The sequence below is a fragment of the Capricornis sumatraensis genome, chromosome 5 (genome assembly GCF_032405125.1).
Source record: "Capricornis sumatraensis isolate serow.1 chromosome 5, serow.2, whole genome shotgun sequence".
Taxonomy (NCBI): domain Eukaryota; kingdom Metazoa; phylum Chordata; class Mammalia; order Artiodactyla; family Bovidae; genus Capricornis; species Capricornis sumatraensis.
The window spans coordinates 21,516,061-21,588,149 of NC_091073.1; the positions used below are offsets into that span (position 1 = coordinate 21,516,061).

The following is a 72,089-nucleotide window of genomic DNA, read 5'->3' on the forward strand; positions in this document are numbered from 1 at the left end:
TTTCCACTGTTTCCCCATCTGTTTGCCATGAAGTGATGGGACCGGACGCCATGATCTTAGTTTTCTGAATATTGAATTTTAAGCCAACTTTTTCACTCCCCTCTTTTCACTTTCATCAAGAAGCTCTTTAGTTCCTCTTTGCTTTTTGCCATAAGTGTGGTGCCATCTGCATATCTGAGGTTATTGGTACTTCTCCAAGCTATCTTGTTTTTTTTGTTTTGCATACAAGTTTAGAATGTTTTAGTTTCTGAAAGACCTGGGGTATTTTATATCCATGGTATTCTCAGTTCTGCTCTTCTCAGTTTTTTTTTTTTTAATTTATTTATTTTTGACTGCACTGGGTCTTTGTTGTTGCACATGTTTTCTCTAGTTTCAGTGAGTGGGGGCTAATCTCTAGCTGTGGCACAAGGGATTCTCACTGTGGTGGTTTCTTTTCTTGCAGAAAATGGGTTTTAGGGTATGCAGGCTTCAGTAGTTGTGGCACTATGGCTCAGTCTAGAGGGCAGGCTCAGTAGTCATGGCCTTCGGGCTTACTTGTCCTGTGGTATGTGGAATCTGCCCAGACCGGGGATCAAACCTTTGTCCTCTGTGTTGGCAGGTGATTCTTTTTTAAAATTATTTTTTATTGAAGGACAATTGCTTTACACAATTTTGTTGTTTTCTGTTAAACATCAACATGAATCAGCCATAGGCACACTTATATCCCCCACTTTTGAAATTCCTTCCGTCTCCCTCCCCATCCCACCCCTCTAGATTGATACAGAGCCCCTGTTTGAGTTTCCTGAGCCACACAGCAAATTCCCGATGGCTATCTATTTTACAAATGGTAATGTAAGTTTCCATGTTACTCTTTCCATACATCTCACCCTCTCCTCCCCTCTCCCCATGTCCATAAGTCTATTCTCTATGTCTGTTTCTCCATTGCTGCCCTGTAAATAAATTCTTCAGTACCATTTTTCTAGATTCCATATATATGCATTAGAATATGGTATTTAGCTTTCTCTTGCTGATTCATTCACTCTGTATAATAGGTTCTAGGTTCATCCTCCTCATTAGAACTGACTCAAGTGGGTTCCTTTTTATGGCTGAGTAATATTCCATTGTGCATATGTACCACAACTTCTTTATCCATTCATCTGTTGATGTACATCTAGGTTGCTTCCGTGTTCTATTTTAAATAGTGCTGCAATGAACATTGGTATACATGTGTCTTTTTCAATTTTGGTTTCCTCAGGGTATATGCCTGCTGCTGCTGCTAAGTTGCTTCAGTTGTGTCCAACTCTGTGCGACCCCATAGACGGCAGCCCACCAGGCTCCCCCGTCCCTGGGATTCTCCAGGCAAGAACACTGGAGTGGGTTGCCATTTCCTTCTCCAATGCATGAAAGTGAAGTCGCTCAGTCATGCCCGACTCTTAGCGACCCCATGGACTGCAGCCTACCAGGCTCCTTCGTCCATGGGATTTTCCAGGCAAGAGTGCTGGAGTGGGGTGCCATTGCCTTCTCCACAGGGTATATGCCTAGGGTGGAGATTTCTGGGTCATATGGTGGTTTTATTCCTAGTTTTAAAGGAATCGCCATACCGTCTTCCATAGTGGCTGTATCAATTTACACTCCCACCAGCAGTGCAAGAGTGTTCCCTTTTCTCCACACCTTCTCCAGCACTTATTGTTTGTAGGCTTTTTGATGATGGCCATTCTGACTGTTGTGAGGTGATATCTCATTGTAGTTTTGATTGCATTTCTCTAATAATGAATGATGTTGAGCATCTTTCCATGTGTTTGTGATCCGTCTGTATGTCTTCTTTGGAGAAATGTCAGTTTAGGTCTTTTTCCCACTTTTTGATTGGGTTGTTTGTTTTTCTGGTATTGAGTTGTATGAGCTGCTTGTATATTTTGGAAATTAATCCTTTGTCAGTTGTTTAATTTGCTATTATGTTCTCTAATTCTGAGGGTTGTCTTTTCACCTTGCTTATAGTTTCCTTTTCTGTGCAAAAGCTTTTAAGTTTAATCAGGTCCCACTTGCTTACTTTTGTTTTTTTATTTCTGTTACTCTAGGAGGTGGGTCATAGAGGATTTATGTCATCAAATGTTCTGCCTATGTTTTCCTCTAAGAGTTTTATGTTTTCTGGTCTTACATTTAGGTCTTTAATCCATTTTTGAGTTTATCTTTGTGTATGGTGTTAGGAAGGGTTCTTATTTCATTCTTTTACATGTAGCTGTCCAGTTTTCCTACCACTGTTTATTGAAGAGACTGTTTTTGTCCCATTGTATATATCTTTACCTCTTTTGTCAAAGATGAGGTAACCATAGGTGCATGGGTTTATTTCTGGGCTCTCTATCTTGTTTCCTTGGTCTGTATTTCTGTTTCTGTGCCAGTACTGTACTATCTTGATGACTGTAGCTTTGTAGTATAATCTGAAGTCATAAAGATTGATTCTTCTAGCTCCATTCTTCATTCTCAAGATTGCTTTGACTATTTGGGGTCTTTTGTGTTTCTATATGAATTGCAAAATTTTTTGTTCTAGTTCAGTGAGAAATGCCATTGGTAATTTGATAGGGATCAAATTCAATTTGTAGACTACGTTTGGTAGTACAGTCATTTTCACAATACTGATCCTTCCTACCCAGGAACATGCAATATGTCTCCTTCTATTTATGCCATCTTTTATTTCTTTCATTAGTGTCTTATAATTTTCTGTGTAAAGCTTTTTATCTCCTTAGCTATGTTTATTCCTAGATATTTAATTTTTTTTGTTGCAATGGTGAATGGGATTGATTCCTTAATTTCTTTTTCTGATTTTTCATTGTTAGTGTATAGAAATGCCAATGATTCCTGTGTATTGATTTCGTATCCTGCAACTTTGCTTAATTCACTGATTAGCTCTAGTAATTTTCTGATATTATCCTTAGGGTTAGATATGTACAGTATCATGTCATCCAAAAACAGTGAGCGATTTACTTCTTTTCTGATCTGGATTCCTTTTCTTTCTTTTTCTTCTCTGATTGCTGCAGCTAGGATGTCCAGACCTATGTTGAATAATAGTGGTGAAAGTGGACACCCTTATCTTATTCCTGATCTTAGGGTGAATGCTTTCAGTTTTTCACCATTGAGAATAATATTTTCTGTAGGCTTATCATATATGGCCTTTACTATGTTGAGGTAGGTTCCTTCTATGCCCATTTTTTGAAAAGTTTTAATTCTGAAAGATGGGAATACCAGACCACTTGACCTACCTCTTGAGAAACCTTTATGGGTCAGGAAGCAACAGTTAGAACTGGACATAAAACAACAGACTAGCTCCAAATAGGAAAAGGAGTATGTCAAGGCTGTATATTGTCACCCTACTTATTGAACTTATATGCAGAGTACATCATGAGAAATGCTGGGCTGGAAGAAGCACAAGATGGAATCAAGATTGCCAAGAGAAATATCAATAACCTCAGATATGCAGATGACACCACCCTTATGGCAGAAAGTGAAGAAGAACTAAAGAGCTTCTTTTGAAAGTGAAAAAGGAGAGTGAAAAAGTTGACTTAAAGCTTAACATTCAGAAAACTAAGATCATGGCATCTGGTCCCATCACTACATGGACAATAGATGGGGAAACAGTGGAAACAGTGGCTGAGTTTATTTTTCTGGGCTGCAAAATCACTGCAGATGATGATTGCAGCCACGAAATTAAAAGATGCTTACTGCTTGGAAGGAAAGTTATGACCAACCTAGAGAGCATATTCAAAATCAGAGACATTACTTTGCCAACAAAGGTCCATCTTGTCAAGGCTATGGTTTTTCCAATGGTCATGTATGGATGTGAGAGTTGGACTATAAAGAAAGCTGAGAGCCGAAGAATTGATGCTTTTGAACTGTGGTGTTGGAGAAGACTCTTGAGAGTCCCTAGGACTGCAAGGAGATCCAACCAGTCCATCCTAAAGAGATCAGTCCTGGATGTTCATTGGAAGGACTGATGTTGAAGCTGAAACTCCAGTACTTTGGCCAACTGATGCGAAGTGCTGACTCATTGGAAAAGACCCTGATTCTGGGCAAGATTGAGGGTGAGAGGAGAAGGGGATGACAGAGGGTGAGATGGTTGGATGGAATCACCACCTCAATGGACATGGGTTTGGGTGGACTCTGGGAGTTGGTGATGGACAGGGAGGCCTAGCGTGCTGCGGTTCATGGGGTTGCAAAGAGTCGGACACAACTGAGCGACTGAACTGACTGACTCACTAGTCCTGACAATATCAATGAGATCCATCTCATCTAATGTATCATTTAAGGCTTGTGCTTCCTTATTAATTTTATGTTTTGATGATCTTTCCATTGGTGTGAGTGGGGTGTTAAAGAGTCCTATATTACTGTGTTCCTGTCAGTTTCTCCTTTTATGTCTATTAGTGTTTGTCTTATGTATTGAAGTGTTCCTATGTTGGGTGCATAGATATTTAAAATGTTATGTCTTTCTCTTGGATTTATCACTTGATCATTATGTAGTGCCCTTCTTTATCTCTTGTAATCATATTTATTATAACTTCTATTTTGTCTGATATGAGGATTGCTGCTCCAGCTTTCTTTTGCTTCCCATTTGCATGGAATATGTTTTTCCATTCTCACTTTCAGTCTATATGTATCTTGAGGTGTGAAGTGGGTTTCCTGTAGACAGCATATATCTGGGTCTTGTTTTTGTATCCATTCAGCCAGTCTTTGTCTTTTGGTAGGAGCAAGTAATTCATTTACATTTAAAGAAACTTTGAGATATATGTTCCTATTGCCATTTTCTTAACTGTTTGGGGTTGATTTTGTAGGTCTTTTTGCTTCTCTTGTATTTCTTGACTAAATAAGCCCCTTTAACATTTGTTGTAAAGCTAGTTTGTTGGTACAGAATTCTTTCAACCTTTGCTTGTCAGAAAACCTTTTTATTTCTCCATCAATTTTGAATGAGATCCTTGCCAGGTACAGTAATCTTGGTTGTAGATTTTTCCCTTTCAGTACTTTAAATATAAACTGCCATTCCCTTCTGGCCTGCAGCGTTTCTGCTGAAAGATCAGCTGTTAAGTGTATGGGTTTTCCCTGGTATGTTACTTGTTGCTTCTCCCTTGCTGCTTTTAATATACTTTTTTTTGTGTTTAGTCTTTGTTAGTTTGATTAGTATGTGTCTTGGTGTGTTTTTTCTTGGGTTTATCCTGTAGGGGACTCTTTGTGCCTCTTTGGATATGCAAAGTTAAATAGAGTCGATAAAGTAGATTTATAAACATTAAAGATTAACTGCAAGGGGAAAAGAACAGTAGGAAAAGCAAACTAAGGAATAAATGTAGAAAAAATAATAATACATTTAAAATTTAAAAATTAAAACTAAAAAAAAATGAAAAGAAAAAAAAAAGAGGAAAACTTTGCAGAATGGCAAAAGCCCAACGTGGAGGCAGAGGTTTATGACAATTAAAAATGTGACTGACTAATAAAAAAGCTCAAAAGCTTAATTGGATTTCTTAGTGCCAATAAAATCAACACCTACAACAGAGGGGGAAAAAGGTTGGGTGGGGGGGAAGCAAAAAATATCCAAAAAAATCTACAGAACAAGTCAAAACATAAGAATAATAAATATTTTTCTTGAGTCACTGCTGTCAGAGTCCTTTCCCTCGCTGGGAGTTACAGTCTACCTTGTGAAGTTGCTCAGTCGTGTCCGATTCTTTGGACCCCATGGACCTATCAGGCTCCTCCGTCCATGGGATTTTCCAGGCAAGAGTGCTGGAGTGGATTGCCATTTGCTTCTCCAGGGGATCTTCCTGACCCAGGAATAGAACCTGGGTCTCCCGCATTGCAGGCAGATGCTTTTGCCATCTGAGCCACCTTACTTCCCTAGAAAGGCCTCCAGCACTGTGCTGATCTCTCGTCCTGCTGTGGATGCAGCTCAGATTCTAATCTGGTCCCACTTCTGTGTGTTCTTGCCTCCAGTGTCCAAGGCTATCAGAGCTAGAGTGTTTTCTTTTATGGGTGCTCTCACTGGCCTTTTATATATTCCATCAATACAGAGTCTGCTTAATTGATCATGTGGATTTAATCTGTAGCTTGTACAGCTGGTAGGAAGGTTTTGGGTCTTCTTTCTTAGCCACACTGCCCCTGGGTTTCAATTGTGGTTTTATTCCACCTTTGCATGTGGGTCGTCTCACTGGGGTTTGCTCCTGAGGCTGCCCTGGAGGACTTGGGTCTGCCCCTGTGAGGGCCAGGTGTGGAGCTGGGGCAGCTGCTTGGGTCACAGGGGTTCTGGCTGCACCAGGTATTCAGGGGAGTTGGCAGCTAGGGCAGCAGGAAATATAGTGCTCTAGAAGGGTATAGCAACCAGTATTGGCCAATACACTCCAGTATTCTTGCCTGAAGAACCCATTCCCTGACAGAGAAGCCTGGTAGGCCACAGTCTACAGGGTCACAAAGAGCTAGACACAACTGAAGTGACCCTGGGAACATAGACGCAAGTCTTCTTTTTTGCCTGTGGCAGCTCTGCCCCAAGTGAGAGTTGATTGTGAAGATGGCACAGCTGCTTGGCTTGCGGGGACCCTGGCAGTGCCAATTGTGCAGGGACACAGACTGCCTCTGCTGCAGAAGTTATGGTCCTATCAGAGTCTTTTTTTGAACCTCGTGTAGCTGTCGATAAGAAGGCCTCTTTGGCCAGTCTTTCTCCATGGCTCAGCCTGTTCAGGCACTTAGAGGCTCCCTTACCTGGGGTCCTTCTCTGTTTTTCAGTGCATCAGGCACATAGAGGGGCCCCCCTGGATGGGGTCCTACTCTGTAGATGGTCCTACTCTGTAGTGTCAGGCACTTAAAGAGGCATCCTGGGTGGGGTCCTACCCTGTAGTTCAGTGCATCAGGCCTTTGATGGGCCAGTCTCTCTGTTGTTCAACTGCTGATGCTGGCATGCGAGGAGAGAGAGGCTATGGTGATGGCTCCACCCCCTGTGCATGACTCAGCAGTATCGCCTTGCTTCCATGGCTGTCTGGCTTTCCTCCACTGGCATTTCCCACCACAATCTACTTCCTCACATCCCCTCAATCCATCTCTCCACATCAACAACAGCCCTGGCTCTGAGATTGCTCCACAATCCCTAAACTCCAGCTCCCAGCCACCATGCCTTCCAGGAGACCAGGGGTCTGTATGGCTGTGGCAAGAACTGTTTGATTCTCATTCCATTTAGATCAGCTGTTTCACTTTCAACCTTAAATGTTTCTCCTCTGACTCAGACAGTTTCCCTAATGTGGGGATTGGACCCCTGCTTCATTTCCCCCACCCGCTGAGGACAGGTCCAGTCCTACTAACACTCCTTGTGTGGTTCTATATATTTTTTTCCACTGGTCAGGTACACCTGTCTGCTCTCTGTTGGTATTCTGCTTGCACTTCTGTATCTTAGGGTGTATTCCTGATGTATTCATGGATAGCGTAGTACTCCACATTCCCCTAATCCTCTGCCATCTTGTTCTCTATCCCAGCAGTCTTGATTCCAGCTTGTGCTTCATCTAGCTTGGCATTTTGCATGATGTACTCTGCATATAAGTTAAATAAGCAGGGTGATAACATGCAGCCTTGATGTACTCCTTTCTCAATTTGGAACCATTCTGTTCTTCCATGTCCATTTCCAGCTGTTGCTTCTTGACCTGCATACAGATTTCTCATAAGGCAGGTAAAGGGGTCTGGTATTCCCATATCTTTAAAAATTTTCCACAGTTTATTGTAATCTACATAGTCAAAGGCTTTGGCATAGTCAGTAAAGCAGAAATAGATGTTTTTCTGAAACTTTCTTGCTTTTTCAGTGATCCAATGGATGTCGGCAATTTGATCTCTGGTTCCTCTGGCTTTTCTAAATCCAGCTTGGACATCTGGAAGTTTACGGTTCATGTACTGTTAAAGCTTGGCTTGGAGAATTTGAGCATTCTTTTGCTAGCATGTAAGATGAGGCAAATTGTGTGGTAGTTTGAAAACTGTTTGGCATTGCCTTTCTTTGAGATTGGAATGAAAACTGACATTTTGGAGTCCCTTGGCCACTGCTGAGTTTTCCAAATTTGCTGGCATACTGAGTGCAGCATTTTTACAGCATCATCTTTTAGGATTTGAAATAGCTCAACTGGAATTCTGTCACCTCCACTAGCTTTGTTTGTAATGATGCTGCCTAAGGCCCACTTGACTTTGTATTCCAGGATGTCTGGTTCTAGGTGAGTGATCACACCATTGTGATTATCTGGGTCGTGAAGCTCTTTTTTTTATAGTTCTTCTGTGTTTTCTTGCCACCTCTTCTTAATATCTTCTGCTTCTGTTAGGTCCATACCATTTCTGTCCTTTATTGAGCCCGTCTTTGCATGAAATGTTCCCTTGGTATCTCTAATTTTCTTTAAGAGATCACTAATCTTTCCCATTCTATTATTTTCCTCTATTTCTCTGCACTGATCACTGAGGAAGGCTTTTTTATCTCTCCTTGCTATTCTTTGGAACTCTGCATTCAGATGAATATATCTTTCCTTTTCTCCTTTGCCTTTAGCTTCTCTTCTTTTCTCAGCTATTTGTAAGGCCTCCTCAGACAACCATTTCGCCTTTTTGAATTTCTTTTTCTTGGGAACAACCTTGATCACTGCCTCTTGCACAATGTCACAAACCTCCGTCCATAGTTCTTTAGGCACTCTATCAGATCTAATCCCCTGAATCTCTTTGTCACTTTCAGTGTATAATCTTAGCAATTCGATTTAGGTCATGCCTGAATGGTGTAGTGGTTTTCTCTACTTTCTTCAATTTCAGTGTGAATTTGGCAATAGGGAGTTCATGATCTGAGCCACAGTCAGCTCCCAGCCTTGTTTTTGCTGACTGTATAGAGCTTCTCCATCTTTGGCTGTAAAGAATATCTGTCCATCTTTGGCTCCCTCTTTGCAGCCAAAGATAGGCAGAGGGAAACATAAGGAATGCTCAAATGGGAAATTGAAGGGAGAAGGTAGCCTACAAAGGTATGGCCAAAGTTGAAGGCCATCTACAAGGGATTATGAAGCACTGTAGGGTGAGGAACAGAAATACCACTTGGGCTAGATCTGAAGAAGCAATTGGAGTGAATGATTTACAGATGCTAAAAATAGTGCTGTGCTTAAAAGCTTCTGGAGCTGTGGCCTTTGGTGGAGAGACCATACCAGTTAGACCACAGCCAGGCAGGTAGTGAGATCAGGGAATAAATATCCTGACTACTTCTCTTTATTCCCACCCTCCCATTTTCTGCTAGTTCCTGAGTGGCCAAATTCACTCAGAAGGAACACAATAGTACAGCTGACACAGATTAGCAACTGTGGAATGGAGAAGGAGGGATGGGGAGAAAAATCTCTCTTTCTGTCAATCTGTGGATCCAAGATGAACATACTGCTCACTACTGAACACACAGGATAACCATATAACTTGTTATCTAAATTACAACATTTTTGAGAATGAAAGGGAATGCTATGATTAGTAATTGCACAGGGACAGAAGGCAGAAAATAGAACTGTGCTGGACGAATCAGGACTTACTGTCACCTTACTAACAGAGTATGATAAGGGAAGATAAATGTGAATTTCCTTCCCTTTCTTCACCACGTTTTTCAGATTTTCTCCTCTTGTAATAGAGTAGTGGGGATATTTTGAGAAAGAAGATTGGGTTATTTTAATAAAGCAATTTAGACTCATCTCCCCATGGCAGACTTCTCAAAGTTGGTAATTATTACTGAGTCCTTTGCTAACGTCTGCTGGAAGAATGTGAAGATATAGGTTGTGCTTTAAACCTGAGACCTGATTATCTTGTTTAGTAGGCTCTTTCTGCTTAGAAACCTTGCTTGAAGACAGTGGAGGCAAGAGAGAGTCTGTTATTCAATAAATGGAAAATACATACTATGCACAGGGGAATTTGGTGAGCTATTTATTCTTCTCTGGCCGTAGTGTTCTTATTTATATCTTAAAACCAATTGCGACACACATTGGATCCTTTGATTTGGAGGACACCTGTGATTAATATATTCACTCTTGGTAAATGTGATTGACCAGATGTGGTGTTCAATGTCATTATACATAACAAAGACTAAGACAAGGGATACTAACAAATGCAGGCAATTATAGAGATCAACAAGCATTTCATCACATGTTGATAGGTACATTGAAGTTTCAAAGATAAAAATAATTTCAGTTAAGCCAAGAAACATCAATATGATCAAATGTTATGGAGGGTATTTGAACAAAGCAAGCTCTAATTGTGAAAATTGTGTGTGGTTTACCTTCTACACAAGCTTTTGCTGGAATTTTGAACTACTTACTTGGGAAATAAATAACCTTGGTTATTTCTGCTTTTCAGTATTTCAGCTTGTGTATTTATGTTTTGACCACCCTGTCTGTGACAGTTCTGTCAACATCGGTAACCTGACGCTTTCCTTTGAGGTTCCCTGAGATCAAGGACAGTGTGGGCTTGAACTCACCTGTGGTGCCCTTGCTCTTGGCTTACTGACTTCCTCGAAACCATTACCTTTGCTCAGCTTACATGAGTCTCTGCTCATAGGCTCTTGCACTGCACCTTTGCCATCCATCCAGATTTGAATAAGGTGTCCTCAAGGAGTGACTTACTCTTTTCCTTCAGAGACTTCTTTTTAGTTAACAATTAGGAGAGTCACTTAACTGTGACTCTAATTGGTTGGGGTGACATATGGCTCACTTAGCCCTCATGTTTTGACAACCCTATTGGAAGATAGATATATTCTTCAAGGAAAATGCTTACTAACTTTCCAGTGAAATTTTTGACATTAAACGTCTTATTAGTAAGAAAGCATTTAACCAGGTCATTCCACCTGTTCTGTGCCTCAATGAAGTCTTAACTCTCCAGAGTTCAGACTAACTGTGCATTGTATGATGTTGTTTATCTGGAGAAGCTGCAGACTTCTAGATTTAGGGTTTTGTGTCCTTTGATAGCATGCTATTGATAAGGATGCAAGGAGATCAAAGCAGTCAATACTAAAGGGAGTCAGTCTTGAATATTCACTGGAAGGGCTGATGCTGAAGCTGAAGCTCCAATACTTTGGCCATCTGACAGGAGGAACTGACTCACTGGAAAAGACCCTGATGCTGGGAAAGGCTGAAGGCAGGAATAAAAGGGGGTGACAGAGGATGAGATGGTTGGGTTGTATCACTGACTCGATAGACATAAATTAGAGAAAACTCCGGGAGCTGGTGATGCACAGTGAAGCCTGGCATGCTGCCGTCCATGTGGTCGCAAAGAGTCGGATACAACTGAGTAACTAAACTGACTGATTGATCGATAAGAAAGCCTTTTAAACCAAGGTTGGTCACAGTTCCAGTTAAGGGTTAAGAGCCTTCTTAAAAGTAGAGTCAAGCCTTCACTAGATTTTTGTAATGTATCCATGCAAGAGCTTGTACTTTTGTTGAGTTCTTTCCTGGAGCTATTTGGATTCACCTTCCTGGTGGCTCAGCGGTAGAGAAGCCAGCTGCAGTGCCAGAGCTGCAGGAGGCCGGGGTACAATCCATGGGGAAGGAAGACCCCCCCCCCCGCCCCCCACCAGAGGCAACCCCCTGGAGAAAACCCACTTCAGTATTCTTGCCTGGAGAATCCCATGGACAGAGAAGCCCGGTGGGCTACAGTCCTTAGGGTTGAAAAGAGTTGGACATGACTGAAATGACTTATGCACTCACCACAAAAAAAAAGAATCAAGGTATTTATACAGCTAACATTGGCAAACAGTATTAAGGACTCATGTGTAATTATAAGAAACTATTTTTGTTACCAAATATGTTTTTAAGTTCATAGCTTTTACATGATCCAGTTCAGTTCAGTTCAGTTCAGTTGCTCAGTCGTGTCCGACTCTTTGTGACCCCATGAATCGCAGCACGCCAGGCCTCCCTGTGCATCACCATATCCCGGAGTTCACTCAGACTCACATCCATTGAGTCCGTGATGCCATCCAGCCATCTCATCCTCAGTCGTCCCCTTCTCCTCCTGCCCCCAATCCCTCCCAGCATCAGAGTATTTTCCAATGAGTCAACTCTTCGCGTGAGGTGGCCAAAGTACTGGAGCTTCAGCTTTAGCATCATTCCCTCCAAAGAAATCCCAGGGCTTATCTCCTTCAGAATGAACTGGTTGGATCTTCTTGCAGTCCAAGGGACTCTCAAGAGTCTTCTGCAACACCACAGTTCAAAAGCATCTATTCTTCAGCGCTCAGCCTTCTTCACAGTCCAACTCTCACATCCATACATGACCACAGGAAAAACCATAGCCTTGACTAGACAGACCTTAGTCGGCAAAGTAATGTCTCTGCTTTTGAATATGCTATCTAGGTTGGTCATAACTTTTCTTCCAAGGAGTAAGCATCTTTTAATTTCATGGCTGTAGTCACCATCTGCAGTGATTTTGGAGCCCCCCCAAAAAAGTCTAACACTGTTTCCACTGTGTCCCCATCTATTTCCCATGAAGTGATAAGACCAAATGCCATGATCTTAGTGTTCTGAATGTTGAGTTTTAAGCCAACTTTTTCACTCTCTTCTTTCACTTTCATTGAGAGGCTCTTTAGTTCCTCACTTTCTGCATGAGTGTGGTGTCAACTGCATGTCTGAAGTTATTGATATTTCTCCTGGCAATCTTGATTCCAGCTTGTGCTTCATCGAGCCCAGCATTTCTCATGATGTACTATGCATATAAGTTAAATAAGTAGGGTGACAATATACAGCCTTGATATACTCCTTTTCCTATTTGGAACCAGTTTGTTGTTCCATGTCTAGTTCTAACTGTTGCTTCTTGACCTGCATACATATTTCTTGCAAGAGGCAGGTTAGGTGGTCTGGTATTTCATCTCTTTCAGAATTTTCCAGTTTATTATGATCCACACAGTCAAAGGCTTTGGCATAATCAGTAAATCAGAAATGTTCTTCTGGAACTCTCTTGCTTTTTTCATGATCCAGCAGATGTTGGCAATTTGATCTCTGGTTCCTCTGCCTTTTCTAAAACCAGCTTGAACATCAGGGCGTTCACAGTTCATGTATTGCTGAAGCCTGGCTTGGAGAATTTTAAGCATCACTCTACTAGCGTGTGAGATAAGTGCAGTTGTGTGGTACTTTGAGCATTCTTTGGCATTGTCTTTCTTTGGGATTGGAATGAAAACTGACCTTTTTCAGTCCTGTGGCCACTGCTGAGTTTTCCAAATTTGTTGGCATAGACAGTAATCCAAGTCTATGTCCTGACCAGTAATGCTGATGAAGCTGAAGTTGAACGGTTTTATGAAGGCCTACAAGAACTTCTAGAACTCACACCCAAAAAAGATATCCTTTTCATTACAGGGGATTGGAATGCAAAAGTAGAAAGTTAAGAAATACCGGTAGTAACAAGCAAATTTGGCTTTGGAGTATAGAATGAAGCAGGGCAACGGCTAATAGAGAATGCACTGGTCATAGTAAACAGCGTCTTCCTACAACACAAGAGAAGACTCTACATATGGACATCACCAGAAGGTCAATAGTGAAATCAGATTGATTATATTCTTTGTAGACAAAAATGGAGAAGCTCTATACAGTCAGCAAAAATAAGACCAGGCCCTGACTGTGGCTCAGATCATGAACTCCTTATTGCCAATTTCAGACTTAAATTGAAGAAAGTAGGGAAAACCACTAGACCATTCAGGTATGACCTAAATCATATCCCTTTCGAGTATACAGCGAAAGTGACAAATTGATTCAAGAAATTAGATATGATAGAGTGCCTGAAGAATTATGGACAGAAGTTCGTGACATTGTACAGGAGGCAGTGATCAAGACCATCCCCAAGAAAAAGATACACAATAAGCAGCTACAAAACAAGTAAATCAATAACTTTTCAGAGTCTTAGGGTGCTGTGTGATGATCACTATGTTAGGGAATAGTGGAGTGACTCCCCTTTAGGTTAAGGATGGTCTTTTGGAGGAGGTGACTTTCAAAGCCAAGGTCTGAGTGACACGAGGCACCAGCCAGGCCACCATCTGGGTACATAACTTGTCTGTCAGTGGAAGTAGTGTGTACAAAGGCTCTGGTGCTGGAACCAGCCTGGCCCATTCTAGGTCTTGGAAGAAGGTCAAGGAGGCTGAAGTGGGCCTGGAGAAAAATACTGTAAGATGGTAGGAAGGGCCTGCAAGGTCCTATTGGGGTTTGTAAGGGGGATAAGGAGTTCAGATTTTGTACTAAGTGCTGGAGGATATAACTGGGGGGAATTACATAAGAGAGTGACATGATCTGATAAACAGATTTAAAAGATACTCTGGCTGCTGGGTGAAGAATTAACCATACAAGAGCAAGAGTGAAAGCCTGGAGACCGCTGGTAAGCCATTACACCACCAGAGAGCAATGGTAGTGGTTTTTACTAGGGGATATATGAGATGACAAGGGTGGAGAAAAGTAGGCAGAATGGGGAAAAGTCTTGCTTTGTGAATATCTGAGTTTCAAATACAGTCTTATATAAATGTAATCTTCAATGACTAGCATCAGAGTGTAGTTTGTTTCTTGTTAACAGAACAAGATTGCTTAAGCAAGAACCCAAGAGGAGTTTATAAGTGTCCTTGTTGAACTCTTCTTTCATTACTTTTCTTGGCCTTTTGTCTAGAATGTGTCCACGTGCTAAGTCACTTCAGTCATGTCTGTCTCTTTGAGACCCTATGGGCCACAGTCTGCCAGGCTCCTCTGTCCATGGCATTCTCCTGGCATGAATATTGGAGTTGGTTGCCATGCACTCCTCTGGGGGATCTTCCCAACCCAGGGATCAAACCCAAGTCTCTTACATCACCTGCATTAGCAGGCAGATTCTTTACTACTAGCGCCACCTGGGAAGTCCTTCTCATATGATACTGTGGGGAAATTCCTTTCAATATACTTATAGTGAGAGAGTGTTTTGTGTTAGCCTGCCTTCCTCCAACTTTCTGTACACAATATAGTTTATAGATTTTCATGTTATTTAGAAAAGGGTGCTGGTAACCTCAAGTCAATTTGAAAGTAGTACGAGTATGGCAGAAAGAGACACTGTGAATAAGTTGATGTGGAGGATGAAATGACCCAGACTGAATGAATTTCATAAGAAAGAAGGGGATGTAAACACACACATATTAGATGATACATGGACTGGAAGTGATGTGAGGGGTACATTAGAGAAGATCCTAATTAGTAAGCTAAGGTTTTGGACAAGCCTGGTCCTGATATCTTGATTAAATATTTAGAAGGAAGTCTAAGGAAGAGAGTAAAAAAGAGGCAAGAGAGGTATAAGGAGAAGCAAGTTTAAAGTGGAAATGGAGCTGAAGCAAAGCCCACACAAGAAGAGAGGAAGAGATAACACCCCATTCCCCTCAGAAAAACACAAGACAAACCCCAAACAAATGAACAAATAAAACCCCAGTCTCTGAACAAAGTCCAATCAATATTTTGGTAGTAAGAATGTTGACTTAAGAGTCAGGCAGGTCTGAATTTGAATCCAGATTCTATGTTACACAGGAATCCTTGAACGGGTCTGTCTCTGAGCTTCAGTTTCCTATTTATAATATGGAAATATAATGCCATTTATATAATTGTAGTAACTTTGGAGCAGATTTAATGAGCTGGCATCATGTTTGAATACAGGTTCCATCTTTTTCTCTGTGTGTCTTTGGCAAGAGGTTTAGCCCTTTTAAAGTTTTAGTTTCCGTATCTGTAAAATGTTGTCTAAAATATCATCACTACTATACATATTACAATTGTTTAAAAACTTGGTCTAAAACGGGCAATCAATAAATGTCATTTTCTTCTGCTATTTAATTTCCTTCAACTCTTGTATCATTTGACCACTCCTCCTCCATTCTGTAAAACCTTTCTTCCCCCCACAGTGTTCAAGTAGTATTCTACAGGTTTCCATACACAAGTATATGCTTGCCTTAAACTTCTTTCCTCCTATGTGATTTCTCCCTATGTTTGGCATAATTATTAATAGTTTTTTATTTTACTCTCAGGTTGCCTGGCTTGAATAACAAATTCTGTGCCCATTCCACTCAGGGTCCTTGTTACTCATTCAATGTGTTATTGGAAACACATATCTTTGGAAAACAGTGCTCTGTGATGGAAGGTTCAAGTCAGGATTACTTTTGCAAAAGTGATTTTCTGAAAAAAAGTAGTGTCTTGTTAACCAAGCAGACAATGAGTCTGCCCTGATTGATGGGGGGGTGGGGGTGGGGGTGGGCGCTGATGATAACCTGTCACTCTTGGAACATTCTGAGGCAAATCAAATACACTCCTGTGGGTATTACCTCAAGCTGCATGTTACAAAAGTGCTTGTGATGTTGGAAAACTTCCAAGGCTCCTTTCTCTCACAAGCACAGACACAGGGTTGTCTCTGCATTTCAGGTACCATGATGTGTGTGTGGGGAGAGGTTGAATTGTCCCTTGCCACCCATGGCAAAGAACCACAGCTTTCTTTGGGAAAATTTGCTTTCTATGTCCCAACAGAAAAGACAGCAGGGTTGTCCTGAGGGACCTACTGGAATGACATTTTTCTGGCATGATGGTTACATTTCTCAACCTGTCCCTTTGGTGGAGGAAAAACTCTTTTAAACTTTTAATCTGTACCTTGCCCTAGCATCATATTAGATGGGAGAAGCCATACAACTTTGAAACCTGAACATTTCATTTCTGCGTATACAGATTATCATAACACTTACCTGTTGTCTTCATAGAATGATATTTGATTCATAATTCAATTGATTAGTATATAGTCTTGCAGGAAGTGAGTGGAAGAATTAATAATGCTATAATTAACAAATGCCAGGCAATTTTAAACATTCATCACACTCCTCTTCCTTCTCCACTATATGACTAAAAACTCATGTAAAGCGGTCATGCAAAATACCTCTGCCTTCAGGTAGCTTGCTAACTTCTCAGAGATGTCCACATGAAAAAAAGTAGAAGAAAATGAGAATTTGATTTTTAAAAAGTGCTAAATTGAGTTGAAAGCAAATGCTTCAAAATAGGATTTGAAATTATTTTGATTATTCAGTCTATCTAGCCAAGAGAATCTCTGAATACATTATTACTTTAAACCCAAATATTAGATAATATAGATTTATAAAAGCATCGGCTATAATTTTAGATGCCTGGCAGAACTAGGGTATCAACTTTTATTAAAACATTTCCTTTAGAAAAAAAGCATGAAATATTCATTGCTAATATAAACCAAACTTCCTTTCATATTAAATCTGGAATTAAAATAGGGTACTTTTAATTTTTGTAATGATAGGTACATTATTCCAGAACAAAAATAGCTATAATTTAAGGGCTTGGTGGATGCTAGGTCTGTGATATATACGGTAATCATCCCAAGCTTCTTAAGAGTTAGGTATTATTATGTTTAAATCACAGGCAAGACTAGTAATTTGGTCAAAGTCACACAGTTAGTTATTGACAGTTTTCAATGCCAGGCAGGTCTTGCTGTTACATCCACTGTTAAACAGAATGTAATTTGTTTACCGGGATGATCATTATTATATTTTCCTCCCAGATTTCATCAGTACTTTAGTGGAAGTCACAATTTACTGCTGACCTAATGCTTGTCAAACATCTTTTTATCCCTTTCTTAGCAGATTATCATCATTGGACTTTACTGCTTGGCTATTTCTATCACCCCTACTTCTTAGTTTCCTGAAGGTTAGGTAGATATGAGACTATTTTGCCTTTCCTTGTTGAGGAATTTTGGATGTCTCTTGGTCCTGGTCTTCCACCTTGACCTCTAATACACTAAGTATTTTGTGCCATAGTTCAAGTTTACTGCCGCTAACAGGAACTAGCAGCACTCCAAGCTTTTCTATTAAAAAAGAAATTTACAAATGTTTTGATTCAGAATATTCAAAATTACACAACCAATAGGAAACTTTGCTTATTTCTATGGTATTATTTTTAAATATAACTTTAAACATGGGCTTCCCAATGGTTGACCTTACTTAATGTTCATAAAGTAATTCCTCGGCTTCCTTGATGGCTCAGTGATAAAGAATCTGCCTGTAATGAAGGAGGAGCAGGTTCCATCCTTGGATTGGGCAGATCCCCTGGAGGGGGAAATGGCTACTCCAGCATTCTTGCCTGGAAAATCCCAAGGACAGAGAGCCTGGGGGGGCTACAGTCCATGGGGTCGCAAAAGAGTCAGACGTGATTTAGTGACTAAATAACAACAACTCCTTAGAACAGAAGAATGCCACTTTATACTGGGAGATTTGGAGGCAGAGTCTGAAGCAACTGCTAAAATTATGAAGTTTCACAGAACTTTATTTTGTATGAAAAGTCCATGTAAATATTAGATTCTAATTCATTATATATTTTATCTTTTTATATAAATACACTGTTTTAAGTACTTTCATGTAAATCTAATGTTTTCGGAAGATACGCCATATTTTTTCCTGGAGCTTGAGCCAAACTATCTCATGTTTCCTGGTGATGCACATAGTCTAGATTTAAAACAGTGAAGTTAAAGAATTTTCTCCAGGAAACACTGTGCCACTCATTCATTTATTTTTTCAGTGTTCATTCTGAGTAATGAGTACTTAGATGTTGAGACCAGACTAATAGTGAATTTAATCAAAGTTCTGCTTCCATGGATCTTACATTCAAGGGATATGCATTAATAAATGACAAAGTAAACAAAGAAATACTAATCAATTTTATGATGCAAAGAAAAGAAGGTATTGTGAGGAGGACTAAATGGGGATTTCTTTAGACATGGTAGATGAGGAAAGACTTTTCTGAGTATGTGATATTTTAAACTTACACCTGAATGATACGAAGAAGTTGTTGTTGCTTAGTCACTAAGCTGTGTCCAGTTCTTTTGCGACCCCGTGGACTATAGCACACCAGACTCCTCTGTCCATGGGATTTCCCAGGCAAGAATCCTGGAATGGGTTGCCATTTCCTTCTCCAGGGAATTTTCCCAACTCAGGGATCGAATCCCTATCTCCTGCACTGCAGGTGGATTCTTTACCACTGAGCCACAGAGAAGCCCCAGGGGAAGAAGGAAGCCATGTAATATATGTCACAGTAATTTCCAGCATATAGATGCAGGATACAGCAAAAGTCTTAGGGTAAGAATGAGTATGGCTTGTTCTTTTATCAGAAAGAAGACTGGTTATATAGAAAGTGAGTGGAAGAAAGGTGAACAATGAGCAAAGGGACCAAATTGTCAAAGCCTTCATAGACTATGGTGGCCAGAGTTTGGTTTCTATTCTAGATATGAAAGATGTGATTGGATCTCTGACAAATGGCGGAATGACATGATCTGATTTATCCTATTTAAAGATGACTCTGATTGCTGGGGGGAGAAAGGATTATAGAGGGTAAGAATGGAAGCAATGTACCAACTAGATGGCCTGTAGAATAGCTTCCCTCATAGCTCAGTTAGTAAAGAATCCTCCTGCAATGCAGGACACCCCGGTTCAATCCCTGGGTCTGAAACATCCACTGGAGAAGGGATAGACTACCCACTCCAGTATTCTTTTCTTCCCTTGAAGCTCAGGTGGTAAAGAATCCACCTGCAATGCAGGAGACCTGGGTTTGATCCCTGGGTTGGGAAGATCCCCTGGACAAGGGAAAGGCTATCCACTCCAGTATTCTGGCCTGGAGAATTCCATGGACTGTATAGTCCATGGAGTCACAAAAAGTCAGACATGACTGAGTGACTTTCACTTTCACTTTTTACTTTCAAACAGAAATAGTAGCAGTTGTTATGACAAATATGAGATATGTGTTAGAGTTACAGAGGCAAGGACTGACTCATTGATTAGGTGGACAAACACATTTGGATGAGGGGAAAATTATCAAAGGTTTTAGCCTGAGTAACTGGGTGTGCCATTTGGTAAGACAGAGAGGATGATGATTTGAGGAGCAACTGAGCCCATCTTCATTTTGGGGAATCCACCATCCAGGTGAAGCAGTCAAACAGGGTACAGGAGCCAGAGAGACTCAGGTGAGCGTACTTCCCAGGGAGAGAACAGCAAATACAAAATCCCAAGTATAGGATAATGTTGATGAGTTTTAGGACCCTCAAGAGAGCCAGTGTGTCTGGAGCATGAAACCAGAGGATACTGGTAAATGAGATCACAGAAGTGGGCTACAGGAAGGATCATTTTGAACCTGAAGATTGTGCAAAAGAGTTTGGATTGCATTCTAAGTATGACAAGAAATCACTGATGGGTTTAGTCCAAGTGACAAAGTCTGATAAACCATTTTTAAAGAATGACTCTCACTGTTATGTGATGAACTGATGGGGAGAGAGTGGTGCAAGAAGCAAAAGTAGAAGATCCTTTCAGTTCAGTTCAGTTCAGTTCAGTTCAGTTCAGTCGCTCAGTCGTGTCCGACTCTTTGCGACCCCATGAATCGCAGCACGCCAGGCCTCCCTGTGCATCACCAACTCCTGGAGTTGACTCAGACTCACGTCCATCAAGTCGGTGATGCCATTCAGCCATCTCATCCTCGGTCATCCCCTTCTCCTCCTGCCCCCAATCCCTCCCAGCATCAGAGTCTTTTCCAATGAGTCAACTCTTCTCATGAGGTGGCCAAGGTACTGTAGTTTCAGCTTTAGCATCATTCCTTCCAAAGAAATCCCAGGGCTGATCTCCTTCAGAATGGACTGGTTGGATCTCCTTGCAGTCCAAGGGACTCTCAAGAGTCTTCTCCAACACCACAGTTCAAAAGCATCAATTCTTAAAAGAACTCATTAAAAGGTGAGTGGAACCAGGGATGTGAGGTATCTTGCTGTGTGTGAATGAGTTCTGCACAATCACACATTTTCCCCACCCACATTTTACATGAACCATGAACATCCTCCTAAAGAGTCACAGAGGTGAAAAACCTGTTTATAATGATATGTATAAACACACATCATTTGTGCATAGTTTTATCCACAATAAATTTTCTAGGAACGCAAGTGTTGTGTATACTGAAGGAAACACAGTACTTGGGTGCTGAGCTGTGCTAATAGATGCTCACATTTGGAAAATCAAGTCGTGATGGCAGTGTCACCTATGGTATTTAAGTAGCCAGTACCTCACATCTGTATCTGTCCTCATTTAAATTATCTTATTGATGGCTTTATGCAAGTTTAAGTGTCTGATATCATGTCTTGCGGAGTAGCAGTACCCATATACTTGCATATTGATATGTATCTTATGGGACACTATACTGATTTTTTGAAAAATAGGTTATAATATTGAAGTCCTTCATTGGAATGACTGATGCAGAAGCTGAAGCTCCAATACTTTGGCCACATGATGCAAAGAAGTGACTCATTGGAAAAGACCCTGATGCTGGGAAAGATTAAAGGCAGGAGGAGAAGGGGATGACAGAGGATGAGATGGTTGGATGGCATCACCCACTCAATGGGCATGAGTTTGAGCAGGCTCCAGGAGATGGTGAAGGACAGGGAAGCCTGGTGTGCTTCAGTCCATAGAGTTGCAAAGAGTCAGACGTGACTGAGCAACTGAACTCACTGATACTGATCTTTTGAAAAATAGGTTACAATGTTGATGAGTTTTACTACAAAGTGATTAAACTATTATTATATAAAGGGAGCCATGTATCTGATATATTGAGACCCATAGATCTAGGTAATAATGAATGACCTAGGAAGCTTAGGTTTCCACTGATGACTGATGTTAGACTAGGTGGAATTAGACCTGATAGTCTCTTGGATTAATGTAATTTGCCCAAGAACACATAGTTAACTAACTACAGTTGCTGATTTTGAATCCAGCGTAGAATGTTTCCAAAGCTCATGTTGACTATATCATACATACCAGAAAGATTTATTTTCAGAAGTTTATTCATTGTACTAACAGTGTCCTGCTTAAATTCTTGGCCCGATGAAAATATTTTAAAGCTGTGTTTCTGCTGGTAATAAGATAAAGGTGTTAATTCAGTCAATTTAATGATTAAAATAATTAAATTTGGAGAGTAAGAACAGATATAGTAATTGTATGGTCCATTATGTGAAGAACAAATCCTGATTGTAGCTTCTTTTTTCACTTTTAGTTGTTGAGATATTTGTAGAAAAGACTGGGTTTTATCATGATTTTTATTTAAACCTAAAAATATGTTTCTATGTGGTTTTAGTTATTTCCTCTTAGCACAAATTTCTCCCATATTGGTTAGGTAAATGCTTAATGATTGCTACAGATAGAAAACACACATAGATTTTTACTCTAAGATTTTAAAAACTAATACTTGTTTACTAGAATAGCTGCTTAGCTTTTTTAATCCCTGATTTTCCCTTTGTAGAAATTCACCTAATAAAACATTATTTTTAGTGTCAGTGTTTTATCTTATAAAGTACCAACAATACTATTATTCTGTAGAAGAATAATTGAGAAGGATTTAACTAGACAGAAATGTACATGCAAAAAAGTAATTTTTAACAGTTATGACAGTTTTGTGAACCATAATTCTAGGGACTATCACTGAAACATCTTAGTTTTAATGTTGTAAGAATTTGTAATATTTAAGAAAGATAGTTGCAACAGAATATATCAACAATATTTTGTTACTACATCAAAGGAGTTTTTGATAGGGTTTTGACAATGGGGAAAATACAAGTTAAAAAACTCAAACTAAATGTCTTCTATTTGCATTGGAAATTGACATGGTATTAAAAATTGATTTTTAACATTTCACTTTTATTGTGAGGCAATGCATAGCTCAGATTCATCGCATCATAGGAGATTTCTTAATCTTCACATTGCACCTTGCTCTTCGTGGTGATTTGTGTCTGGCTTTGTCTTATGGATAGAAAGAGAAGATCTACTTACTTACTGTGTTGAAGATATAAAAGAAATTAATTACACTGCCTGTGGTTACTATCTGCACAGAATCAAATTACTTGGTTTAGGAAATATTTCATCTGTTAAAAATTCAATGTGGACCAGAGATAATGCACCTCAACCAAATAAATGGTAAAACCTCAAGATAAATTTACTTTTCATTACTCTGCCTGTGAGAGGCAGGGCACACATGTCCAGAACCTCTCCAGTGAGGCACCTGAGGAACTGTCATCCTTTCTTTACCAAATTGAATTGTAAACTATTCCTGTTTAGGATCGTTTTTCAACGGTTTGAATGTTACTTAACAAGCAAAATGCTGTGGAGTGGTGCTCCATACTGTCTAAGAAGACTTCTATGACTTCTATTTATCTTTTGCATCAGGATTTGACAGGTAACAAATGAAATTCCTTTTCTAAAATTAAATCTAGCTTCATTTCTATCTTTCACTCATAAAGGATGAAACATTATTTGTTTCTTGGACAGTTCCTGTACTCTATCATCTTTCATTACTTTTATAAGTTCTGTCATAAAAGCCTTAGTCCTTTGGCCTGGGTTTCTAACTGCCTATTATAGAGATAAGTGTCTGCATTTGATAATATAAAATCCTCAAATATTGCCTTATCTGCAATTAAAAAGTACTTTAAAAGCAGCATTAGGATATGATATTGTCTTTCATTTCTCTATTCTATTTGCCTTCTCATATAGTTTTAGTTCTTTATGACCATGAAGAACAGTGTTTCTAGAGCACTTTGGACATCATACTTCTCTGAGGTCCAGCCCCGAACCCGTGCCTTCAACACACATCCTCTCCTGGATGTCCCGCAGTGCCTTAAACTTAACTCAGATGCTGTTCCTCCTCCTGCTTTCTCTATTACAGAGGTTGGCAGATTATGGTCCTTGGGCCAAATCTTTCTTACTGCCTATTGTTGTATGGCCTTTCTGAAAAGTGAGAAGAGTTTTGACATTTTTAAAAGAAAATGAAAATGCTATTTCATGACCTGTGAAAATTAGATGAAATTCAAGTATCAATGTCCATAAAATGTTTTTACTGGAGTCCAGCTGCACTTATTTATATATTGCCTATGGCTGCTTTTGCACTACAATAGCAGAATGAGTGGTTGTAAAGAAGACTGTCTGGTTCTCGAAGGCTTAAAATAGCTTAAGCTACCTGGCTCGTCACAAAAAAAAGTTTGCTGACTTTTGATCTATTTGAATAGAATATTTCACCACTCTCTCAACTCTTAATCTCCCAATATCAAAACCTCTGAATTATCTTCCAGCCTTTCTTCTTATTCAGATGCATATCCTATTGCTGTATGTAAGGAATATCTCCAGACCAGACTCCTTTATTGTGTTTCTACAACTTTAGCACATAAATCCTTACTGTCTGTTTCCTAGACAACTGCAATATTTCTTCTTAACCCCAGTTTCTCTCTAATAAAATTCAAATTCTGTATTAGTACCAAAGCTATCATGTGAAAATCAATAGATTTTAGATCATTTCACTCCCCTGTTAAAGATAGCACTGGGACCCTGCTTCCCATAGAATGAAGTCCAAGTCCTTAGCATTGCAACAAATCCCTTTATTCACTGGCCCTGACTTTTTCTCCAGTTTCATCTCCCTTGGCCGCCTGTACCCTCCACTCCCACCCTTGCATTTTAAATTCCCACAGCACAGTACTTCTTATTGTCCCCCTGGTATGTTGCTGCCTTTCATGACTCTCTGCCTTTGCCATGCAGCTGCCTTTTTCTTTACTCGCCTTTTACTACTTTCTAAACAGCAAGCTTGAATTAAATTTTGGAGATTCAGCTTAAATGTCACATTTAAGAATCCTTTCTTAGATCCTTCAGGTAAAGTTAATTTTTCACCCACTACATCTCATCACTTTTTTGTGTTGTCATCATCTTTGTAGATATCAGAGTTCTTTCTCATTTTTGTATGCTAGAACTGAGCATTTCTCATAAAGAGGATAGTAAATATTTACTGAGTAAATAAGTGCTCATGTGCTTTTAGAGAGATTCTTTAATTTAGCAGAGCTAAAATTATAAAATGACTACAGTCAAGTCTGTTAATTCTATCATGTCTGGAATAAATGTCTGACTCTTGTGGATGATTACCCAAAGTCTCAGACATCTCTAACCACTATAGTTCTCATTATTTAGTTTTGTGGTTTCTTAACATGCAAAGTTATTGAATCAAATGCATCAATTTGCCTATTAACAATTCCCCCCCCCCAAATTATGACCTCAGTGTAAAAGAGAGCCATTTCTATTCTGAATTTGATATTTAAGCTGGCTTGTGTGTGTGGTAAGTCACTTTAGTTGTGTCCAACACTTTGTGACCTGGTAGACTGTAGCCCACCAGGCTCCTCTGTCCATAGGATTTTCCAGGCAAGAATACTGGAGTGGGTTGCCATGCCCACCTCCAGGGGATCTTCCCAACCCCTGGACTATACTCTTGTCTCCTACGGCTCTTTTACTGCAGGAAGATTCTTTGCCTCTGAATCACTGGGGATGCGTTTAAGTTGGGTTACTAGTTACTTATTTGCTTTTACTATTATTTCTGTAGGCAGTTAAATTTTTCAGATTCAGCTTTCAAGACGATCAGGTTGTACAGAAATAGTTTATGTCTCTGTTTTAGTTATTCGAACAGGCCATTCATTTGAAGAATCAGTTAAGCTCCTCATATCCTATCATTCTCCCCTGGTACTGTCTTTGAATTCACATTACTGTTTGTTAGCATTGCCATAGAAAGCTAGACATGGAGCTTACTGAGCTATTTTACATGTGTGCTGTAAAGACTGGTTAGGTGGGAGAGAATATAAAACCGTCTAAAAGAAGATTTTAAGATTATCTATGAGTTTCATTCATCTATTATTTTCCTGGCTCCATTTAGTATGGATAATAATAGTGAGACAGGCTTATGATTATATAGCACTCTATACTTATTCAAAGTGCTTTCACCTACATTATCCCTCCTGGGAGGAAAGTATTGGTGGTATTGTTACAGTGATTTTTTTCAGGTAAAACTGATGCTCAGAAAGTTGAAATTACCTGGTGAAATTCTTTTAGTTTGTAAGCGATGAGGCTGAAACTAAAACCTAGTTCCTAACTCCATGTAAGTTTTCTGTGATTTTGTTTTCTTCATATAATATACGTACTTGTTATTCAACTGTCACCTCGGCTCTAAAGCTGTACTTCCATACTCTGATTTGTACTTGGGCTTTGCAGAGTTCCCTTATTTACTAGTTGGGTTCTTGGTGGGTTGTGTCAACAGGGAGTATATGGGGGAGACTGGGTATTAGGAGGAGAACATTCTGCTTGCTGTGCTTGTCAGCATATACTTAGCAATAGAAGTTGAATAGAAGCTTCTTTTGACCATTACAGAACCAGTCTCATTTTATGTCTCAGAACTACCAGCACCAGCTAGGCTTGTTCCGTCACTAAGTCATATCTGACTCTTTGCAACCCCATGAATTACAGCATGCCAGGCTTCCCAATCCTTCACCATCTCCCAGAGTGGCTCAAACTCATGTCCACTGAGTCAGTTATGACATCCAACCATCTCATCCTTTGTCGTCCGCTTATCCTTCTTCCCTCAGTCTTTCCCAGCACCAAGGTCTTTTCCAACGAGTTGGGTTTTCACATCAGGTGGCCAAACTATTGGAGCTTCAGCTTCAGCAGCAGTCATTCCAATGAATATTCAAGGTTGGTTAGCTTTAGAATCGAATGCTTTGATTTCCTTGCTGTCCAAGGGACTCTCAAGAGTGTTCTCCAGCACCACAGTTTGAAAGCATCAATTCTTGGGTGCTCATCCTTCCTTATGGTTGTGTCTCTATTCACCTCTCTGAGTGCCCAGTCCCTCCTCTCAGCTGCTAAGTTCTGATAACCACTGTCCCTGCCTTCTATTTCTCTAGTCTTAGAGGTGGTAGTTGCTTTTTATAATTCTTTGTCCATTTACCTCACTGTTTTCTTTGTGCTTTTTCAGTCCTTCAATACCTATGAACCAATCTGCCATGCTGTTGACTCTTGTTGGAAACACTTGGTTTGGTTTCCCTGAAAAAAATGCTGCATGACAGACATTCCTGTCTCTGCTGGGATGGCAAATCTAAAGTACAATTACAGCCCTAGAAAAACTGCAGAATAGTGGCACTATCCAAAACTTGAAATATGCAAGGGTAGTGATTTCCATTATATCCTCATTGAATTCACTTGGTTGAACTTTGAAGAAGATAGATGTCTCTTAGAGAATTGCTGTGGATTATCTTAAATATAATCAGGCAGTGATTCCAATTGCAGCTGCAGTTCCAGATGTGGGGATTTTTTTTTTTTTTAACTGAAACAAATCAACTCAGCCCCTTGGACCTGGTACAAAGCTATTAATCTGGAAAAAGTTTTTGTCTCTATAATAATTTGGAGAGTTCACCAGGAGTGTGCTTGCTTTTACTTAACAGAATCAACAGTTCATCTTCATAGTCTTGTCTTAGGGTTGTGTCAGCCACTCCTTCTCTCTGCCTTAATTTAGTCCTCAAAGATTATGGTGGCTCAAAGCTTTGTTGGGCTTCCCAGGTGCTGCTAGTGTTAAAGAAATTGCCTGCCAATATAGGAGACATAAGAGTCTCAGGTTTGATCCCTATATTGGGAAGATCCCCTGGAGAAGGGCATGGCAACCCATTCCAGTATTCTTGCTTGGAGAATCCCACAGACCTCTAGAACAGCCTGGCAGGCTATGGTCCATAGGGTTGCAAAGAGTCAGACACAACTAAAGTGACTTAGAACTCATGCACACAAAGCTTGGTTGGTTAATTTGGATTTTGGAGACAGCATATACCACATTTGAACATGCTGTTCCACCACATTTATTGAGTAACTCAAAGCATAACAAGAAAATGCTCTTCAACCAGTAACACAGCTGTTCAAGTTGTTCTTCTGCTTCAGCCTAATGACCCATCAGATCCAATAATATTTGTTGTATCTGAAAATAGAGGCACTTGTAAAACTGACAAACCCTTGGAGGAGAATCATAGTTATGATCTCTGGGATTTAGAGCAAAGCTATGACTATTGCTCCAGATACCTTTTTGAAAAACAGTTCCTGGAAAGCCTGGGTAGAATTGGAATGCCTGGTCACAGACAATCACGTGATTATGGAGATTTGGCTGCCATCATGAACTTAGCTTTCATTAGCATGTGCAGCAGCAATTTATCATTAGTGGAATAATATGTTTGAGATCAGGTGTTCAGTTCAGTTGCTCAGTCGTGTCTGACTCTTTGAGACCCCATGGACTACAGCATGCCAGGCTTCCCTGTCCATAATCAACTCCCGGAGCTTACTCAAACTCATATCTACTGAGTCAGTGATGCCATCCAACCGTCTCAGCCTCTGTCATGCTCTTCTCCTCCAACTTTCCATCTTGCCCAGCATCAGGGTCTTCTCCAATGAGTCAGTTCTTTGCATCAGAGTTTCAGTTTCAGCATCAGTCCTTCCAATGAACATTCAGGACTGATTTCCTTTAGGTTGGGCTAGTTGGATCTCCTTGCAGTCCAAGAGACTCTCAGGAGTCTTCTCTAACACCGCAGTTCAAAAACATCAATTGTTTGGCTTTCTTTATAGTCCAACTCTCACATCCATACACGACTATTGGAAAAACCATAGCTTTGACTAAACAGATCTCTGTTGGCAAAGTAATGTCTCTGCTTTTTAAGATGCTATCTAGGTTGGTCATAACTTTTCTTCCAAGGATCAAGCGTCTTTTAATTTCATGGCTGCAGGCACCATCTGCAGTGATTTTGGAGACCCCCAAAATAAAGCCTGTCACTGTTTCCATTGTGTCCTCATCTATTTGCAATGAAGTGATGGGACCAGATGCAATGATCTTACTTTTCTGAATATTGAGTTTTAAGTCAACACTTTCACTCTCCTCTTTCACTTTCATCAAGAAACTCTTTAGTTCTTTGCTTTCTGCCATAAGGGTGGTATCATCTGCATATCTGAGGTTATTGATATTTCTCTCGGCAATCTTGATTCCAGCTTGTGCTTCATCCAGTCCAGTATTTCACATGATGTACTCTGCATATAAGTTAAATAAGCAAGGTGACATTATACAGCCTTGACATACCCCTTTCCCCATTTGGAACCAGTCTGTTGTTCCATGTCCAGTTCTAACTGTTGCTTCCTGACCTGCATACAGATTCCTGAGGAGGCAGATCAGGTGGTCTGATATCCCCATCTCTTTAAAAATTTTCCACCGTTTATTGTGATTCACACTGTCAAAGGCTTTGGCATGATTAATAAAGCAGAAGTAGATGTTTCTCTGGAACTCTCTTGCTTTTTCAGTGATCCAGCAGATGTTGGTAATTTGATTTCTGATTCCTCTGACTTTTCTAAATCCAGCTTGAACATCTGGAAGTTCACGGTTCACGTATTACTGAAGCCTGGCTTGGAGAATTTTGAACATTCCTTTGCTAGCGTGTGAAATGAGTGCCAATTGTCCAGTAGTTTGAGCATTCTTGGCATTGCCTTTCTTTGGGATTGGAATGAAAATAACATTTTCCAGTCCTGTGGCCACTGCTGAGTTTTCCAAATTTGCTGGCATATTGAGTGCAGCACTTTCACAGCATCATCTTTTAGGATTTGAAATAGCTCAACTGGAATTCCATCACCTCCACTTTATTCATAGCAATGCTTCCTAAGGCCCACTTGACTTCGCTTTCCAGGATGTCTGGTTCTAGGTCAAGGATCACACCATCATGGTTATTTGGGTGGTGAAGATCTTTTTGTATAGTTCTTCTGTGTATTCTTGCCACCTCTACTTAATATCTTTTGCTTCTTAGCAGATCCAAAAGGCATCAGCAGGTATTTCAGACTTTTACCACACGTGTTCTTATTGTGATACCTCTCCTCCTCCAATGCATAATCAAGGCTTCATGGGGAGAATAAGTTCATGATCTCATTGGAAGGACTGATGTTGAAGCTGAAACTCCAGTACTTTGGACACCTGATGCAAAGAGCTGACTCATTTGAAAAGACTCTGTTGCTGGGAGGGATTGGGGGCAGGAGGAGAAGGGGATGACAGAGGATGAGATGGTTGGATGGCATCACCGACTCAATGCACATGAGTTTGGGTAAACTCTGGGAGTTGGTGATGGACAGGGAGGCCTGGTGTGCTGCAGTCCATGGGGTCACAAAGAGTCGGACATGACTGAGCGACTGAACTGAACTGAACTGAACTGCTTGGGATGGTCAGAGTGTGAAGATATTTGTGTTCCATGTGAATGATCAGCAAAGGGCACCTACCAGAGAACCAGCTCTGTATAATTATATGGATGAGATGACCCCTGTTTGACCATCAATTTGCTTCTTTCCTCAGCCACTCTTATTCTTGCTCAGTGGGCCCATGGGCAGAGTGGCCATGGCCAAAGAAATAGAGGCTATTCCTGGGTTCAGTAACATGGCCGTCCCCTTTCCAAGAGTGGTCCAATTATTGCCAGTCCCAAATGACTGACATGACAACTGTGAAGGCCAGCACTATTCCTCTATATGGTCCTTTACCCATTTGATAGGGAGAAACCTCACCTGGGGGGCAGGTTGATTACATTAGACAGACAGCTTTTAATTGTCTAAAAATTAGTGTTAAGAAGTTTTAATGACTTATTGACTTTGTTAGATTTGTGCATATCTTTGATTTCATTTCTTTCTCTCTAGCTCTAAACTCCCCCACCCTGTACTTCTTACAGTTAAAATTATTTGGCCTTAATGCGTTATGCTTTTCCACACCCTTGTACTTTGGGCCAGCTCAGTTTCTCTCTTAGACTTATCCAAAATATTTCCAACTTTCAAAACTCATCTCAAGTATAGTATCACCTCCTTTAATTCCTGGCAGCACTTTTTGTTTGTAGGACTGTATTATAAGTACGTATGCATGTTTTCCTACTAAACTGTGTATTCCATGAGGAGTTGGCAATGCTATCCATTATTGCACAGTATCCTTTGGCCCCAAGTCAATGACTGTTGTGTCAGTGGTTCTCAAGACATATTCAATGATTGAATAAAATATGCCCCTCTTTCCATTTCTTCTATTTTTCTACTATAATGAATCATAATGATGTTGAGGTTCATAGGTCAATTTACATTATGATAATAAATCAGTGTGACATGTAAGAGATTTAGTCAAAAGTCTCTCTGGGATTTGTTAGCTATGTGACCGTGAGAAAGTCAATTGATCTGTCTCAATTTCTTCCTTTCTAAGAGGAGGCTTCTTTAACATTGTAATTCTACTGTTTCATAATTCATTTCAAACAAGAAATAAATTTTTTTATAGAAACAATTAACTTAAAAAATTTGCTTCTTTATTTTTTATTTTCACATAGTTTAGAGTAATTGCTTCAATACTGCAGATAAAAGCTTTTTTTTTCTTTTGAAGATGATCAATGGGTGAAACTTTGCTTGAATAGAAAACATAAATCTTAAAATAATTTAATATGCATTCATATATATGAATATGCAAATTGTACATAGAATTAATTTGAAACTGAAAATATTTATAACACTATTACAGAGGATTGAAGTAGGAAATGGAAATCCACTTAGTATTCTTGCTGGGACAATTCCATGGACAGAGGAGCCTGGTGGATTACAGTCGTGAAGAGTTGGATACGACTGAGTGACTGAGCATGCATGCATTACAGAGAATTGATCCTACCTTTTGAATCACTATAGTAACAAAGAACCAAATCAGTCTATCAAGAATTCTTAATTTGTTTCTTCAGAAAAATTGCTGCAGATGAGGTACTTATTGCCTTAATATCATCGATAGTCCTGTATCCTGGTGGTCCATGATGTCCTTGGCCTTACCTAAAAGTTTACTAGAAATTCAAAATTACAGGCTCAAACTATAGACATTCTGAGTCAGAATCTGCTTTTTAATCAGATCCCTTGATGGGCCGTATGGACGTTAAAGTGTGAGAAGCAGGATGTCGCCCAGTGATATGAGATTCCTTATAAAGTTACTTTCTCATAAAATAACAATAAAATTATTATTATCAGTATATATAATCAAGGGAAAAAACTGTGCTTCTCCAAAATGAGATTTCTGTTAGTTGTTTTTTAATCTATTGAACACTGTGAATTTTGTAGTTGACCCTAGTTTCCTCTCTGTCTTGGCCACATCTTATAGCCCATGTTACATCTGTTGACTACCATATGGTGGTCTCTTTGCAAGTACCTTTTTTCTTGTTCACTTGCCTATTATCCACAGTTTTTCTTTGCCTAGATACCTTCAGTTAAAAGACAAGTCATGTGATGTATTGGGTGCTTCAGATACTTTGTGGAATGAAGTGAAGTATAAAGAAATAAAACCAACACAAACAGCCTAAATATTTCCAGGGTTTGCTATATGATTTAAGCATTGCAAACCTAGACACTTCCCTCTTCACCACCTACCCTTCTGAACATCATAATTAATGTTCAGTATGAAGATCCCAAGATACTCTGGGGGGGTACAGTTATCAGAGAAGTATTAATTATACTCAGCATACTATACTGTACTTACTGAGCCAGAAACATGAACTAATGTATTTTATAAAGATTTTAAACAAGAGTGGAAAGCCCCAAAGATTTCTGACTGAATCAGAGCATTCACTTCAATTAAAATATCACATTTTGTAAGCACACTGGTGAATATCAGTCTTTATGTCTTTTATACACAAATTATTTTTCTATTCCTTTTGTTTACTGGGTTCAATCACTTTCTGGGAATTTAGAAATCATTTATATCAAACATGTACTAATAAAACACATAGCAGGTAAATATTGAGCTAATGTCATGCTATATATCTTTACCAGCAGGCTGCCAAACAGTTGAACTTGCTGAGTCCAGAAGCCATTCAACTGACTATGTTGGCTGAATAATTTTATGACCAGTAATAAGGCTCACACATTATCCATGCTAAGAGAGAGGTAATCAAATCTTATGCTTCAGGGCATAAATTAATCACCACAGGGGTCAGAAAAGAATCTCTTTTACCCTATAAACAGAATTGAATAATTAGGCAGTGACTGTATTGATGTTTTTAAAGCCTTCTTCTTAAGGATCAGCATTGGTTTTAAGAACAATTCCGAGACTTCGTGGGGGTGTTGGAGATCTTGATTAGAAGAGGAGGGTGCTGCCAGTTGAGCAGTTTATTCTGGCAGGCAGGCAGGTTGGGCAGCTTCCTGATACCACACTGTTCAACTTGATTTTCATTAAAAGCTCAAAGTGCCTGCTGTTAAAATATCTCCAGGCAGCTGGGGCAAATGGGCCTCCTTGCCTATCTTGAGGTGAAGTTTTATCTGTTAATCAAGTTTCCTTGTAAGGTGGTGGTGGGAGGGTGGAGTTTTACTAATGTGGGAGGTTCATTCTCTTTCTTCTATGATTCTTATTTTACATTTAAAAAACACATATTACTCTAGGATTGGGGAATTAAACCTTGAGTTTTTAATTTTTATTTTTTTAGTAAAATAGGCTCAAGGGGAAACTTGTTAATTAAGTGACATCGAAGGTCAAGTGTGATCAACTGCCAAACACTTAAATCTTTGCGCATTTGCCCACATGGTTATTGAATGGAGCATGTCAAACATGATTTTGTGATAATGCAAGGATACTATATTTCATGGAAAATAAATTTTACTTCCTATATCCTGCTGCTGCCCACCCCATATATTCAGCAGTTTTAAATTTAGATAAAGCAAAATAACTTTCAAGTCATATCCCAGGAGTGTTTCTAGTAAAAGGAAAACTGAAGAATGAATCATTTCCAAATAATGACTGCACACAAGTGACCTCAATATTCAATACTCCTGGAGTTGAAAACAAAATCTTTATTGACATACCTATTTATTGACTCCACTAGCCTTCTAGATGTTTGTATATTTGGTTTTTTTTGCCTTTTCTCTGTTTTCACTTGAAGCCAGTCAAATATTGTTGTATGGCCAGTCCAGTAGTGGGTCAAACATATTTACTTGTAATCAAAATAGTATGATTTTCCATCAAAGGATTTACTGTATTCTTCCTATAAACCTGACACAGAGACAGGCAATTGACATGAAGGCAGTAACTTTTCCCTTTAGACATTCCAAATCTGGTTGGGGACATGGGACAGACCCACTTCATATGGTTCAGTCATGTTACTAAGTGTCAAGTTGAGTGTCAGTGAGGCCTTGGTATGTTCAGAAAGAGCGATAATCATGGTCTGGCATGATTCACGACAGGGACCTAGATGATCTCTGGACCTGAAGAGTATGCGTGCTGTGCTCTTCATGTAGGAAAAGGGGTATTATGTAAGGGCATGAGAGTGTGCGTGGATGTGTGTACATGTGTGTATGTGTGTACATGCATGTGTGGGATGCACGTGAAGGGGGATGCAGCTGCTGCAGAATGAACAAAGACTTGAACTCTAGAAGGAGCTGAGAATGATCTGGGAAGGACCATGAAATTTTTTTTTTTTTCTCAATTATCAGATAACAACATTTCTTTTTTTTTAAATTGGTTAAATGAGTAATTAAGTTTATTTGTGGCTGTGCTGGCTCTTCATTGCTGTGCACAGGCTTTCTCTAGCTGGGGTGAGCTACTCTCGAGTTGCAGTGCTCGGGCTTCTCCTTGCAGTGGCTTCTTGTCTTGTGATGGAGCACGGGCTCCAGGGTGTGGGCTCAGTAGTTGTGGTGCACGGGCTTAGTTGCTCCTCAGCCTGTGGGATCTTCCTGGACCAGGGATGAGACTCGTGTCCCCTGCAATTGTAGGCAGATTACTATCCACTGTGCCACCAGGGAAGTCCTGGAATATGTTTTAATGATAATCGGGCACACATTTATGTAGGTGGAGAGGAGGCTGATCCTTGAAGAACTTGAATGCCAGGCTAAGTAATATCTTACAGAGACTGATCTTACAGAGTCAAACCACTGACTTTCTTGAGTATGTAATTGGCATGTGGAAAGCATGTTTTGGGAAGAGTGGAGATCCAACCAGTCCATCCTAAAGGAGATCAGTCCTGGGTGTTCATTGAAAGGACTGATGTTGAAGCTGAAACTCCAATACTTTGGTCACCTGATGCAAAGAACTGAGTCAATGGAGAAAACCCTGATGCTGAGAAAGATTGAGGGCAGGAGGAGAAGGGGACAACAGAGGATGAGGTGGTAGGATGGCATCACCAACTCAATGGACACGAGTTTGGGTAAACTCCGGGAGTTGGTGATGGACAAGGAGGCCTGGCGTGCTGCAGTCCATGGGGTCGCAAAGAGTCGGACACGACTGAGTGACTGAGCTGAACTAAACTGAACTGAATATGTTTACAGTATAGAAAGTGAATTCCAGCAGAGAGGGGTTGGTTCAGGTATACTCATCTGAGGGCCATCAAGTCCTGAGACGGTTATGTTTATGTTATCTGCCATTCATTTTCTCGTTTCACAACCTGAAAGTCTACTTGATCATATTGTCTGTTTGGGTTTTTTGTTTATTTTATTTTTCTGAAAGCTCAAGGTTGTCCTTTGTCAAAAGAGAGATGAGAGGTCCTGTTTGATTTACTGAATGTGTGCTAATGTATCCACAACACTGGTATTGCCTAAGCTCTAGATTCAAGGATCTTTATGATTAGACTGACAGGGAACACAATTAAGTATGTGTCCCTAAATCAGTTTTGTATCTAGTATGCTTAATTTCAGGATCAGTTCTGTCTCTTCTTTTTATTTTTCAGCAAAATATCCAACATTTTACAAGGCTGTTTTCCTGAATTAAGCATACATTAAATATCTCATCTAGATAATAAATCTTTGTGTCAGCAGCTATCGTAATCTTGCCAGATTTCATATTGCTACATTTTCATGACACTAAGATAGCAAAGAAAATCAACTGCTCAGACAAATGAGTAATTCGAACTTCTCTGAAAAGTCTGCCAATATTGGTAGAGTGTCCACTGAATAAAGAATTCTTCCCTCTGTCTGTTGGGAAGATACAAAGAATTAAATGAGTAGTCCACCCTTAGTAAGACTGCAGCAGAAAGAGGGAAAAAGGAAGAGCAGAAATTAGAAATTAAACTAAAACCTAAAAGACCCCTAAAATGGTAATAGCTCTGGGTCAAATAATTACTCTGTACCAGACACTTCATAGACATCTCACTAACTTCTCATATCTGCCCTATGGGTTATAGTATCAGCATCTCTAATCTTGCAGACAAGCAATCTGAGGCCCAGAGAGGTTAGCTATCTTGTTGATAGTCACACAATGGCAGAACCAGAATTTAAACTTGTGGCTCTCTAACTTTTGAACCAGGTTTCTTTTCAGGCTGCTATAATTATTTATGAGAAGGCAAATAATGCCAAAATTATTGTTTTCTAATTCCAAATAAAATGACTTGGGGAGGCTATTTAGAGTTATGATTTGAAGTCATGAAAAAAAAAAAAGTAACACAGATTAGGAAAGAGTCTTTAGGAGAACAGTCCATACTGGGAAAAAGGCAGACTTGTAATCAGAATACAACAGACTACCAGTGTGGGGCAGTATATGGGAATAGTTAATTGAAGTGGATGATGAAGGGATATATGTCCCCAAATTAAAACATTCCTAGGACTTAAAATCCTGATTAGAATATTCAGTGCTGGGCACATATGACGTGATTGACATAGTCATATTGAGGTGATGCTGACCACATGCACGTTGTGGTGCTGAGCACTGATGGGGGTTCGTGTGGTGAAGACAACAAAGGGGAAAAGTAGATAGGGAGACAGAGCTGGTTGCTTTCGGGATTAACCTCAAATCATTCTCTAAAATTTTCCTTACAGTAGCAAATGTAAAGCACCCGCCTATCAATGCAGGAGACGCGAGTTCAACCCTGGGTTGCGAAGATCCCCTGGAAAAGGAAATTGCAACCCACTCCAACGTTCTTGCCTGGGAAATCCCATGAACAGAGGAACCTGGAGGGCTACAGTCCATGGGGTCACAAAGAGTCAGAGGCAACTGAGCATACACACACTGCATTGAGACATACAGTTGACCCTTGAACAACATGGGTTTGAACTTTTCATATCTGTATATACACAGAATTTTTTCAGTAGTAAATACTACAATACCATTCCATCTATGGTTGAATCCATGGATGTCGAGGAACTGCAAATTCGGAGGGCCTACTACAAGTTTTATGGGGATTAAAAAAAAAATTATTGGAGTATAGTTGATTTACAATGTTGTATTAGTTTCAGTTGTACAGAAGATATACAAATATTCACTATTTTTTAGATTCTTTTCTCATATAAGCCATTACAGAGTACTGAGTAGAGTTGCATGCACTGTATATTGTGTGTACAGTGTGCTATACAGGTCCTTATTAGTTATCTATTTTATATATAGTAGTGTGTATATGTTGATATCTATGGGGATTTTGACTATACTGACGATCTGCCTCTAACCCTCATGGTGTTCAAGGATAACTTGTATTTGTGGTGTAGGCTGATGAATGGCGAAGTGTAACTGATGAAGAAAAGAGGATGGATATTCAGCTAGTATGCTCTAGTATTAAACTATTTAAATACTGTTGTACTGGTAAATCGGAGAAGGCAATGGCAACCCAATCCAGTACTCTTGCCTGGAAAATCCCATGGACGGAGGGGCCTGGTGGGCTGCAGTCCATGGGGTTGTAAAGAGTCAGGTACGACTGAGCGACTTCACTTTCACTTTTCACTTTCATGCTTTGGAGAAGGAAATGGCAACCCACTCCAGTGTTCTTGCCTGGAGAATCCCAGGGACGGGGGAGCCTGGTGGGCTGCCGTCTGTGGGGTCACACAGAGTCAGACACGACTGAAGTGACTTAGCAGCAGCAGCGGCAGCAGTACTGGTAAATGAGCACTGTCTTGAGCCATTGGAGTGTCTCCCCATAGCCCTGCCTGCTATGCTGGGCACTCTGGCCCTTCTCCCCAGGACAATTTCTTTCCCTCCCTAAAGTCTAGCACCTAAAGAGTTGACTAGCACAGCAGGAAGGCTCTGGGACACTGCCAGTTGCCCCAACACTGATCCTAGTGTTTTACAGTTATTACCCATTTAACATGCCAGAGTTATTAGTTGAACATGATAGGAAAAGTAGCCTTTTCTACTCCTACTCATGTGTTCCTATTCCTACAACTCTCCCCCTCTACTTATCTTCCATACATAGGCTCCCAAAGGAGGATAAAATATGACCTTGGAGATGATACATCCTTTCTCTTAAATTAAGGATGCCTCCAGGTATAATCGGGGCTTCCCGGGTGATGTTAGTGGTAAAGAACCTGCCTGCCAGTGGAAGAGACATAAGTTATGTGGGTTTGATCCCTGGGTCAGGAAGATCCCCTGCAGAAGGGAATGGCAACCCACCTCAGTATTCTTGCCTGGAGAATCCCATGGGCAGAGGAGGCTGGAGGGCTACAGTCCATAGGGGCACAAAGAGGTGGACACAACTGAGTGACTGAGAATGCATGCATGCACCAAGTATAGTCATTTCCCAAGTGCTAACACTTGTGAATATAATAGAATAAGGACAAACATTTTGGTTTTTACAATATTTGTTTCTAATTATAAATGGCTTTTAGAGTAATGGAGTCTAGGTTTCCCTAATAAATGTTAAACTATAAAAAAACTGGATCATGTGTCTATGTATGTATATGAATAGATACAAAGAAAACCCCATATTGATGTGTGTGTACTTATATACACATTCATATATACATATTCATTTTGGCTTGATGACTAGGGTTTATTTTAAAAGTCATAACTCCTAACAGTATATTAATGTATTCTTGGCACAATATTTCTTTAGGTGCGTATAACATTTCTTATAATGTGACACCATTATTCCTTTGCATTTCTCCTTGAAGTGCGTTTGCCTTCTCTCAAAAGAGTATTTATGAAGTCAGAGTCACTGTGAAAAGGGGATCTTTCTTTGCACATATTGTATGTAAAGCAGGCATGAACTCAGCTTTTGATTAAAATGTAGTTGTGTGGCCCTCTAGCTCAGCTTTAATTGCATTTAAAATTCCTTTCTGCACCTGTTCTGAAGATCGCAAACCAATATTAATAAAGTTGGCTTAGAGCAGTGCAGCACCTGAGTGGTAGGTTCTTGACAAAGTTATTTACCTAGCTAGAGTTTCATTTCAAAGTTAACATGATTCTGTGCTACTTGACTAAAGCACTCATCTGAAAACTGTTAGACACTTTAACCCAATTTAATTTATTCCTTGAAAGTTTAATCCCCTGCTGAAAAGAGTAGTTGCAGATTTTCCAGAGTCACAATCCACTGAAGTGAAAAATGTTTAATGACATCATAGGTACTGAACTTCAAGAGTTTAGTTAAAAATCTTCAAAATGTAAAACAGGGGGCAAGAGTTAATAGGATATTTTATATAGTTATATTTCAATCCTATTCCAAATCCTTCTAAAGCCCCTTGCATCTCTACCATTAAAGCTGTACAAAATGAGTTACTTAGACATCTCCAGTGAATAGAGGAGAAAAGAAAAAAAAACCAAAACACTTAAATTTTAAACCCTACAAACAAATCTCTTCTGAGCTTTGACATTTAAGTGGCTCATTCAGTCATTTTACATTTTATAAAACCCTCTTTGTAGTCACATCAACCAAACAAAGCAAATATTAAGCGCCAACCATCCACAGTGTCCTGTGTAACTGTACAAGAAAGCAGCCCACAGGGCACAGCGCAGAATGCTTTGGCACCCACGAAACAAACCCAGACTCGGTTTTATACAGTTAAATGGTGCAACAGAAGTCTATTTATTGGTTATTAAAATATTTTTGGTCTGACTGCCAGAGAATGAGGATAAAAACAGGGGAGGAGAGAAAATAAAATCAATTGACTTTGTTTTTGGCACAGTAGAAAGCATTTTGGTACTCTTTATAGTCTCCTAAAAATCTAATTATTCATTTGGCAGTTGTACCTCTACAGCATAACTGGATAGTTGTTTTAAAATATGCAAAGCACAGATTTCAGATTTAATAGGTGATAATGATCGCGTTATAGCCTGTCAGGTCATGGCCTATTTGGCCTAGTTACAGAGATATTGCTTCATGGTTCAGTGCTTGAGAGCTGATGATGGCTCCAGGCCAACAAAGGTGTCATTGACATAATAGAAAGTAAGGGTTTCTCTGGAACTCTAATGGGATGCTCTGTAAAGAATACATCAAAAATGTCATGGCTTAAAGAGTACCACTCTGATTGGGTCAATGGATGGTATTTTCCTATACTGTATCATTAAAAAAGAAAGGAAAGAGGAGAAAGAAAAGGAAAGTTTAAGTCTGTAGCTTCAATCAAGTTTCTTTGTAAAGTCATAATTTCACATTCTAAAACCAAGATTATGTGTGAAAATCGTATTGTGTTTGGAGTATTACCACTTCAAAAGGATACCAGTGCGCTGTTGCCAGAGTGACTTGGAATGTCACCATTTAGGCAGTTCCCCTAGACGAGGGCATTTGCCTTAAGAGCTGGGATGTGAGTCTGTGGCCTGGCTCCAGAGTCCCTGCTTTTACCACTATGCCAAGAATACCTCAAATGTGCATTTTTTCCTACATGAGTTGAAATTTTGAAAATTAAATTGTTTTGTACAAAATAACCACATGGATCCATATAACCATCTTGATGAGTTAAAAAAAAATAGAGCAAGTATTATTAACATCTACCATTTACTGAAAAGAAATATTCACATATATTTTCTCTAATTCTTAAAATAATGCTGGGGCAAGGTATCCATATCAGTTAAGAGATTGTGGCTTTGAAATTAATTGCTATTTGGCCACGAAGCACCTTTTGTATTCATAGTTGAGTGTGCGGGTACCTGAGCCCCTGGTGTGTAATGAACACTGATATGCTATCCTTTGGGGGAATGATAATTCAAGTTACACCTGAGGTTCTGTATCTAGGGTTGAAGTATGAGGATAGCTCTACTTGTTGCTGTTGTTTAGTTACTAAGTTGTGTCTGACTCTTTGCGACCCCATGGGTTGCAGCACAGCAGGCTCCTCTGTCCTCTGTCTCCTGGAGTTTGTTCAGATTCATGTCCACTGAGTCAGGGATGCTATCTTACTATACCTGGTCAGGGTTAGTTAGCTCATGCCCACTCAAGGAGCTGAATCACCATGCATTCTCTTAAATTAGCAAAAGAGAGTATGGTGGTGGTAACAACAGAACAGTCTGGGAATTTTGACATGGAACCTGAATGTGGCTTCTTGGATGTGTGATTCAACAGAAGTTTCCTTGCCAGTGGGTCTTAGTTTCCTCCAGTCTGTCATTGGGTTATTAGCGTCTACATCCTAGGAAGGTTGTCAGAGTTCAGTCTACTCACATAACATACTAATTTTTGATGGAAAATAAATACTATGCAAGTGTTACTTTAAAAATCCTTCAGATTTAAACAAAGAATGTCAGCCTCAGATTGATTAGTTAATCCACCAGGCTTTTTTTAAAAAACATTAGCTTCACTTAAACAAAATGTGAAATGAAAGAGCCATAAAATGACAAAATTAAATGAATTTATTATAAAAATAGTAAGACAATTATATAAAATGCAAATTAATTATCTATAAAATTATATTAAATAGTCTAAATGACTTACAAGGCTATGATTTAGCATCATACAATAATATTATTCCCTCCACTGCTACTCAAGGCATTGCTTCCTTCACTCTGAAATTCAGGAACACGATTTCCCATTATCATCTTTGTTAGTTGAAAACTCAAGAACTTTATTATACAGTTATTTTCAGCACACAAATCCAAACTGAGGAACATTTTACAAATTAAGTAGCCTATAATCTTTACATTTTACAAAAATATAAAGGACGAGAAACAGAACAAAAGACTACTGAAGGCTCATAACAACTAAATGCAATGCACGGCATTGGAATGGGCCAGAAAACTTAGTAAGTGTAAAAGTGTTGTTGGGACAATTGGATATTGTCTGTTACTAAAGTATTGGCTTCATGGTAAAGAACCTGCCTGCCAGTGCAGGAGATGGGAGTTTGATCTCTGGGTTGGGAAGAATCCTGGAGAAGAAAATATCAACCTACTCCAGTATTCTTACCTGGGAAATCCCATGGACAGAGGAGCCTGGCAGGCTGCTGTCGGTGGGGTCACAAAAGAGTCAGATGCAATTTAGTGACTAAATAACAATAATAGATTAAATTAGAAAGTATCAAGGTTAAATTTCTCGATTTTGATAGCTGTTCATATATAAAATGTAATATCTCTTAGGAATTTGGAACTTCTTTAGGAATAAATGGGCATGATATCTCCAAATAGCACCAACACACAGACCCCCCCCCCACACATATATGCGCAGGCATGCATACAAACACATGCATTTACATAAACATATACATGTGCATATGTGTACATATGAATGAAAGAGAGAGCAATAAAACAACATGTAATCAAATGGAACTGATTGGTGAGTTTGGGTAAAGAGTATATGTGAGTTTCTTGCAACTTTCTGCAAATTGGAAATTATAGCTAAATTTTAAAATTGCAAAAATATATAAACACAAATACTATTTCCTGTGCAAATTCCAATTAAGATGGCTCATGCTCGCAGCCCATCTAAAGAACCAAGATTACTTAGCAAGAGATGATTTCACTTATAAAGGCATTTCTTGACTATTTAAAATCAGCCTCTGCTTTGAAAAATATATATATATATATCACACCTTCCTTTAATATGATGTCAAACTATGAAATAGCTATTTTAACTGGAAGCAAATCACTGATACACTTGGAATAAGCTTTTTAATACAGTACATCTTGCAATACCCACACTGTCAATTCTGTTATGATTCTCAGTGTAACTTATAGTTCACATTTCCCTGGCTCTACTTTAGTAATCTGTATTGAGAATCACTGACTTTCAAGGCTCCATAGCAGGAGGGTGGCTCCAAAATAGTAGTACCTTTATTTATGAGAGCGTATAAAGTACTGACGCTGGTTATCTAGAAGGAGCAGACACAGACAGATTTAGAGTGAGTACAATGACTTCCCTGAGGTTAATTTTTGAAAGTTTAAAAAATCATAGTCACTTGCTGATGGATTTATAGAACAGAAAATCTGACAAACTCTTGCTTTAACTTACCTTTTTTTTAAAAAAATCTTCTGAAAATAGGAACTAACAAAATTTTCCTGGAAAACAAATATAACACACTGTTTCTTTCAGAGACTAAAGAATGATTCCCTTTGTGTTATCATTTGCTTAACTGAAAACCTATGACAACAGTCTCCTCGTTTTGATTCCCTCTCTCCTCAGAATAGTCACTGTTCAGACTCAAGTCTTAGAAGGTCTGAGCCTAGGTTCATGCACTTAGTCAATCCAGGAGACACCAAGCTGTAGTTGAGATGCACTGGGTTACTGCCTCTTTTTTTTAGGATTAGCAAATGATGGCAGATCTCCTTCCACAAAATTAAGAGCAGAGATAAGCCAGTTCCATACTTTGCAGTTGACACCCTGGTTCCAGTTTTGGTAAACACTGAGAAGACATAAGGTATCAGCTCTCAATAAAAGGAAGCTATGGAACTCAAGAAGAGTGGGCTGAATACTAGGAAACCTTACCTATAGTTTTAACTCTGCCCCTAACCACCTTGGGAACTTTAGGTGAGTTGCATCTGCTCTGTAAGACTCAGCTACCAAAGTCGTGAAATGATTTTCAAGGTCCCTTTCGACTTCAGATATTTTGTGATTCTCTCAACAGTCATGGATTTTAGTGACACAGACAAAAAGCAAAAGCGTCATAAGTCATACTGTATTTATACTCTGTCAACTCTAAAGCCAAAAATGTCTTTAAGATTCCTATTTTTAATAACAGTTTACTTTGCACTGTTAATGAATATTTTTGTGGCTCAATTTGAACCTTTGCAAACACATCCATGAAACTGGTTATATTGTTTCACATTTATAAAACCCCACTGCATTTTCCAAGCAAGTGGACATTTACGTAAAGAAATAGACTAACACATGCCTAACTGCCTGTTTCAAAGCAATTATTGTTTGTCAATACAAGTGGCCACTCAAATACTGCAGAGAAAATGCCCCCAGAAAGTTTGGCTGACTCTTGGTGAAGGAACTTCTGCATTTAGCATCCGATCAGCATTTTCTTTCATTTCTGTCTTAACATCAAATTTCTGGAAATTCAAGAAAAAAAATCCAGAAGATGGCACTCGCTTTCCTGCCATTCAAGAGACCACACTCATTGTTTCATTAAGCTTTTCTGATATTTGTAAAACTTCTAAAACACAGTTATGTTCATATAGGCGTTTTGCTCTTATTCACTTTTCACTTTGACTTAAATAAAACTCACATTTATTTGGAGATTTTTGATGTGACAGTCCTGACTGATTATAATAACCTGTAGCATCCATTCACTTGTATTTTCTTAGAAAAATATCACCTTTTTCCTTGCATCACTGTAGATGTTTACAGAATTACACAAAGCCTCCATGAAGGCTTACAATACAAACACATTTATCTATGTCAGAAAATGAGCTGTTTATCTGCTCATGAGGTAAGCTCATCTGTGAAGGAATAGCATCATGTGTAGGTAGGCACTCCATTCAAACAGGCATTTATTCATGCAGCTGATAGTTGTAGAGCACCTACTTGGAACCTGGGATTGTATGAACTGCAGTAACAATGACAAAGGTATTGAATAACCAATCCCAACCTCATGGAGATGACAGTTGAGAGAAAGAAGATAGATGTATGGATATAGGTATGGATATATAGATAGACAGATGGCTATAGGTATGGATATAGACAATAGTATTACTTTTATGAACAAATAGGACAAGGTGCTATGAAAGGATCAACCATTCCTGTAGAAACGGAGTTTAGATTGGACTAGAGGAGGTCAAGGGCTTCCCAGGTGGCACTGGTGGTAAAGAATCCACCTGCTGATGCAGGGAACATAAGACACTCGGGTTTGATTCCTGGGTTGGGAAGATCCCCTGGAGTAGGAAATGGCAACTCACTCCAGTATTCTTGCCTGGAGAATCTCATGGACAGAGGAGCCTGATGGGCTACAGTCTGCGGTGTCGCAAAGAGTTGGACATGACTGAAACAACTTGCACAGCACAAAGGATAACTAAGAGTTAGCTACGCAAATGGGAGGGGATGGAAAGGATTCCAGGATGGACAAGCAGCCTTTGCAAGGGTCCTAACGTTGGAAGAGATGTCGATATGGTTGCTCAGTTGTGTGCAACTCTTTGTGACTCCATGGACTATAGCCTGCCAGGCTCCTCTGTCCATGGGGATTCTCCAGGCAAGAATACTGGAGTAGGTTGCTATTTTCTTCTCCAGGATATATTCCCAACGCAGGAGTTGAACCTGAATCTCCTGCATCTCAGGCAGATTCTTTACCATCTGAGCCCTGAAGTTGGAAGAAAGAGAACACATAAACAGAAAATGTCTGATGTGATCTGAACTCTGAGAACAAAGTGAAGAGAAGCCAAAAATGGAGCTAGAGATGTAGAAATATGTGGCATTGACCTAGACTCTTATCCAATCAGTTCAGTTCAGTTGCTCAGTGGTGTTCAACTCTTTGCAACTCCATGGACTGAAGCACTCCAGGCCTCCCTGTCCATCACCAACACCTGGAGTTTACTCAAACTCATGTCCATTGAGTTGGTGATGCCATCCAACCATCTCATCCTCTGTTGTCCCCTTCTCCTCCCACCTTCAATCTTTCCTAGCATCAGGGTCTTTTCCAAAGCGTCAGTTCTTCACATCCAGTGGCCAAAGTATTCGAGCTTCAGCTTCAACATCAGTCCTTCCAATGAATATTCAAGACTGATTTCCTTTAGGATGGACTGATTGGATCTCCTTGCAGTCCAAGGGACTCTCAAGAGTCTTCTTTTCCAATAAATAAATATAAATACCTTAACACCGAGCATACCCTCTATGGGGAATCAAAGGCTCACAACAGCTTCTTTAGTTGGTGATGACTTCGGTAGTAGTTCTTCGAGCAAAGAACTCCTAGCAAAGACTAGGAGGGAGTTATTCCCTCCTAGTCTCTGCAGCTCGCAGAAGAGGTAGATCCCAGGGTCTGTGTCAGTCAGCAGGTACCATGAAGTTTCCTGGCTCATCTTTCTTCAAAGAGGTCTGCGACCCTTAGGGACACAATTCTGCTTGACTTCAGCACCAGGAATAGAGACAGCTGTCAGATGTCCTAGCTGCGCCCTCTAGTGGCATCTGGAGTGTTACCCAGCTCTTTGGAAAAGGATAATTAAACTCCCTCTTGGAATCTGGACGTTTGAGTGTGACACAATCGGGAAAAGGGGAGAGAGGATATTCTACTCTAACAGTCTGTCTTTCTTTCAATTCTCCTGTGATTCCCTCTGTCCACAGTGTTCACAGCAGTTCACACTAATGCTGTGACAAATCGTTTTAAAGTACATTAAAGGTCAAGGGGATCTCAGAGCTCTCCTTGCATACACACTTGGCATCCAGCCTTCCTATTGTGACTTCTCTTACAGCATCCTCAGCCTCTTGGGACTCTGTTTGCTCTGTTCTCTCCATGACCCATCTCGTCTCCTCCTGTAACACAATCTGGGTGAGCATCCTTCTTTGATTTAGTGAAACTGTTCACTTAATTCCCTTGGTAACAAAAAGAGCCAAGTCCTTTTCCTTTGGGAATCTAGGCATATCATTCAGTTTTACATCTGATCAACTTTAAAGGCACAACACCTAAACCCAGAGGCCATCTTTTCCCTTGTGTGTGAGATCTCTTTGCCTAAGCATCCCTTTCCCTCAGCACTTGGCTCTTGGAGGTGAAATGCCACATGCTGTACTTTGAGAAGCTGGGAATAGACCAAAGTAAAATATAGCCCAGGCTCCTGGTGCATCTGATTCCCATACTGGCTGTAATTAAATAAGAGATCTGCTTTTCCCAAGTGCTAAGAGTCTTACCTGGCAGAAACAATGACCAAAGACTCGATGCTGATCTTCTCACCAGAGGGACTTTAGAAAAGGACAGATTGGTTTAAGACCTTTCAGGGGAATTGTTTTGTCATAGACATAGTGAGAAAGCTTGAAGTTCCCTCAGTCCGTGAGTTGGGTCCTCCCTGAGCTACACCCAAGTGCCATTGCGGGGCCTGTGGCTGTGGGCTGGATACTCTTTCCCACATCTTGCTGTGCCCAAGGCATGATCTAAAGATACATATTTACTCAGTGTCGAAAGCTTTTACCTAACTCAAACTCCAGCATCACCATCCTGTGATAAAAGAGTGAGGGGTCAATTCTCTCTGTTGGTCTTCTCTGTTCTCAGTGGATTCCACTTCAGGAAGTTGGGGATTTCCAGCTTACAGGGCTTTTACAGGAGTGTGCAGGGACTTTATTTCTAGGATCTGTGTGCCCTTTTGTATTTCTCAGTTGTCTTTCTGCCTTGTCCACTCGGTACTTGGGAAGCTCTGAGCAGTGTTCATGTGCTGGAGTCTGATAAGAAAGAGGCCCTAGAATAATCCTGGAGTAAATTTGGATCTAAATGGTACCAGGATGATATTCCACTGTAACTAGTCTCTATCGCTTTCTTTATATAATGGCTTCTTCCTCTGTCTATTAGAAGATTTTCAGATCAACCTCTGGATAATCAAAGGGTGTTAAGTAGAATATTGTCTCAAAACATCAAAGTGATTATTTCCTCAGGATTTTGAGCTTCAGTTGGATAAAGTGAACTATGATTACTACTCGGTGTGTTCTCAAATACCAGTACTGTATTTGGAAACATATGTATGTATAGGTCACTGGAAATGGCATTGAAATGTGAGTCAGTCTTTCCTCATTTGGTCCATTTTAGAGAGGTCTGTACCTTGTTTGACTTTAAGAAGCTAGAAACATCCTAAAACCTGCATGTTACATGACTTATTATGGACAATCACTCACATTAGCCTCCAGTTCAGATCGAAAGACCTTGGATTTAACACAATTATTCCTACGTATGCAATATTTGTCTTTTCTTTAAAGACAGCTAGATTTACTGATAAATTAAAACCTCTTTATAGATAATGAGAAAATAACACTGAAGTGGCTTTGTTTCAGCCAAGAAATAGCTTTTCAACATGTTATTTTAAATGTTTTGTTTATTATTATGACTAGGTACCCAGGGTTCCTCACATGGGATATTCCTTATACATTTTAAATGGACATATTGTAAAATACTAAACAAAGAAGTAACTTTTGCAGTGCAAAGCTGGGTAAGGTAATCTGCAATTAAGTTTTGAGAGAATGGGTTAAGTAGGGTTATAGAGAATATAATTTTTAATTTCTCATCAATGTTAATGTGTCTATATGTCAAAACTTATATGTGTATCTACATAAAGTGTGCAGAAGGGAAGAGACAATATTTTTGTCAGATGAAAAATTCTGTTTCTCAGCAGCAGAAACAATAGTTCATGGCTCTTCTCAAGGCATGCTTTTCCCCTTGCAAGTAAAGAAACAAAAACATTTCCAAGATAATTTTCATGAGAGTACCTAAAGGGGGAAAAATCAAAAGGAAAACTAATTTTCATAGTTACACAAACTTGCGAGGTGCTCAATGACCCATGACTTAGATCCAGTCTCCGACACAATTATTTGAAGGGACTTGTTGGTGTCCTATGTTAAAAGTGAACCATCCTGCATGGAATCATGAAAACTCATGGAATAACATGCCTAAAATTCTTAGCCACTTTTTCAAACTCATAGAAACGTACCATGTTTCTAGTTTTTAAGGGTGATGTGGAATGTCCAGGCTGATCAATATATCTTCTCTTAATGTTATGCTAAAGATAAATTATTGCTTACATTTGCCAGCACTAAATTGTAACATACAGAATCAGTGTGATCTCCTCCCACCACCTACTGCTAAAGATGACCCCAGGGATGTTGCAGTGATACTCATTTCCATCACAGTTTGTTTGGCCCACTTGAGCAAATGTAATGTCTCCAGTGAGAAGACGGAGTTATAATAGCAGGGTGCATTCTGAAAGCCTTGTTTTCCTTTTCTTTGGAATTTCATAACCTACCTCAGCGTGTTAGCTCTCAAGTGTTGAACTCATACTGTTTCCCCTATTTTTATTTCTGCTGCATATAAAATCATCTATCTTCACAAAAACCCAGTGAGTGAGTTGTCATCCCTATTTTCTAGTTGAAAAAGATCTGACGGTTCAGGTTATTGGTAACAGATTTTGGGTTTAGCCCTGCAATCTCTGACTGCAAAGCCCGTTTTCTTAGTTTCTGTGCAATACAGCCTCCAGCAACAACTACGCTAGGGGAGAGGCTTGCGGTTCTTTCCCTGCTTTTCCACTGTTAATGCAGCGTGGCTGCTGCTGGATCGCTGCTTTGTAGCAGAAGGAAATGATGTATTTTTGATGTATTAAAATACTAACCCATTTCCTCTGGCTTATCACATATAATACAGGCACTCTGAGAATTGTCAGTGAAGTGTAGGCTCTAAACTTGTAAGAGAGAAACCTCTGTGGGCCGTGTGTTCTACCAAAATCGTGGTTGTGGCTAAAGAATCAATGAACCCTCCCTATTGAAACTAATGTAAGTAAGAATATAAACCATGTATATAATTTATTGAGTGCTTACCCTATGCGAGGTAGTCCTTTCCTCAAGTTACAAAATGGAATAATACAGAAAAAAACATTCCCCAAAGGGGTTACAGTCCTTTTTGGGAACACTGAAAAAGAGCCTAGCATGGCTGTGAATATCTGCATGCTTTTCCCTAAACTAGTTAAGAAAAGGTCTGGAGAAAACATGGGCACATGTAGCTCACCTTGTGAGATATCACAATACCTGAAGTGGAAAAATATCCTCGCTTTTTTGGAGAGAGAGAAAAAATAAATCACAGAACAAAAGGAATTGAAAGATGAATGACTGTTCTGCCCAATGTAAGCCTATGGCCAGTAAAGACATTTTTAGGCATAGACTACTCAGATAGGTTATCTCATGTGAACTCTTTTTAAAAGGATCACACAAATCTATACAACCATAGAAATGAAAATCAGAAGAGGGATGAAGTTATCTGAAGCAATAATGAACAGCAAAACCAATGGAAGGAAGGCTAAAAAAAAGTCTGTGAAAGAATGTAATGATTAAGGATCTATCACAAAAGGTAACCCCCAAATAGAAATATGATACATTTATATTCTAGAATTCTATTTCCTGTTTAATAAAGATGATATACCTTTATGAACTAAGAGCTATGCACCTCAAAGACATTGTTGATTGGAAAAAATACAAAATGCAAATCATAAAATACAACACTAGTGATGTAAATATTTATACATGAAAAATAGTGAAAATGTTTAGGAACAATATACATCAAAAATTTGAGGTTTTATCTTTACAGAGAGAGGTGGGATTATAAGGGAGCAAGGGCTGATTATGAAATAGGCTTTTAAATTTTGCTTCATAAATTCTCTAATGTTTAAATGCTTTGATAAACATATATTCATGTATAATTGTATATGATTAAAATAATTTTAAAAATAAAGGAAATACCCAGTGGAGTAATAAGCAGTAACTCTTTCACTTACCAGCAGTAATCTTGAACAAGTTCTTCTCAAGCTTCCATATCTCTGCCTGTAAGTTGAAAATAACAACATTGTGTATGAGTCAGTGAATGAGTGTGTGTGTGTTTGTGGTTTAAATGAAGTGCAGTGCCATATGTAAAATGATAATTACAGTGTCTGAAGATAGTATGCCCTTAACCAATAGCAGTTGATAGTATGTGACATGTATTCAATGTAGCAAATCATAAACTGCCAAAACGAAGTTGTAATCACAGAGCAAGGTCGTTTTGTTGATTAGTTATTCACTGATGAGAGATATTGCTTAAGCATCAGGTTATCCAGAATTTTTGTTTGGCTTAAATATTCATACAGTTGATGAAATAAATACATGATTTTCAAAGTAATCTTGAGATAATTTATATTGAACAGTGGTAGATCAACAGTAAGTGTGAGGGCTGGTAGAAATGAAAAGGCACCTTATTGCTCTTTTATAAAAAGAGATACACAGACCATCTGGAGGTGCCTCTAGTTGGAGATGTATGTGTGAAAGAGGGACCTGTTTATATAAAATCTCGTAAGGCCAGGAGCATAGTTGAAGTGTTAGTGAAGTATCTCTTCCAAAAGTGATGTCTTTCAACAATATTTTAAAAGATAATCTATATTGACATTAGGATTATAAGCCTGTAATGAAAAGATGTTAGAGAAAGCAATGTGAGAGCATAGCCCTGAGAGGCATAAAGGAGGAGCTAGACTGAGGTGTCTCAACTCTTTATATGCTTACACCCCCACCAGTCAAGAGCAGTCTCTTTTATTTCTAGCCCCCCACAACAGGTCCTGCCCCAGACAAGCTCCCTTAATGTTAGATTCAAGCTTGGTCTTTGTTGGGTTGAAGAAAATGACCCTTGTCTTTGCACCTATTTTTGAATGTTGTCAAAAGAAACATGTGCTTTAATATGCATATTCCTACATGGTAAGAGTCTTTATGATTCTCAGTGTTTCTAAAGCAATTAGCCAACTCACATAATTTGTGGAAATAGTATGATCGGACTAGTGAGTGGGTCAATTCCTTTGGAGTGGGTGTTGGCCACGTCTTAAAATTTTTATTTTTGAGGCATTGGCCACTTTAAAAAGTTAATTAATTTATTTTAATTGGAGGCTAATTACTTTACAATACTGTGGTGGTTTTCACCATACATTGACATGAATCAGCCACGGGTGTACAGGTGTCCCCCATCCCGAACCCCCCTCCCACCTCCCTCCCCATCCCATCCCTCTGGGTTCTTCCAGTGCGCCGGCTTTGAGTGCCCTATTTCGAGCATCAGACTTGGACTGGTGATCTGTTTCACTTATGGTAATATACATGTTTCAATGCTATTCTCTCAAGTCATCCCACCCTCGCCCTCTTCCAGAGTCCAAAAATCTGTTCTTTATATCTGTGTCTCTTTTGCTGTCTCATATATAGGGTCATCATTACCATCTTTCTAAATTCCATATATATGCATGAATATACTGTATTCGTGTTTTTCTTTCTGACTTACCTCACTCTATATAATAGGCTCCAGTTTCATCCACTTCATTAGAACTGATTTAAATGTGGCCACTTTTGACTTGGAAAATTATATTCAGTTAGGAAGTATCTTTAGTGCTTTCACGGTTATAGAAAAAATGACTCTTTGTAGAAAAAAGTTCACAGTGCATTGCCTTTTTGGAATTGAGTTAGTTAGCAATTGTTAGATTTTTCTTTTGGGCTCATTTTATGCCATAGTCTTCACCACCTCTGTCATCATTCTGATATACTGATGTGAAAGGATCTTTAGGTGACTTTTCGAAAGGAACTCTTCTCTTATGTTTGTAAAATCAATGATAGCAGGTGTTCTGAGTCTAAGTTTTTTAAAATATATTGTTTATTCAGTAAGGCTCAAAATCTATTTCAATTTTATGTTTACATTTATGTGTTTCAAAAATGAAAATTCTTCATATGTAAAGCAATATAATAGAGTGAGAAAGCCAAGAATTCTTGATTGCATCTGGGAGCAGATGTATTAAGATAGCTGCACTTCTTTTTCATCTTACATCATTTCTTTACCACCACTAACACTTGCTTCAAGAAGGTCCTTAGTAGTTAATTTAAAAGTCTGGAGACTTCTTTTCAAGTGTTTATGTACATTTTTAACTTGTTACTTTTGTATTTCTTACAGATGCAAGAAAATTCATTAATTCTCAACTTTTTCACATTCCTGCTTAGCCAATATATATCATCAAATTAAGTTAATCCTGCCCCTGAAATATCTTTTATATCCATTTTTTTCTTTCTCTTTTTCTCTGCCATTGCCTTGGTTCAGGCTCATTTACTTTCTCAAAAGGAGTATTACAATTTGTTATTTAACTAATTATTCCCTCAAGCTTTCTCCCTACCAAACTACCTTTCAATGTCCAGTGATTCTTTTAGAGCCAGGATGACCTAATTAAAAGCAAAATAAGACAAAATTTAAGGACTCCTCATTATCTATAAGATTAATTTTAAATATCTTTATAAATTGACCCTAGAAACTTCACAATTTGACCCTAGCCTACCTTCTTTGAAGCAAAAAGCAAAGGAGAAAAGGAAAGATAAACCCACTTGAATCCAGAGTTCCAAAGAACAGCAATAAGAGATAAGAAAGAGAGATAAGAAAGCCTTCCTCATCTATCATTGCAAAGAAATAGAGGAAAACAATAGAATGGGAAAGACTAGAGATCTCTTCAAGAAAATTAGAGATACCAAGGAAACTTTTCATGTAAAGATGGACTCAATAAAGGACAGAAATGGTATGGACCTAACAGAAACAGAAGGTATTAAGAAGAGGTGGCAAGGATACATGGAAGAATTGTACAAAAAAGATCTTCACGACCCAGATAATCACAATGGTGTGATCACTCACCTAGAGACAGACATCCTGGAATGTGAAGTCAAGTGGGCCTTAGGAAGCATCACTATGAACAAAGCTAGTGGAGGTGATGGAATTCCAGTAGAGCTGTTTCAAATCCTGAAAGATGATGCTGTGAAAGTGCTGCACTCAATATGCCAGCAAATTTGGAAAACAGCAGTGGCCAGAGGGCTGGAAAAAGTCAGTTTTCATTCTGATTCCAAAGAAAGGCAATGCCAAAGAATGCGCAAACTACTGCACAATTGTACTCATCTCACATGCTAGTAAAGTAATGCTCAAAATTCTCCAAGCCAGGCTTCAGCAATACGTGAACAGTGATGTTCCTGATGTTCTAGCTGGTTTTAGAAAAGGCAGAGGAACCAGAGATCAAATTACCAACATCCAGTGGATCGTCAAAAAAGCAAGAGAGTTCCAGAAAAACATCTATTTCTGATTTATTGATTATGCCAAAGCCTTTGACTGTGTGGATCACAATAAATTGTGGAAAATTCTGAAAGAGCTGGGAATACTAGACCACCTGACCTGCCTCTTGAGAAATCTGTATGCAGGTCAGGAAGCAACAGTTAGAACTGGACATGGAACAACAGACTGGTTCCAAATAGGAAAAGGAATACCTCAAGGCTGTATATTGTCACCCTGCTTATTTAACTTATATGCAGAGTATATCATGAGAAACGCTGGGCTGGATGAAGCACAAGATGGAGTCAAGATTGCCAAGAGAAATATCAATAACCTCAGATGTGCAGATGACGCCACCCTTATGGCAGAAAGTGAAGAAGAACTAAACAGCCTCATGATGAAACTGTAAGAGGAGATTGAAAAAGTTGCCTTAAAGCTCACCATTCAGAAAACTAAAATCATGGCATCTGGTCCCATCTCTTCATGGCAAATAGATGGGGAAACAGTGGAAACAGTGGCTGACTTTATTTTTGGGGGTCTCCAAAATCTCTGCAGATTGTGATTGCAGCCATGAAATTAAAAGACGTTTACTCCTTGGAAGGAAAGTTATGACCAACCTAGACAGCATATTAAAAAGCAGAGACATTACTTTGTAAACAAATGTCCATCTGGTCAAGGCTATGGTTTTTCCAGTGGTCATGTATGGATGTGAGAGTTGGACTGTGAAGAAAGCTGAGTGCCAAAGAATTGATGCTTTTGAACTGTGGTGTTGGAGAAGACTCTTGAGAGTCCCTTGGACTGCAAGGAGATCCAACCAGTCCATCCTAAAGGAGATCAGTCCTGGGTGTTCATTGGAAGGACTGATGCTGAAGCTGAAACTCCAATACTTTGGTCACCTTATGCGAAGAACTGACTCATTGGTAAAGACCCTGATGCTGGGAAAGATTGAAGGCAGGAGGAGAAGGGGATGACAGAGGATGAGATGGTTGGATGGCATCACCGACTCAATGGACATGAGTTTGGGTGGACTCCAGGAGTTGGTGATGGACAGGGAGGACTGACGTGCTGCAGTTCATGGGGTCACAAAGAGTTGGACACAACTGAGGGACTCAACTGACCTGAACTGACCTTCTTTGTGTTCTGCCAACATCTTGCAACTTCTGTTTATCCTTCCTGTCAATTCTCCCTGAAGTTCAGAGATAAGGAACTATTTTCCATTCTTACATTTGACATGTTCTTATTCAACTTTTTACTTTTGCTTCCTTATACTTAGAAGAGCTTCTTTAGCCTGTTCATTATCTGTTGAAGTCCTAAACCTTTTTTTAAATCTCCCAGATCTGAGTATAATCTCCTCTGTTGTATATTCTCTACCTTTTAACTTTGACCCTAAGAATATTGTACATTGTGTTGGTCACATCACTATACCCCTTGCTTAACTGATCTCACTATTAGATTGTGAACATCTTGTAAGAAAGAACCACATCTCATTTGCCTTTATATTCCTGTTATTTTACTCAATATTACCAGAATCACTTAGTTATTGAATTAATAAAGCAAGATGAATCATGGACCCTTCCTGATTTTTCATGACTGAAACTCTCCTAGACATTGCCTGCTTCTCTCCTAGCCTAAATGAAAGGGAGAGGAAAGGAGAATGATATCAAGGCAGTGCTGGTGATTATAGCCTACTTTGATTCTGTACCCAAACTCAGACGTTGCAGAGGCCTCTTGACTGCACCACTAGAAGCCTTTCACATCGCACCATTGAGGGCTAATAAATTCACTGCATTTGGTCCTTGAACAGTTTAATAGCTGAAGTTCTGCTCATGTTTTATTCATCTGAATTTTGCTAACTACTCAGTTTGTCTGTTTTTAGGTTGTGGTAGCAGCCTAAATACTTTGGAAAGTGTATATATGTGTGCTTAGCCACTTTGGGGTTCCCTGGTGGCTCAGATGTTAAAGAATCTGCCTGCAGTACAGGCAACCTGGGTTCCATTGTTGGGTCAGGAAAATCCCCTGGAGAAGGAAATGGCAACCCCACTCTAGTATTCTTGCCTGGGAAATACCGTGGACAGAAGAGCCTGGTGGGTGTGCTATGGTCCATGGGGTGGCAAAGAGTCGAAAACTACTGAGAGACTAATACTTTCACCTTCTTAGTCGCTTCAGTCATATCCAACTCTTTGTGACCCTATGGACTGTAGCCTGCCCCCCGCCCATCCAGGTTCCTCAGCCCATGGGCTTCTCAAGGCAAGAATAATGGAGTGGGTTGCCAAGCCCTCCTCCAGGGGATCTTCCCAACCCAGGGATCAAATCTGCCTCTTACAACTCCTGCACTGGCAGGCAGGTTCTTTACCACTGTGCCACCTGGGCATTATATATATATATATGTATACATGTATATATATGTGTTTAAATGGTTTGCTTTAGGTTTTGGGGTATGTATTAATAAAAGGGAGATTTTCTTATAAAGATATGCTTGCTCTCAGATCCTATTGTCTGTTATTCATTTACATAAAATATTACCTTTGGAATTCAGAGGTAAATTGTTTGAGGATGATAATAGAAACACTGATGCTGAACACTCATCGTGTCCAGGTACTGTCCTTCCGTGTTTTTAATGGACTGTCCAGGTTAAGTCTTCAAACAGCCATGTGAGGAAAAGGGATATCATTTTTCTACTCTGTGGAAGAGAAATACAGAAATGTACACAAGTCAAGCAACTGGCCCAGATCATACAGCTGTGAAGGATCATAGCCTGCATTGGGATTCAGAGTGTCTGACTCCAGAGATTGCACTCATAATTACTACAGCTGTGGAGAGTATAATTTAGATGTAAATTTCTATTCTGCCTGAAAATCAGAGGTTGTTCTGCTGTCAGAATCTTAGCATCCTGCTAAATAGATTCATTTTTTTTTCCCTTGAAACCTGCCACTTCCTTTTTTTTTTCTTCTTTCTCTTTTACTCCCTATATTCTGCTGGTAAATGCACTCTAAGTCCCTTTTACTTCTTCTTTAGGACAGTTGCATTACTGCTTCATGAGCCAGTGCACCATGGATTCATCTCATACTCTCTCTCCTTGATGGACTATGTTGTTGCTGAGATACAAGTGCCAAGCCATTATCAAATGCATTTATTCTTTTTGCCACCCAAAGAATGGGAGATTATCTGTGTAATCTGAGAGACTGGGATATGTATTTCTTTCTTTTATACTAAGAATATAGAGGCTACAGTAAGAACAAAGACAATAGAACTAGGCAAATACAGATTTGGATGTTTGACCATTCAATTAGATTCCGTCGAAACAAAACAAATACACAGGCCAAAATAAACTCTAAAATCAAAAGGTCTGTACTACTCTTATCAATTAGCATTTGTTTTACTAGATCACATTTAAATCTGTTAACGGAAAAATTATCTTATACAATATGTTTCTTGCCAATAATAGGTGATCATAAACAAGTTATTTTGTTTTGACCAGAAAAAAATATTCTAGATTCTCCCTGCAAAACTAACTTTTCTTATGTGACTGTGGCATGGACTACCAAAAGTCTGTAGAATGTCAGTTGATATATTTCTGAGAATCCTACCATTTTAAAGCTTATGGTGATTTCAAAGTAAAAAAGTAACATAATCCTTTGTAAAATTTTATTTTAAAAGTGGTTGGATTATGGCACTGAGAAGTAATCCAAACATAAATCACACTAAGGTGCTTTGCTGTATTCATGTTATGTGGCCCTTTTCAAAGTCAATGTTTTTATATAGTCTTTCTGTCATGTTTAATGGTTTTTATCCACCTCCTCTCTCCCATCGTTGTATACAAATAGCAGTGATATTCAATCACAGCTTAATAAGCATTGGCCACGTGCTGAAGGTACTTGAATCCCCAGCCACTGAAAGAGGGCTTGAATCTGTGTTACGTGTTCTCAGATACAGGGTTGTAAACACCATTTTTCTGTTCCATTTTCAGGTCACATGTGCCAATTTAACAAACGGTGGGAAGTCCGAACTTCTAAAATCAGGAGGCAGCAAATCCACACTAAAGCACATATGGACAGAAAGCAGCAAAGACTTGTCTATCAGCCGACTCCTGTCACAGACTTTTCGTGGCAAAGAGAATGATACAGATTTAGACCTGCGATATGACACCCCAGAACCTTATTCTGAGCAAGACCTCTGGGACTGGTTGAGGAACTCCACAGACCTTCAAGAGCCCCGGCCCAGGGCCAAGCGAAGGCCCATTGTTAAGACGGGCAAGTTTAAGAAAATGTTTGGATGGGGTGATTTTCATTCCAACATCAAAACAGTGAAGCTAAACCTATTGATAACTGGGAAAATTGTCGATCATGGCAATGGGACGTTTAGCGTTTATTTCAGGCACAATTCCACTGGTCAAGGGAATGTATCTGTCAGCTTGGTACCCCCTACGAAAATAGTGGAATTCGACTTGGCACAACAAACCGTGATTGATGCCAAAGATTCCAAGTCCTTTAACTGCCGCATTGAGTACGAAAAGGTTGACAAGGCTACCAAGAACACACTCTGCAACTATGACCCTTCAAAAACCTGTTACCAGGAGCAGACGCAAAGTCACGTGTCCTGGCTCTGCTCCAAGCCCTTTAAGGTGATCTGTATTTACATTTCCTTTTATAGTACAGATTATAAACTAGTACAGAAAGTGTGCCCCGACTACAACTACCACAGTGACACACCTTACTTCCCCTCCGGATGAGGACGAACGCGAGGGTGAGACTGAGGCCTGAGGAATTCCAGGTCACATGACAGGGCTGTCACCTCAAGAAGAAGGTCCCATCTGTTGCCTGGAATGTGTCTACACTCTGCTGCTCTTGTCAACTGACTGCAAATAAACGCTCGTGGAAAACAACCTGACGTGATTTCTGCCCAGTCAGCTTCATCTCTTGGTATAGTCGCAAAATCACCACAGATTCTAAAGCCACACCTGAAGACACGCTCTCACACATAGACGTACACCAACACACTCGCATACACATTTCAGGCGGCGTCTGTCATGATTCCTGTTGAGAGGGCTTTCATTGTCTGCCTCGTAATGGTTCAGGATAAACGATCATCAAGCAAAAGGATTAACTAGACAGTGAATGGTTTTTAGCACTTGCTGTTATGGAAATCTCTCTTTAATGTCTTGAGTACATGCTAATCAATAGTCCCCACTCATGCATTTCTACTGCTTGGAGTAGCTGTACTGGTAAATACTACTGTAGGAGTATAATGCTTGTTAAAATGGAAAAAAAAAATGTGTTTTTAAAACTCAGTATTCTTTATTTTATGAACACAACAAGTGTAGTAATTTTTTCCAGCATTCAGTAGGCACATTCAAGGTGATCCAAGATAGCTCTTTTTTCTATGGAGGGAGCCTGTTCTCAGTAAAGATGAGCAAACATTTGGAATTTACATGTGGGCAGACACTGGACTACAGCTTTCATCACCAGTCATTGGACTTTTGCAAAGTCGAGACCAGCTAAGGCTGCTTAAAACAAGTTCTGATCATTATATAAGAAGGGAAATGCCTGACAGACACCATGTAAGTTATAAGTGTCTGTCTTATCTTTACTAAACATATTGTAACAAATTCAATATCCTAGTCTTCATTTGTATGAATGGTTTGTATTGTACATAGTTTAACCAAGTGTAATTTGAGCTGCTTATTAATATTAACTTGTACTTGTCTCTCTGCTTGTTATTGGTTTAAAAAGAAAAAAAAAAGGATATGAGGAATCCATTCTATCGATGTAGCTGTGAACTCCATTAAAAAGACAAACTTAATGTACAAAGCATTTATTCAGCTCAAGTATTGTTGAAACCTATACATATACAACATTACAGTCTGTCTGTATTTAGATATTTTATTTCTGGACAAAATGAAATGTACATAAAAATAAAATGCTTAAAGTTGAGTTTCAATATGTACTTGTGTAAGATGGTGATTTAAATGGTTCTGACAAGAAGAATGTGCTGGAAGACGCTCATGGTTTTGCATCTCATGTCTCTAAATTTGTATAGGACTATCAAAATTGTTATTAGTTACCTAGTCAAAAAACTTAGGAGTCTCAGTCTCAAGCCTGGGAAACAGTTGTGGCATTCAGTGTTACATGCATTTTTGGTTGTTGTCATGTTAGTTGTTCAAGAATACCAAAAAAATCAATGAACATAAAGAGATAATTGAGGTCTCCTGAATTAATTATAGCTAGTTGTTTTTTAATTTTCCTGTAAAGCATCTTTATTTAGTAGGATGTTTAGGAGGTTTTTTTTTTTTTTTTTTCTTAAAAGAAAGCCAAGAGGTCTGAAGATTGTGGCTGATTTCCCCTGATTCTACCATATCAACTCAACTGAGGAAATGACAATGGTAGTGGAGGGCTTTGATGCTCAATTTACGTATAGCAAAAGGGATCAATTTATATATAAAGGATTATTTTTGGACATTAAATTTTATTTTAAAAAAGTAATTATGATATACAATCCCAGCATAATAAACAGAAGAAGAAATATGTTAAGGTAATACCCCATATTTAAGGTCACGAACTGGGGATTGGGATATGAAAAGTCTCAAAGGTTAACCAAAGAAGTCAAATTAAGGACATTCACTCATTCTCATCTTCCCTTCATGCTACAGAGGAATAAGTATGTTTCATATAGAAAATGATACAAGTACTACAGGGAACCCCATACTATAGAGTTCTAAAGCAAGAACTCCGTAACTGGTTTGACTAAAGAGAGCCTTCAATTGCCAGTTAAAGGCAAATCATTCTGTTCAATGTCCATCGCCCAAATCCCTCCAATATAGCTAGACAACCATTTATATCAATGTATCAATTAATTTGCCATGGGATTTAGAAGCTAATGTTAGAACAGACTTCCCTGGTGTGATTGGCAAGAAGAGCTTCTTGAGTCCCAGGTGCATAACATATCTTCCACAGATAAATCTTACTATTCAGGGGTTTATTTATCAAAATGATCATTTAAGAGTTAACTCTCTCTTAACAAAAAGGAGAGTAAGTCAGAAAGCAAAAATCTTTTTTTTTTTTTTTTTTTTTATCATTTGATTAGTGGCCTGTGACTTTCATTATGTGGTCTAATCTGCCCTGTGATCCAACATTCAAGATGAGAAGAAAATATGCTTCAGCCTTCACCCATCTGCCCTACTTTCAAAGTCCCTTTGAAATATTGCTTTTGTTTTTATGAACATATAGAGTGCAACAAATAAAGCATTGAATTATTTTTTCTGTAGTTTTTCTTTAGAAGAAAAAAAGAGAAAACTCCTAATGAAGATTTCAATTTTTAAAAATCCAGACTTTTAGGATTCTTTTCAGGACCTGTACTCACATATCACTAACACCTCCATCTGTGGTAAACATAAGTCATGATGACATAGAAGTAGGATTCAAAAGATAATTTACTCGTATGTATCTAATATACTCTTTCTGTTTTAGATAAGGAACTGGATGATGGACTGTGATGAATATGAAGGTTCAAAGGTTCAAACTTATACTAGGCCAACTTGTTGCTCAACAAAATGGTTATTTAAGTTTTAATTATGCTAAAAAATCATTTGTTATTTGGAAAAAATAAATTTTAAGCTATACTAAAGAAATTGCTTTTTCCTACCTTTGCAAAGGTATAGAAAAAAAAACACGTCAAGGTGGAAGTAGATAACATCTGATGCAAACATGGGTTTGTCGTCACCTATTGTTATTTTCAGAAGCATTTTAGTATAATTGAAATTATTATAAAGAAATGATTATTGCAGTGATATTGCCTCATGAAAGGAAAATGATACAAGTTACCGGTTTATACAGTTATGATGAAAACAATGAATTGTCATGGTATGGTTTCAACTGGGCATTTTGGGTTCACTGACTCTTGTGAGAATTTCTCTGCATGAGTAGAAAAGGCATAACTGTTAATAGTACAGTACTAAATTCTGGAAGTCATTATTCTGAAAGTAATAGAAATACTTGTTAAACTTAAAACTGTGGACAGGAATCTTCAGGTTCCTACATTGCAGCAATAACCTGTAAGCCATATTTTTGCACAGAATAGATTAAAACAATCATAAGAAGCCTGAGAAAGTGTTTGTCTTTTCCCTTTTCCCCACTGCTTTACATGTAAGAAGCAGCTTAACCAATATGAACAGTTGTTTGGAAAAACAATTTACATCTCCACCATCGACTCTGAATGCCAAGTTTTAGCCTGAAGCAAAATCCAATGTCTGTTTATTAACTTCTGAGAGATTAGGTTGATGTACTAGTTTCAGACATTTATTGATATTTATTCAATTGGCCTATTTTATCTTTACACTTTTATTCAAATGAAAATCAGTAGATGCATTCAAAAATTAAAAATTTGAAAACATTAATTTGCATAGAAATGTTTACCATTTACTTAGTTTCTAGGTGACAAGAATTGAGGATTTTAACAGTCAGAATTGAATCCTAAACAGCTGATTGCTAGGTCAGGTTTGTCCCATGCATTTCAAAGAAGGATTTCAGGGCTGGGGAGCAAAGGAAATAATCCTTCTCAGTTTAAAATTATGATGTAGCATTAATTTTTATATCCTATACCATCAAATATTTTTAGGTAACAAATTTGCAGTTGCTTTTATTTTCACTAGCATGGCAAACAGCAGACATCCCATGACAGTTTTAGTTTCAATGTTTGTGTGAACAAAGTCTAGAGGAATCACCTACAGTTAGGAGACTACTACTGCCAAGTAACTGGCCAAGTGTCCTGAGTTTGATGAAAAGCAGTTTAATGTTTATAATTCTGCATTTACAGGATCATGCTTTTTATTACTGCTGGATTGCAGGATGACTCTAAAGGCCCTAAAAGTGATGGATGAGAAGGCTTAGAGACTTCCTTTCTTTGGCGGTAGTGGTTGTTACTGTTGGAGGTGCCAAGAGTACATTCTCCTAAAATCAGACATATAGCCAAAGCTCTGTTTACATCCTCCTCACCTAGCAGGTGCTGGGTTTCTGTTTGCTAATTCTACTAAGGCCCCTAAATAGATCACTGGAGTTACTTATTTCTGATACACAAACTCCTTGATTCAAACATAGGAATAAATTTGGCCATGGAGATAGTGACTGTTTAAAGAAATACTGCTAGAAAGTTGTAGAAAGCCTCATTGTCAAATAAGTATTAAATCAATCTATATACCTATCTATCTATATCTGAATCTACTATTGTTTTTTACTGCCAAATTTCACTTTGCCAATTTTCTGCAATACAGTTTTATTATCATAATGAATTTCTTTTCTGCATTTTATAAAAGCTTTCAGTAGAAGGTGAAAAAGAAGCTAATTGTGTTTAGTGTAAGATAGTAGTCCAGTTTTTATTCTTTCATATGTGGCAGGGGCCCAGGTTTCCCAACACCACTGATTGAAGTTTTTTTTTTTAGTAAAACTAAATGCTGCTGCTGCTGCTAAGTCACATCAGTCGTGTCCGACTCTGTGCTACCCCATAGACGGCAGCCCACCAGGCTCCTCTGTCCCTGGAATTCTCCATGCAAGAATACTTCAGTGGGTTGCCATTTCCTTCTTCAAAACTAAATGTGGACTTATATAAATTCAAGTTTCCCCCAAGTGGTTGCTACAATTCCAAATTATCCAAAAGTTCATCCGTTTTCCAAAAAGTCACACGATTCTGATCCACAGTGGATATATGCACAGAACTCAGGGGTTTTCTGAGGGAGGTGGAACCATCTTTGCATTTAGATTCCCTGCGAGGTCATTACTTCTAGGGGACCTGTATTTCTTAAGAGTTGTCCCCAAACACAGGGACTCATGTTTTTCTCACTTTTGAACAGAACAGGGCACTTACCAAGAAGACTTAACAAACAAAATAGAGGTATGCACAATAAAGTGGGAGAGCTCAAAATACAAAGGTTGTGGAGCCTGGACCCAGGACAGAATCACCCTCAAATCCCAGAGTGGGCAAGAAAGCAAGGAACTCAGTGGACACTGTAGGTACCAGCATGAGTTGGCTCACCAGCCTCCTTGGAGTCATAATGCCATCTTCTCTCAATCCTACTCTTGATGGTACAAGCTGCCAAAAGTTCAGAAACAACAGAAGTAACACCGATAAATCCTTAAAGTAGTGATTAATAAAACTTTATTGGGTATACACCAAAAGGACAGTTTGCAAACCAAAACACAGACCGAGGCTCAGGAGTAGTGCATTGTTATAAAGCAGCTTATGTAGCGAGACAGCAGTGACTTTATTCTTCCTAGTGACTGGCTATAGATTTGTATTTTCTTCAATGATGGGAAATCAGTTAGAGGTTGTAACCTCATATCAATATTGGGAAACAGTTTTTAAGTTTTGCCTACAATTTCTAGAGCCATAAGCGTGAAATGACCCAGGACGAGTTAGTGTTGCAAAATAAGCTAACATAAGCTTTGTTTGGATGACTTAAGTGGTTTTATCCTCTCACAGAATTTTCAAGGCTGGTTTCTACTGGGGTTTGATTTTAACAAGAAAAAAAAAAAAACAAAAAAAGATGGCTCCTGCCTGCCTTAATGAAGACAGTGCCTACCACCTCGATTGTGAGAGAGGATCCCAGCAGGCCCTTGCCCCTCAGTCTACCAGCTTTAAAATTAGCAAATGAGCTTTTTTCACACTATGTCTGGCACTTTTCAAAGGGCTGCTTCTGTGCTGGATGCCGTGGCAGGTGAGCCCTTTAAGAGTGGTTTCTCAGTCCCCACTGTCTGTAGGTCTTGTGCTCATGGGTTTGAACTCCCTCCAGATTTTTCCAAGCGAGGCCTTCTGCAGGCTTATCTCTCAGGTGCAGGTTCTCATAGTTAGCTCACCCAAACTGGAGTAGAAGCCCTTCCTTCCTCAGAGACACCTTTTAGGTTTTGAGCTCACTCAGATTGTGGGCTCCCATGGCAAGACCACATCTCAGCCTTTCCCACCACTGCTGGATGGTTTCCATCTATCTGTTCATATTACCTGCAGGAGGGGCTCCACTAGCTTTGGTTTTTTTTCTCCAGAGAAAACTGTTCCCTATGCAGACTCAGTTTGTACAAGGGAGGGGTAGCGTTCAGGGTTTTTCTGTGTTGCCATCTGAGCTGTAGTGCCTCAGACGTTTTGTGGAAGGAGGGTCATTGTCATTAAGTCTTACTTTCTTCACCCACAAGAGAAAGGAGTGTAAGTTTCTGGTAATGGCGAGTGTTTGTTGAACACTTAAGGCTGAGCCACTGACTTGTCCGTGTGTCCCCTCAACCTCACGGCTTGTTGAAGATATAGAAACTCTTTTTTGGCCTCATTGCAGTTGAAAAGTCTGCGCTTGGAAACCAAGTAACTTCGCCCAATGTAGTACAGACCCTAAGCTATACATCTAGAAGTCAAACCCCGCCTTCATGACTCTAGAGTCTGACTTGTAAACTGGTACTTCTCTCTCTTACTCTGAGTTCTTATTTTTCAAATTGTGGTGAAAAGTCTTGGTATTTGCAAAATCACCATGCCTATTATGAACATTCAGCATGCCTATATAAAAAAGATGGAGTTCATTGAATCTGTTTTTCTTCAGCTACTTGCTGTTTCTCTTACTGCTTCAGGACCCTGAGACTCCTCTGGCTGGTTCAGCTGGCTCCAAGGGCCAACCAACCCATGGTGGGAGCCAGTGTGGTCCCCCAAAGCAGAGAGAAAGAGAGAGGAGTGTGTGTGTGTGTGTGTGTGTGTGTGTGTGTGTGTGTGTGTGAGGTCATTTTGATTTGAAGCCAGGGAGTCTTTGAACTTGCTGAGTAGGGAAGTGGTAGGTCAGGGATGAGTAGAGCTGAAATGTAATTTTGAGTTACCCAGTCCCTGCATCAGAATCTCATTTCAGGGGACTCCTACGATATGTTTAGGAAATTCCAGATCATGGCTTCCATCTTTCCTCAGAAATGAATCAAGTAACTTCATTTTCTTTTTTTAATATAAGCTACCTTGGTAAAGTTTACTTTAATTTTTTGGCCAGTTGTGTGGCATAGAGGATGTTGGTTTCCCATCTGAGGATTGAACCCAGGCTGTGGATCATGGAATCTTAACCCACCACTGGAGAAGTTCCTAATACGGGGTTTTAGTCACCTTTCTGTGTCATTTCTCAATATGGCTTTTTGCCTTTCTGCTCTGGGCTTTAATTCTCCCCCCTCCATCCCTCACATACACCCACAAAGGGAAAACAACACATTTCATTTTCTCTCTAAAGCTTAGTGGATGGAGAGATTGGGAAAAACTGCTTAATCTACTTTTCTGACATACTTTTTCCTTTGCCACATCTTATTCTTGAAACAAACACATGAAAACATTGTAACCATTTTCCAGTTTTAATTCCTGGATCCAGCTGTAAATGCACAAACAGGGACTAGAATACTCTTTTTACCCTGGCCCTCTGCCTATTGCAGAAAGGTGTGTTCCATTTTTCCCCCCTCTTACTCATGTTTTGCTCATGTTCAAAATTAATATTCTTTAAGAGAACCTGTAAGTGTGAAGGCAAGTTATACTCCGTGGGTGTGACTGGGCTCCAGCTGAAATTCTATCATGTTACAAATTTATGAGCCTTCCCTCCACTGCTAACTGAACCTTAGCTCTTATCTTTTCATTTTCCCACAGATTTTAGAGAAAAAAAATCAAATATATCATTAACACTTGCTTAAATCTATAATATTTATAATATTTTACTCTGCATAAGTCATGAAAACTAAAGGATAAGTTGAGTTTGCAAATGTGGTTCTTCGTTTTCTTTAGTTCACAGGTTTTTCCTCTCCTTTCCTCCCATCCTGGGTATTTGTCAGGTATTACTCATTCAGGGCCTTTTGAAGTATGTGCTCCAAACCCCTTCATACACTCATTTGCTCCTTAGGAGCACGTGGGCTTTTCTTGACTTAGTCAACTACAGCTTTCCACATTTGGCACTCTGCTGCCCCTACAAATTTATTTTTGAAAATTTAGCAGAACTAGTGGGTTTGACCAAAGAGAAGAAAATTTGTTTGTTGCTTTGATTAAGCTGGAGTTATGCATATAAAAAGGGAGGCCTTGGAGCATTAGACCACAAATTTTTGTATAATAGAAAAAGTTAAGATTACAAAGAAACTGTCCCTTCACACTCATTACTCACACTCAGAATAGCTGTTCCTTGTACATAGTATGAAGAAAAGGAATTTAGTAGTGGAAGGCCAGATTATATATAAATGGCAGTATGATTCTGGGAAGAGCTGTGTGCTCTCGGGGTTTGTTCTGATAACAGAGCTACTTTGGGATAGAACCTAGGGGAAAGATTTGCAGCAGAGTTGAGATAGCTGTGCACAGTATCTAAGCCCATGGTAATGGGGTATGAAAACGACAGAAAAGTTTCCTTTTGTTATGTGAATGTGCTATAAACTTGGCAGAGGTCAGTGTACCCATGAGGACTTGAGTTTGGGGCAGGATTTGCAGGAGAAATCGACCAGACCTGAGTCCAGATGGATGCGTCTCTGGGAGGCCAGTGTGGGCTGATAATGAATGATAGTCAGGTAACATCTCCTGCCAGCACGATATGAAAGTTGTTTGTAACCTTTGGAAGGGGTTGGAGAACCCTTCATTGTTGTTGTTGTTCAGTCGCTAAGCTGTGTCCGACTCTTTGTGACCCCCTGGACTGCAGCACACTGAGCTTCCCTGTCCTTCACTATCTCCAGGAGTTTGCTCAAATGCATGTCCATTGAGTTGGCGATGCCATCCATCAGTGTTTCTCAGCATCAGGGTCTTTTCCAGTGAGTTGGCTCTTCACATCAGGAGGTCAAAGTATTGGAGCTTCACCTTCTGCTTCTAGAACCTTAGATAGACTGAAATTGGCTTTATTCAGCTGAGATTTAGTTTTCTCTACATGGTAGAATTTGGGCTTAAGATAAGCATTAAGCTGCAGAAAGGTAAAATTACATCTATTCCACAATTGATTATGCAACTTGAAATTAACATCTGCTGGTATTTATTTCATTCATTTGTTAGAAGGTGTTGATATCTGTTTTGTGGAGAGTGGAGTCCTAGCACACTGATTCTGAATCAAACACATTTTAATATAGAGATTAAAACCTATATTGAAGGACAAAGTAATTTATTAAAATGCAAGAAGGATTTTGTGACCTTTATGATGATTTCCAGCCAATATAAATTTTTAATTTTAAATTGGCTTAAATAACCTTTATAAATAATGGTTTTGGATGAAAGGGATAATTAGACATATGGAGGAGATGGAGAGAAGGTAAATAATCTTTTCAACTGACATCTTTAATCATTTTTTTAATCCTCCTTTTTTCAGTCATGTTTTTACAGGTTGTGAATAAATATAGAATTTATTTCTAGGCACTGGCACACTGAAAGAAATAGAATGTTTAGGATATATTACAGAACCCTGTCAAGGGAAATGCCTGGGAGTGGGAATAGAACTTAACCTAACTCAGAATTCAAGCTTAAAACTCTTTTCCTTACACTCCAATTATGCTTTTCCCATTCCATGGGGTAGCAAAGAGTTATACATGACTGACTGACTAATATTGGCTCAGACTTACTGGGAACTCTTGCTTGTGTATTTGTTTGAAAAATAAAAAAAAAAAAGGTATTTCTAGACTGGAGTCATAGTTTGCTATCTGAGAACCCCTAAATTTCCAAAGAGGTGCCTCCTGAGCCTTAAGATTGGGACACAGTGGCCAAGGGTAGGTGGTACTGGGCCATCTGCTGAACTTTTCACTCAGGTATTCACTCATTCATTTGACAGATTTATGGAATGTCTACTATACGTCATGCACTGGTGTAAGAGCTGAGGATACATCAGTGAACAACACAGACAAGGCCTTTGTCCTCATGCAGCTTAGAATCTAGTGGAAGAAGAAAGCATTCACCAAAGAAATGCATGTCTAGTAGTAATAGATACTACAAAGGCAAATGAAGCTGAGAGAGGATATAGAGTTTATTTACTTTTTAAAGTTACTTTGGAAAACTGGCTCCTTTATGATGACATTTGAAGAAAGTGATGAAGATAGTCATATGGATTTCTAGGGCAATATAATTCCATAGTCAAGGAAAAGCTATTGTTCAATGCCTGAGTCAAGACTGGCCTGGTGTGATTTTAATGAAAGGCAAAAATGGCTAGAGTGATTGCAAGAGAGTTAGCACTGTAGTGAACCTTAGAAGATGAGCCAAGAAAGGAAGCATGAGTTTGACCTTACCTAAGAATGTGAAAGGAAACTTGAGAGGGCTTAGAGTAGATGAGTGATTTGATGTGATTTATATTTTAAAAGGACTGTGGAGAATGAAATATAGGGGGGATGGTTGAAGCAGGGAGGCCAGGTGTGCAGCTGTTGTAACAGGTGGGAGAAGACAGCCTCACATTTAGGCCATGAGGTAGCAATATTGGCAGTGAGAACCATCAGATCCTGGATATAGAATGTAGGATTGTCTGGACTGGTTCTGATGTGTGAGAGAAACCAGTGATGCCTTCCCTATTTGGTATCTTCAGGTTACACATAAAGATAGATGCTTTGTAAAGACATACTTTAAAACCTGCTTTGAAATTAGCTGAAGTTACAGATAAGCATGAGTCATCTCCTCTGTATTAACTAATAAGGTTGTTCTGGCTCTCTAGAACCTATGGAATGGAGAGGAATTCATTTTATCTTTTGAAAAGTCCGTGTATCTTCTTTATCCATTCTGGCAGTCACGTTATTACTCTTAAAAGCATTGTGAGTATTGAAATTTTTCTTTAGATGTTGCATTTAAAAATTACATAAGTCATATTATATGAAAGAGTTATTTGTACTGATCCATTGTGAAAATCTGAGACAAAAAAAAGCTTTTATGTAAATTGGAGGGAACAGGTAAATAGAAAAATGTAATATGTAAATCTCTTCATGTTTATTTTGAAGCTCAATTCATGTCTAAGCAGACCTACATATAATCTGTAGGAAGGGCATGGGTACAGAGCTGATTTTTATGAGAGCCAAGAAATTTCCCAAATTGTGTGTATATTCTTTCTCTTATAAGAGGGATCCAATTTTCCTCCATATTTACAAAACAGTTTTAAAAAGTATAAAGTCAAGAACAACAAAATTGGGTGATAAGAAATTTATGAACAGATAGGTTGGACCAATGTTATCAACAAAAGGAAATTCTGAAAGATGTTATGAATACTTTATGATTCTATTTTATATTTAACTACCTTCAATTTGACTTATTTGAATTTAAATGACTCATTTGAAGAGACCCTGATGCTGGGAAAAATTGAAGGTGGGAGGAAAATGGGATGACAGAGGAAGAGATGGTTGGATGGCATCACTGACTCAATGGACATGAGTTTGAATAAACTCTGGGAGTTGGTGATGGACAGGGAAGCCTGGTGTGCTGCAGTCCATGGGTTCACAAAGAGTCAGACATGACTGAGAGACTGAACTGAACTGAAAAATTGAAAAAACAAAATAACAAAGTTTTAAGCTATTACTTTGTCCTAAAGTGTCTGGAAACATATTTGAGGCATACTTTAAAATCAAGTGTTGCCACCAGAATTATGTTAATCTACAAACATTTTCATAATCTGAATACTAACATTAGACATGAACTCAGTTTTTCTAGAAATGTTCAATCAAACCTTGAAAACTGAGAATCTACAAGTCACAAATGGAGAGGCTGTAATAATTCATATGTCTAGAAACAACAGCTTGTGTGATTATTCATGTCATTAAGTCCTGGCTAATGTATTAAATCCATATAGATGTACTATCATGGGACAATTGATTGAAAAGTATTGTGCCTGGAGATTGAATATTTAGAATTTATATTCATTTAGAAATTTAAATATATGTGGTATTGAATAGCTAGTTATAGTCATTGGTTGATGCTGACTTTTGTCATTAAAAAAACAAAATAATAAAAACTCTAAGTGTTTCACTTTGTACGTTGGAATTTATATTCTCTTAGACCTCTGGGATAATGTTTAGTGCTCTCTTGTAGAATAAAAATTGTTAGATATAACACTCAAGTGTCTCAAATACTATATTTAGAAATACATTACTGCTAATGATTGATCCTGCCAAAGAACTGATGTTTTTGAACTGTGGTGTTGGAGAAGACTCTTGAGAGTCCCTTGGACTGCAAGGAGATCCAACCAGTCCATTCTGAAGGAGATCAGCCCTGAGATTTCTTTGGAAGGAATGATGCTAAAGCTGAAGCTCCAGTACTTTGGCCACCTGATGCGAAGAGTTGACTCATTGGAAAAGACTCTGATGCTGGGAGGGATTGGGGGCAGGAGGAGAAGGGGACGACAGAGGATGAGATGGCTGGATGGCATCACCGACTCGATGGACATGAGTCTGAGTGAACTCCGGGAGTTGGTGATGGACAGGGAGGCCTGGCGTGCTGCGATTCATGGGGTCGCAAAGAGTCGGACACGACTGAGCAACTGAACTGAACTGAATGATTGATCTGGGGAGGTAGTAGCTTTATGCCAAATAAAGACCATTGCAGGGAAAAAGAATAGTATATTCTCTTCATAGTGATGTGTATTTAATTTGATGGTGACTAAATTCAATGGGTTTTATTTTCCAGCATAGTTGAAGAGCATAAACCTCACTTTGTTCAGTTCCTGTGGCTTATGTCTCCATAGTTGTAAAAGATGTGTTAGTCTTGAAAACAAAGTGGAGATAAACAAATAAAGGATCCAAAGTTGTCTTTAACCCATACCTGTAGGGCTAAAATTTCTGAATCACTAAGACCCTGATGCTGGGAGGGATTGGGGGCAGGAGGAGAAGGGGACGACAGAGGATGAGTTGGCTGGATGGCATCACCGACTGGATGGACATGAGTTTGAGTGAACTCCGGGAGTTGGTGATGAACAGGGAGGCCTGGTGTGCTGAGATTCATGGGGTCGCCAAGAGTCGGACATGACTGAGCAACTCAACTGAACTGAACTGAAGGTATTTTGAACTGTTGAGTGTTCTTTTCTGGTAACATTTGATAACAGGCACTGCCAGTGTCCTGCCCAGGTCCCTATTCCCCTTCCCACTTCAGTCCACATCAGCTCAACTTCCAGCTGTCAGTACCTGCGTTTCTTTTTCCTCCCAAAGGCATTCTGTCTGCTGGAGCTTGCTTTGCTACTTGTGCAGCAGGCCAGATGTGCTCGGGAACTAACGCTCTGCAGGAGCACAGGGAACAGGCTTCCAGCAATGACCAGAGCAGCCCTCAACCATTGATCCTCAAGTGGGATAATTTTTTAGGGGTGTGCTGTACACTGGTTCACCAAATCCCATAGTAGTAACTTACCTCATGGAGCACACCTTACTGAATTCCCTTTTCTGTCTCGCTTCATTACTGATGCCTTCTACAATCATCTCCAATATTATTTGCTTTCATTCAAATCTTTATCTCAGGAAAT

The 72,089-nt window shown here is 39.2% G+C and overlaps 1 protein-coding gene across 1 annotated transcript; it reads left to right on the forward strand.

Moving 5' to 3' along the window:
• Positions 1-8,974: 8,974 nt before the first annotated feature.
• Positions 8,975-58,406, forward strand: NXPH1 (neurexophilin 1). Its single transcript, XM_068973168.1, has 4 exons — positions 8,975-9,171; positions 13,692-13,832; positions 57,423-57,446; positions 57,611-58,406. The coding sequence occupies exons 1-4, from the start codon at positions 8,975-8,977 to the stop codon at positions 58,404-58,406; spliced, it is 1,158 nt and encodes a 385-aa protein (XP_068829269.1).
• The last annotated feature ends 13,683 nt before the right edge of the window (positions 58,407-72,089 follow it).

Bases quoted from the DNA above. Each gene is read 5' to 3' on its own strand.
- NXPH1 (XM_068973168.1), top strand. From the start codon at position 8,975: ATGGCCAAAGTTGAAGGCCATCTACAAGGGATTATGAAGCACTGTAGG. The intron at 9,172-13,691 runs GTAGTGAGATCA...TCGAGTATACAG, and splicing joins GTTAGACCACAGCCAGGCAG to CGAAAGTGACAAATTGATTC. The intron at 13,833-57,422 runs GTAAATCAATAA...CCCTTTTCAAAG, and splicing joins AATAAGCAGCTACAAAACAA to TCAATGTTTTTATATAGTCT.